At 47.0% G+C, this 71,137-nt stretch overlaps 2 protein-coding genes and 1 long non-coding RNA gene across 3 annotated transcripts; all 3 read left to right on the forward strand.

The window, feature by feature from the left end:
* The first annotated feature begins 55,649 nt into the window (after nt 1-55,649).
* Nucleotides 55,650-56,423, forward strand: LOC141736706 (olfactory receptor 14J1-like). Its single transcript, XM_074571262.1, has one exon. It carries the CDS (start codon nt 55,650-55,652, stop codon nt 56,421-56,423), a length of 774 nt encoding a protein of 257 aa, XP_074427363.1.
* Nucleotides 56,424-62,193: 5,770 nt separating this feature from the next.
* On the forward strand, nt 62,194-64,868 carry LOC141736683 (uncharacterized). Its single transcript, XR_012585049.1, has 4 exons — nt 62,194-62,249; nt 62,754-63,002; nt 63,886-64,102; nt 64,741-64,868. It is a non-coding gene; the product is annotated as an uncharacterized LOC141736683 (long non-coding RNA).
* Nucleotides 64,869-65,835: 967 nt separating this feature from the next.
* LOC141736707 (tubulin alpha chain-like) lies at nt 65,836-67,239 on the forward strand. Its single transcript, XM_074571263.1, has 2 exons — nt 65,836-65,899; nt 66,066-67,239. Exons 1-2 carry the CDS (start codon nt 65,836-65,838, stop codon nt 66,518-66,520), a joined length of 519 nt encoding a protein of 172 aa, XP_074427364.1. The 3' UTR covers nt 66,521-67,239.
* Nucleotides 67,240-71,137: the final 3,898 nt, after the last annotated feature.

The raw sequence follows: 71,137 nt of genomic DNA on the forward strand, positions 1-71,137 counted from the left end.
CATGCTGTCAAGCCAGAGTCCAGGCAGAAGGCAGCAAGACCTGGGGGAGAAGACTTCTGCCAGGTAAGACCCTGGACCGGTCTTGGGACCTGCGTCTAACCTGCCATGAAATCAGCTCTTCCCAGCAGGACATTGCCCAGGAGTTACTTTGTTTGGTGCTGTTCTCCTTCAGGAAGCACGGTACGCACCAAGCATGCCCAGAGCTGCGCCTGTGCCAGGAGAAGATGTCAGGCACAATTGGGGCTGATGGCCACCGTTCCTGCCAGCTGTCCAGGTCAGGAAGATGTAGGTAAGATGCCCACAGAGCGGGCACCGACTGGTTGTCACAGGAAAAGGATTGAACTGCAGAAGGGAGGCGGGACGAGAGGGCCCATGAGGTCAAAAAGCACTGGGACTGCTGGAACAGTCACAACAACAGCTGAGGGAGAAAGACAATCAGGTGACCTCGCTGGGACAATGCTTCTGAGGTAGCATCTGCCTCAGAAAGACAAAGACAGACAGAGGCACTGGGAGGTTGTGGAGTGGGTGAGAAAGGTGCCTGGGAGAAAGGAGAGCATGTGGAGATGGGAATGGGAGACAGATGAAGGCAGAAAAGCCAGGGTGTTGGCAGTGAGGATGCTCCTGCTGTGCAGGTGCCTGTGATGCCATGGGTGGGTGAGTAGGCATTAGGGCAGGAGCAGGCTCCTGGCTTGTGTAGGTTCATGGGATGTCATATGGATTTGAGCTGTTACAGGGCCGGAGCAGGCTTCTGTCTTGTGCAGCTGTTTGCAGTGTCATAGGTGGATGAGCAGGTGATGGGGTAGAAGGAGGCACTTGGCTTGTTCATGTGCCTGAGTAGGTGACAAAGCTGGAGCAAGAATGTTCCATGTGCAGCTGCTTACGGTGTCACAAGTGCCTGAGTAGTTGACACGGCGTGTGCGAACTCCTGGCCTGTGCAGGTGCCTGTGATGCCATAGGTGGATGAGAAGGTGGTGGGGCAGGAGCAGGACCTGGCTTGTACAGCTGCTCCTGATGTCCCTGGTGGCTAAGTAGCTGTTTGGGTATGGATGAACGCCTGGCTTTTGCAGGTGCTTGTGATGTCAGTGGTGGCCTTGCAGCTAGAAGAAGTATGCAGCCACTTCTCCAGCTGCTCTTTATGGGCTCGGTGGATGAGGAGGTGATAGGGTGGAAGCAGTCCCCTGGCTCGTTGTTTCAGGAGTGCACACAGCTGCCATCTAGATCACGGTAGGAATTTTGCAGGTGCCACCTCAACAGGGCAGAGAAGGTCGAGATGGGTGCCTCCAACGAGGGACGCCTACTGCAGATCTCACCCCCTAGTTGTACCCTTACAGTCAGGTTTCCCGGGACGTACCACCCATCATCTGATCCCCAACTGCAACCACTTAATCCTTGTTGGTGGTCTCTTGCTTTTTTACTGGTTTTCTTGGTAACCGGGCTGGCCTTTTTTCTGATGTTACCTCTTTCTCTTGGAATTGTTTCCTTGGTCCTTTTCTTCTTCATTCTGCTTACATCTGCCAGTTTCCGCTAGTTCTGCGGTTTGTCCCCAGTCAGCTCCCAGTCAGCACCGTGGAGGCATTAGCCTTTGGGATGGAGGTGTGTTTTGGTATTATAATGACATTATAATGAGCAAAGTTTGCACAAAGGACAGCATTTCATCAAAATTTGACAAAATGTTGGCTCCAAGTATTGAGCGGGCAGCTAATGGGCAGCTTATCTGTTTCATGGTATCGTCCCATTCCCGTATCTGCTATACATCATAAGGTAAAGCCATGGAATAATTGCATCCTGCCCCATACCTCGTGTAGCTTCACAAGCATCCTTATCAGGGAACCACAGATGCACAGATGTTGTATTCTTCATGCCCGCTGCGGCTGTTTTCTACCTCAGAAGCCCACAAACCTTGGGGCTGCAGGCTTTCCTGGCACCTTTGTCCTCAAAACCACACTTTCTCACTTGGCGCAGCACCAGCCTCCAAAATTTCTATACGTCCAGAGATTGCTCCCATGCCCAAGGATCCAGGAGGGAAAACGGTGGCTTGTTCTAAAGCTCTCTGGGAACCACTTGTATGACCTCCACTCCTACTAGGATGCATCTTTTCTCACCTGATGATCTCAAGGGCCCAATATAATCAATCTGCCGGGAATGCCACAGTGTTTTCTTGTCCCGAATGTGTAAGGGAGGTGCCTTACTCGGATGATATTTACTGAGTCGTAGGCGACATTGTGAACAGGCAGTCACTACTTGTTTGCACAGCTTAGCTCATACAGGCCACCCTCAGGCCAGACCTTCCTGATATAGGTCAGCACGGCCTGTGTGGCCATGCTTAACATGTAATCATTCAAGTAAGCGTTCCCATTCCCGACCATCATCTACAATATCAATTTGCTGCAGCCACATGAGGCTATCTACCGGTTGGTTGAGCTGAGCAGTGATCGAGTTTGAACGATCATGGCCTTTTACCCAACCAATGCGCAACATTCTCTGTCCTCCTGTGTTCCAACAGTTACTTCCAACTATCTGTCTCCCAAACTGGGACTCTGTTCACCTGCCAATCATTGGCTGCTCAGTGACCATCCATTCGGTTCTCCTCTCCTGGTTGGCTCCTGCACCACCTGTGTCAAAAGGGATTTGTGCATGGGAGGGAGTCAAGTCCCTTTCTGTCTCCAGGGCTGAAAACACAGGAGGAGGTGACTCAGTTGACTCAGCTGCATCCCTTCCCTCTGCAGGGCTAACAGAGATCCCTCCCTAGCACTATCTGGGTGCCCTGTGTAACGATGGCACAAGGAAAGGCTGTTCTCATGCCCAGTTGTTTTCCCGATATGAGAAATGACACTGTTGGAAATAAGCCTCTGTCCCTGGCTGAAGGAGGAAACATCAGCCATTCCTTCAGCCTGTTTCCCAGCACCTTCCCCTGGAGCTCCAGGGACACCTGGAGGGAGCCCAGTGGGGGCAGAGAAAGGGCTGCCTTGGGCTGGTCCTCTGCTGCTGAGCTGGGCCAGGCTCCTGGGACGGAGGGAGCTCCTGGCAAGTGGGCAGCGCTGCAGAGAGACAGCTGTGCCCAGGAGCCACGCCTCTGCGAAGTGCAGCAGGGCCAAGGGCACTGCCTGCAGGCACCGAGCGGAGAGGAGTGAGGCACAGACAGGGTGTGGAATAATTACTAAATTGGCTAAAAATACAAAAGTACAGCATTGTTCACACATTAAGGAACAGTATAAAATCAAGAGACTTCTGAGGTAGAAAATAGCCGCAGCTGGCATGAAGAATACAACACCCGTGGTTCCCTGATAAGCTACATGAGGTACGGGATGGGATGCAATTATTCCGCGGCTTTACCTTATGATGTATAGCAGATACGGGAATGGGACAATACCATGAAACAGATAAGCTGCCCATTAGCTGCCCGCTCGATACTCGAAGCCAACGTTTTGTCAAATTTTGATGAAATGCTGTCCTTTGTGCAAACTTTGCTCATTATAATGTCATTATAATACCAAAACACACTTCCATCCCAAAGGCTAATGCCTCCAAGCTGCGACCACTCCTTCTTGAGTCTGCGCCCTGAATTTCTCATAAACTATACCTTTAATTATGAAGCGAGAAAAATTTACACCAACCATAATAAAAGTATGTATGACTAAAGTCACTCAGACTCCATCTTGAAGATAAGAAATAGTATAAAAATAGCCTGAGAGAGGGGGGATACCTAGGGAAGACACCATCACGAAGAATTCCATCACTGACTTCTGGGATCAGTCGCCAGGCTGAGCCTCTCTTCCACCCCATAGGGACGCCTTTAGGTAAGACTTAGATCATACCGAGTGCTTTCTCGGGAAACTTAGAAATGTCTCTGGAGAATCTCTTTTCTACATTTATAGCCAGGCTGTATCGTTTATAATTTTGTCACGTGTTTTGTATATGTAACAATACTTCCATTTGCACGTGCTTTGCAGACAGTGTATTTATCACCGGCAATCCTAAGAACCTATATATCTGTTGTTTAAATAAACTGCACTTTTTTAAGTAGCTAGTCGTTTTGGTTTCTAACTGAACGTGACCAAGACTCGAGAGAGGCCGTGCTAGTTCAGGAGCACGACTAGACTGAAGGTGCAGCCCACTATTAGTGTGTCCAAATCGTAATAGTTTAATACATATTAAACACGATTGGGCTGATAGTGCTGAATTGGGCATCACTCAGAATTTAAACGTAGGCGCACCTAGCCTCCCACCTCGGTGAGGAGTGTTAGAACGCAAGGGGGTTTATCTTCTGCCAAAACCGCTTGGCCCCTTTTCATGCAACAGAATTTTGGCGTAGTCAGCAGGATTGCCATGGATAAACTGCTGCAAAAATATGATTGTGTCCCTTCCCAGGCTGGGAAGGAGTGGGCCCAAAAATTTTGGAAGGATGAAGAGAAAGTGGTGGAACGTACTGAAGAGTGTTGGGCTTCACTAGAGCTCAGAGCGGGGAAAGGCAAAGGTGTGATCTGTGCGGTGTTAGGTGCCTGTTTATCTCATGCACAACCAGAAGCTAGGGAAACCCCTGCTCCTAATCTAATTTCTGCTGTAGAATATGCAACTCTGAAATCGGAAAATGAGGTGTTGAAGTCATCACTAGCTTTTCAGAAGGAGACAGGAGAAAAATTAAGAACTCAAGTTGGTAAGCTTGTGAGTGAGAATGAACGCTTAGGAAACCCTAATGCTATACTCGGGAATGAAGATCACCAACTTAAAATGTTATTGGAAAGGGTGACTGGCTCTTAGATAAAATGCAGCCCTCGACCCAGGTCCAACAAATTCGTAAGTTAATGTGTTATCCAAGTTCCGGAACCCAGACCGGAGATTTTTGGTCTAATAGTGAAGATGAGGAAGAAGATGAGGAGGGAAGGACTTTTACTGTGAAATCCCGAGTCTTTCCTTTACGACCTCTGATTAAAACTGAAACCACAGTTGATGAGGATGATGATGAAGTCCGCAACACTGTGCGTACTATTCCTTGGACATGAACAGAGTTAGCGAAAATAAGGGAAAAATATTCGAGGCAGCCAGAAGAGTCGGCTGTTGAGTATGTGTGGCGAGTTTCTTCTGAAGGAGGAGATAGAATTATGTTGAGTGAGGAAGAAGCAGGAGACTCTTGGGGACCAGGAGTGTTTTTAACTACAATGGACGGGGATCATAATTATTCCCTAACTGCTCGAGCAGCCTATTGGGCAGGTGGTATTGATCTGCGAGAGAGGGGGGAGTCGTTAGAGATTAGAGCTCCAGGCTACTCTGATCTGTTTGCGGCAATACGGAAAGCAGCTTGTCTGCAAGCCATGTCATACAGGGAGGAATTTCGGAAATCCCCAATGTCAACCGCTATCGACCCCAATCGACTATCCCCTCTCATCCGTGGTCTTCCCAATTGCCTGAAACCATTCCTTGTCCGCACTCAAGATCGTATATGAGATGCTCGGGATGCTCATGGCCGGGGCCATTGTCCCTACATGCCCACCTGGAATGAATATGTACAGGAAATAGACCAATATGGGTGCCGAATGGGCTGGGCCAGCCTAACTAGTGAAAAATCCTCTGAACACCCCGGAAAGGTTCACCAAGTCCGAACTCACACTCAAAACCCCGAACCGGTGGAAAGGTTTAAGCCTGATAAGGACCAGAACGAGTTGTGGCGTAAAGCCCTACAATTAGGGGTACCCCGACAATTCTTGCACGGTGTCCCTACGGGAGATCTCCGTACGCTGGTCCAATCTCTAACTAGAAAGAATAATGCGGCTGGGGAGAAAAGTCTAACCAGAGAATCCCCAAGCCATGAGAAAATTGTGCCTTCTGCATCGGTGCGTAATTTGATTGATTTGTCAGAGTCCCAGTCAAAAAACTCCTATCCCCAGGGAGGGCAGTGAGCCACCCTGTCCGGCCGGTACTAGCAATTCAATGGCTCTCTCATAAAGATTCTGAACCTATTATCACCATTCCTGTCGGACCCTGGAGGATGTCGGTAAACTTTATTATTGATACCAGAGCCCAAATGTCTGCAATCACTAACGAAACAGCACAACTTCTAGGTATAAATCCCACCAGACATAGAGTCAACTTCACAGGAATTGATGGTGTGGTAAAAACATGCACCGTTGCAAAAATTAACCTCTGGTTACTGGGAGAGCAGCGAATGACTAGGGCGGAAGTGTTAGTGGGTGCCTCGCGTACTAACCTCCTAGGATTTGACGTGCTGTGTGGGTGAATGTGGAAATTCACAGATGGAACTGTGTGGAGTTTTGCAGGACGCGAAAAAGGAATAGACACAGTGAAACTGAGTCTATTGGAAACTTCCCTACATTTACCTCCCTCTAAAATCACTAATGTCCGTCAGTATCCACTGCCTGCAGCTGCACTTGCAGGAGCAGACGGGGTGGTATCAGATTTAGAAAAAAGAGACATCGTTAAGAGGACTCACTCACCTTATAATTCACTGGTGTGGCCAGTAAAGAAACCAACCGGGCAATGGCGTTTCATAGTAGATTACCAAAAGTTAAACGCCAGCACTGTACCCCTGACCGCCGCAGTTCCAAATATCGCAGAAATTGTGACAATGGCACAAGGAGCTGCCCATCCTTGGATGGCTGCCTTGGATGTTAAAGACATGTTTTTTATGATTCCCCTCCTTGAGCAAGACAAAGTGCGGTTTGCATTCACATGGAAAGGAGTCCAGTATACCTTTAACCGACTTCCACAAGGATACAAACATTCCCCCACCATTGCTCATAATGCTTTAGCTAAAGTGCTGTCAGAGATTCCTGTTTCACAGGGATGTACGGTATACCAATATATTGATGACATCCTAATAGGGGGAGAGAACCAAGAAAGTATAAAAGACATGATGGAAAACATCCGAAGAACATTACTGGATTTGGGATTGGAAATTCCAGACTCAAAGTGTCAGGGACCTGCACAGGAAGTTAAATTCCTGGGGGTCTGGTGGATTAAGGGAGCTGCTTCTGTCCCTCAGGATACCCTGGAAAAAATAGAGCATGGACAGAATCCATCCAGCATGAAGGAGTTACAGCAAGTTCTGGGAACTTTAAGCTATTGGCGTAAACACATCCCTGTCTTTTCCATCATTGCTTGCCCCCTTTATTGTTTGCTCAAAAAGGCTAAATCCTGGGAGTGGACTGAACAACATACTAATGTTCTGGAATTGCTAATAAAGGAGCTAAGGATATTCCAACAGCTTGATCCTATACATCCAACTGACCCTGTCCATGTAGAATTGTTGGAGGATTTTTAGTACAAAGGGGTCATCCTGTGAACACTCCAAGCACCAAAGAATTGCTAACAACTATGTAGGCTTTGCACCGAAGAATTGCTAAAAACTCTGTAGGCTTTGTTAGTTTGAAGGTTATGTGAAAACATTGTAGTGATGTTAGAAATGCTGAGACAACTAAGATATGAGAAAGTGTGCTGAACTCAGCGTGCCAAATGCAGAAGTTCACCCAGGATATAGGAGGGGTGATTGTCCGCGTGGACAGATGCTTTAAGCCAATTATAATATGTTGCTTACCGCATGCACAGCTCGTGCAACCAATCGGCAAATTGTCGGCGTGTGATACAGAATCAGAACGTCTATAATAACTGAGCTATCTGTGCAATAAACTGGCATTAACCTGATCATATTGGTCGTTGTGTTATTGTCCGAGCCTTCCACGTCAACATAGAATGGAGGTTCAGTGAATATGGTTCCCATTGTAATTTATGGCAGAAGGGACCAGCAGGACTGAAGAGACCATTAGAATTTAGCTCTCACTCCTTTAATGATACTGAGAGCAGATATTCAGACCTTGAGAAGGGTTTACTGTCCCTGGTGCGAGCATTGCAACGAACAGAGCAGATAAGAAGAGAACAGAGTGTGATCATTCAGGGACCTTTCTGCCTCCTAGATGTGGTCTGTAAAGGGACAACACCACCAGCTGGCATTGCCCAGAAACCTACAGTTCGAAAGTGGTATGCTTATTTAGAAGGCATTAATGAAATCATGCCAATCTCTGAAGGCAGTATTAAAGTATCAAAGCTCCAAAAGAATATAGATGGTGCCCTATTGGTCCAATCCCCACCAAACAGACCATCTCCAATCCAAGAAGCACCTCCTCTGAAGGAAGGCAGTGGTATCACAGGAGTGTGGTTTACTGATGCATCATCTCACCGTGAGAACGATAAGTGGAAGTACGAGGCCGTAGCACTGGAAGTAGCAACGAGAGAAAGAGCAATTGAAACAGGAGAAGGTAGTGCACAAGTAGGGGAACTCAGAGCTGTCCTAATAGCGGCACAACATGGGGCTACTTACATTTACACTGACTCATATGCTGTTTTTAAAGGAGCCACTGAATGGATAGGACACTGGGCAGACAACGATTGGCGGGTGAATAGAGTCCAGATTTGGGAATCGGACAGTTGGAAGCAACTGTTAGAAATAGGAGGACAGAGAACATTGCACATTGGTTGGGTAAAAGGCCATGATCATTCAAGTTTGATCACTGCTCAGTTCAACCAACAGGTAGATAGCCTCATGTGGCTGCAGCAAATTGACATTGTAGATGATGGTCAGGAATGGGAACGCTTACTCGAATGGTTACATGTTAAGCGTGGCCACACAGGCCGTGCTGACCTGTATCAGGAAGGTCTAGCCCGGGGGTGGCCTGTGTCGGTTAAGCTGTGCGAACAAGTAGTGACTGCCTGTTCACAATGTTGCCTATGACTCAGTAAATATCATCCGAGTAACGCACCTCCCTTACACATTCGGGACAAGAAAACATTGTGGCATTCATGGCAAATTGATTATATTGGGCCCTTGAGATCATCAGGTGGGAAAAGATATGTCCTGGTAGGAGTAGAGATTATCTCCAGCCTCAGTATGGCCAGCAGTTTCAAATCAGCTACTGGGGACAACACAGTGAAAGGCCTAAAACGGTGGTTCAGCACACTTCCCCTTCCTGAGGAAATCCAAAGTGATAACGGTTCACACTTTACCACTACAGTGGTACAAGATTGGGCCAAAGAAGAAGGGATTCGATGGGTATTTCATACTCCCTATTATCCTCAGGCTAATGGCATGGTGTCCATGGAACGGTACGCACAGTGGTGTGAATTTCATCATCGTCATCAACCGCAGTTTCAGTTTTAACCAGAGGACGTAAAGGAAAAACTTGTGATTTCAAAGTAAAAGTCCTTTCCTCCTCATCTTCTTCGCCATCCTTACTATTTGACAAAAAATCTCCGGTCTGGGTTCCGGAATTTGGATAACACATTAACTTACGAATCTGTTGGACCTGGGTCGAGGGCTGCATTTTATCTAAGAGCCCAGTCACCCTTTCTAATAACATTTTAAGTTGGTTTCCTAAATATTCATTCTCACTCACAAGCTTATCAACTTGAGTTCTTAATTTTTCTCCTGTCTCCTTTTGCAAGGCTAATGGTGACTTCAGCACCTCATTCTCCGATTTCAGGGTTGCATATTCTACAGCTGAAATCAGATTAGGAGCAGGGGTTTCTCTAGCTTCTTGTTGTGCACAAGATAAACAGGCACCTAACACAGCACAAATCACACCCTTGCCTTTCCCCACTCTGAGCTTCTGTGAAACCCGACACTCTTCAATACGTTCCACCACTTTCTCTTCATCCTTCCAAAATTTTTGGGCCCACTCCTTCCCAGCCTGGGAAGGGGCACAATCATATTTTTGCAGCAGTTTATCCATGGCAATCCCGCCGGACTACGCCAAATTCTGTTACGTGAAACAGGGCCAAGCGGTTTTGGCAGAAGATAAACCCCCTTGCGTTCTAACACTCCTCACCGAGGTGGGAGGCTAGGTGCGGCTAGGTTTAAATTCTGAGTGATGCCCAATTCAGCACTATCAGTCCAATCGCGTTTAATATGTATTAAACTATTACGATTTGGATACACTAATAGTGGGCTGCACCTTCAGTCTAGTCGTGCTCCTGAACTAGCACGGCCTCTCTGTAGTTTTGGTCGCGTTCAGTGAGAAAGCGAAACGACCAGCTACTGAAACAGTGCAGTTTATTTAAACAACAGATATACAGGTTCTTTAGGATTGCTGGTGATAAATACACTGTCTGCAAAGCACGTGCAAATAAGGATATTGTTAAGTATACAAACGCGCGACAAAATTATAAACGATACAGCCTGGCTATAAATGTAGGGTAGAGATTCTCTAGAGAAATTTCTAAGTCCCCGAGAAAGCGCTCGGTGTAATCGAAGTCTTACCCAAAGACGTCCCTATGGCGGGGAAGAAAGGCTCAGCCCGTCGACTGATCCCGGAAATCAGCAGTGGAATTCTTCGCGATGGTGTCTTCCCTGACATCCCCTCTCTCTTGGGCTGTTTTTATATTATTTTTTATCTTCAAAGTGGAGTTTGAGTGACTTTAGTCATACGTACTTTTATTATGATTAATGTATTCAAGGAGGAGTGTTCACACGTCGGGGGCGGATAGCCTCTGGGATGGAGGTGTGTTTTGGTACATTGTGGTGAGCAAAGTTCGCACAAAGGACAGCATTTCATCAACATTTGACGAAATGTTGGCTCGGGTAGCGTGTAGGCCGCTTATCAGTTCCGTAGTACCATCTCGTCCCCATATCTGCTATTCGTCACAAGGGAAGGCCACGGAACAAGCGCGTTCCGTTCCATCCCTCGTGTAGTTTCGCAAACAACCTTGTACAGGGAATCACAGATGTTGCATTCTTCGTGTGCGAGCTGCAGCTGTGTTCTACCTCAGAAGCCTCTTGATTTTATGACTTTCCTTAATGTGTGAACAATGCTGTATCTTTGTATTCTTGGCCAATTTAGTAATTATTCCACAGATGGCTAATAGGAAAGTATTCTCCAATGATCTCTCTGGTCTGTACAAAAGGCAGAACGCATCTGGAGTCACTTCTAGCTCTGGGGGTTGTGATAACACCATCCTTGAAACTTCAGATAGAATTGTTTTTCAGAAGACCGGAAAGCAAATTTTCTTCAGCAGAACACCCTCTCTGGTACATGCAACTGGGACAGCACTCTGAGCAACTCGCCTAGGTGTGTTCTTCTGAAGTACGTAAGATTATGGGTCATTTGAAGTTACATCATAAAATAGATAGACTAAACAACCTGCCCACAGCCAAAAAAAGTACAAGCGAGCCATGAAACCAAGGACATTACCTGATCGTTATACATCCCTGGTTTTTATATATCGCATAACAGCCTACCGACGTCAGGAGCACACTCAAGTCACAGATCCACAAAGACAGGCTTCTGAAGGTCTAAGTTAGCCTGAAATTTTGATTTCCAGCTTACTAATGTGCTGGGAACGTTGTGATCTGTGTGAGCATTTAGGTAAAGCCTGTAATTGCAGAAGTGAAGCTGTGGAGGCATTCTTTCAGAGCCTCAAGGAAGCTGTTCACGGTAGAAACCAGAACACGTAAAAGTCACAGCAAAAGAACCCTGCACATAATAACGTTACAGCCTGTGAAAGACAAGGAATGCCACTACAAGTATTTCTCGGCTATCGGAACACAGTCACAAAATAAAATGTACTTTCACCAAAATTTGGAATAGATTTTAAAATTAAACACATTTTTAAATGAAAAGTGTGCAATGAAATGTTATCTGAAATTTTCATACAGATTCTTTTCTACTAGAAGTTGAAAATTGCTTTTGACTCTTGAAAAGTACAGAAAAATACTAAATACCACAGGAAAATGCAGACCGATGAAAATAGAAATAAAATAAATTGCTCGTTCATACCTTAAGTTCCTCAGTTTGCTGCTTCACTGTCTCCAGACCTGTTCTAACTGGGGACATAGATGCCAACCTGCTGCCAGCAATGTCCACCCAGTCAAACATTGCCTGAAAATCACAGTATGAAATTGAAGCATGAGCAGAGAAATAGTGTCAGATTTCAAAGTTGCATTAAGAAAAATACCAGAATTTTTTACTCCAGAGAACAAGATTGCTGTGCGCTTTGAAAACAAAACAAAGCAAAACAAAACCAAACAGCTTTCTCCAGCGGAACCTAGGGGTTTTTGCAATACAAGGGATCCAGTATTAACTAAAGTATTCCACGTAATGGTTACGAGAATGTACATGCTGCAAGACTGAACCCCTATTAGCAGCAATATCCTGCCAGTACTATTCCTGCGGACTAGTACTCTACTTCTGGAGTAAAATCAGCAATTTTTATGAATACCCCAAAAGGTAAATACAAGACAAACTCTGTTCTGCACTCCTTCGGAGCAAAGATGGAAGGTGGTAGCTGAATGATAACACACTTTAAATGATGATGACAAAAGAACTTCTGTTGAAGGATAACGGTATCTGTATCAGGAAGATGGAACACGACCCATTCAGTACAGAGTAGACAGTGATGGCCAATACCTGAGCTTGACTGAATCTCCTCAGGATGAGGCAGTTGGAACTTCAAAAAACACATGAAGTCTCCCCAGATCTGAGGCTTTGTGGGTACTTCCCTTACTCCTGATATAATGCAGAACAACCTCAAGAACACGCCAGTTAAAGATTAAGAACACTATAGCACTCTGGGCAATTAATTACATAGAGGAAAAAATACCTCTGCCAGGCCCTTTTTCCTCCTGCCTGTTATCTGTGATTCATTACGGAGAAGGGCTTAGGACGGCTTCTCAGAGCTGCCCACTGCTACACAACTCCTTGGCAAAAGGAGAACTAACCCCCCCAACACGCTCAACAGGGTGAGGCAGCTGTAGCTAACAATCTGCCCAAAATAATTTTAATATTGTCTATTGAAATGAGCGTAAGGCGGCAGTTACATACAGTTCTTGTACAAAGTACCAAGCTTGTAGGATGCACAACGTGCAGCCCCAGGAAATACAAAGCTCTTAAAGCAACGGCAATGTTCCTAATGTAACCCTACAAGTCAACCTCTGGGCAGTATGAAAATAAGAGACCTTGGAGAAAAAAACATGGAAAACAAGGTATTGCATTATTATTAAGATGTGTTCTGCTGCTTGGTCTGCACCGAACACACACGCAACTGCCCTCAGTGTCAGGTGAAACTCTGTTTTTAAAGATCCAATGAACCAAGACAGACAGTAATTCCACTGGGCAAAAAGAGAGCTTTGCAAAATCTGACCATGAAAACCCTTCTACTGTTTCCATCTTCCAGCCATTCACTGACAAAAGACATGAGGCCTGCCACTCAGCCAAAACTTGCAAAGGATAGGCAAAAAAATGAAATAAAATACAGCACATGTAGAGAAAAGATATCTTAAAAAACCACTGGAAAGTTTACCTACTGATTTTAAAAGTGAATCATCTTCCAAAGTATTGTGATTGGATAAATTACACTAAGAATTAGTATGATGGTCCAGTGTGTCTATATTCTTAGTATAATTATGCTAATAATTCGTGTAATGGTCCAGTAACATTATGTTAATATTTTGGGCTTAAAATAGTCAAACTGAAATATTTCACTTATAAAAAAGGTGGAATAAAATTGAAGTTCTTTCACTGTCCTCCACTCAAAGAAAACAGCTGCAGGTGAGTATACGGACCTGTATTCTGTTCCTTTCCGATCATGTAAACGTGTCACACCTTCAACTCGCCTATTATGTTACGTACTGACTGCCACCAGGAAATGTGAGCAGGATTACTATAAACTTGTGTCTTACCAATAAAGGGGACATCAATTTTGAATCTATACATAGAGGAGTATATGAACAACTACATGCAGAAAACAACCCAAACAGACTTAGTCTTCAATGGAAGAAAAACCTCCAACCCAACCAACCCCGAGAAAAAATATCTGCCTACTGAAGAAAACAGTCGCTAGAATCAGTGACACATGTCACCTTCCCTATCACGTAACATTTTTGACTACAACCACATTAAGTCCTATTGACTCAAGATTGGGTTAGGTGTATCACACCATCTTACCTGCAGTCCATCTTGCTATGGAACAGCTGCCTGCAGAGCTTCAACAAGCTTATCTGCCCGGTCTTTCCTTGTTTTGCTTAAGGCATCCCAGGCAGAATTCGGCTGCAAATAGGTGAAATTCACTCCAATGGACAAAAGAATGTTACTGCTGCTGTATAATGTGCGTTCACTCATTATTCACTCATCAATAACACCAATAAACTAAGCATGAATAGTTCACATTAATTCCATGTTAAAACTCTTGTTCCCCTTATCACTGCATAGTTACTTTCCTTCAGAATGCACTCGACGTTCTGGATGGCAAAAGCTGTAAAATTCAATACTGATTATTGAATAGTTTCATTAACCTACGGATTACAGTCAATATGGGAAATACTATTATTAAATCATTTGGAATTGCATCCTTATCAAAAAGGTAGCTTAAAAGAAACACACTGCTGAACACTGGAGAAATTGTCAGTACTCTGTAGTCATCCAAGCAGCATTGTCTCAGTCAAGATGTCGCACTTGGCATAAACCAGATACATTTCAAATTTATTCCAGCATTCCTATTGCAAAAAGTAGCCATCTATTGCAGTAATCAGTGACTATTTCCACAAAAAAGCCTTTCTGTCTTTTACAGAACTTTTAACCCATAAATCAATACAATAAAATTGTCTATACATTCTAAACTAATACGAGCCAAGATCCATTTACTTGAAAAGCAACCCTGATGTTATCATAAAAGCTTCAGGGGTATCTTACATTTGCCGCAAAATGTAATTTTGCAGGATTCGGCCTGTGGTTTCTTTAAAGTCCCTTGGACTTACAATCTGATGCTTAAAACACAAGCATCCCTTTGCAGGGTCAGAGTGAAATCACCTGACACCAGTCTAAATTAGAACAATGGCTTATGATGTCACTTTGCATGAGATGAAAAAAAATAAACAGGAAGTTTTCAATTAGATTTCTTTAATCAGAGTGTTTTCTTTTTCAGAGGTTGTCAGTCAACCCTCAAATCTTTAACTATCATCATGAATAATTACAGGCTTAGAGCATAATACATAGAGCACGATACATGCGCACACCTTTCATTTAGATGTTACCTATTACTCAGGGAATCTCAAGTACGTATCACTTTCAAAAGTCTCAGTGACGTGCTTATTATATACGTGTTTATAAGCAGATATGCAAATATAAGGACAGGCACCTGTTGCATGCTCATTGCAATTCAGAACTGGTACATGTTATTTACACAGACTCTCGAGATATCGCTATAGTAAATTCCTACACAATTATCCCTCTTGGTCTCTAAAAAAATAGCCTCCTGTGGTATTTCATAGTAATTCTGTCTTTTCTTCGCATACCGTAAATAACATACTTTAAGTCAACAAAATACTTTCTACTGACCTCAGCATCTTCTTGCTGTTGCTTGACTAGAGATGGGTCAACTCCAGGTCCCTCCAGTTCTCCAATGAGCTCCTGAGTATCTTTAATAGTAGCTGCAAGAGCCACGTGACTACACCACAACTTTGCGGCTAGTTTCATTACATCCAACAATTTGGCCTCCCTCTCCTCAGTCAAGGTCTGGATGTCTTCCCAAATGAGGACCATTTGGTCTAGTTTATCTTGAACAGCTAAACAACAGAGGAACTAGATTACTACCTTGGCAAATGATTCTTGGCCATAAATCTCTCTACAGTTCTACAGCAGAAACATATGGGTATCTTTTAAAATTTAGACTGTAAAATTGTTTCTTTACAGGATGACTCATAACCTTAAGTCGAAACAACCACCATAACCTTAAAAAATAAAACAAAGGTCATATCCACGATGAATTATTTTAAACAAATACTTTGCTTTTATACATCTTCTCCAGCTTCTCCAGGAGAACACAATCCCCAGAGCAGTGGTCATCAGAAATGAACATTTTTATATGCTGCAGCTTGCTGCATTTCCACTACATGAAACTTTCCTCCATCTATTACCTTTAGCAGATATATCCTTATCGGCTCCTTCTGAGCGAGCAATCATTTCCTTCCCTCTCTGTTTAAGCGTCTCATACACCGGCTGAAGTCTTTCCAGATCCACTGACACGTTCTTATTTTCACTGATTTGCTCTTTAATCTTCTCAACCTCTGCTGAGGTTGAAGGTGGCTGCCTCAGACGTTCAGCTGTGCCTTTCAGACTCTCAAGAGTCAAATCTATCTTGTCATGAAACTGGTAGGGTGGTAAAGGACAGAAAGAAGTGGCAGAGAAATTAGGAAAAAAAAACAACTGAAAAATGGCATTTGAAATTCTCTTGGAAAAAGGTACTTTAAAATTAACATATTTAACACCTCTAGCCAACAGAGGTATGTGCCACTTGCAATACTGCCCTTCGTGGTTCTTCCCCTCTCTCAATATCTACATTACAAAAATGACCTTGCAAAATGGTTCTTCCTCTCAGATTGAAGAATTTTACTGTGAAATCCGGTTTCAGTCCTGAGACGTTCCACCTGAAGATACTATACATAGAGCAGAATCTACTTGCCTTTACTCCTGTGTCATTCATACAGCAGGTTGTACCTTATTTTGGAGAGCCACGACTCGTTGGCTCTTTCATGAGCCATTCCATCATTTTAGCAAGCTGTTTACCTGAGTAGTAAATACATACTTTTTCATATCAGGACCAATACACTGGCATATAACCACTGGTTAAGATTCGATATGTCTGGTCATTCAAAAAGACGTCTCTTAGTGCCCAGGTGATGCTTGTTACTGCAGTAAAGGAACGTTACTTTCTGCAACTAAAAGCACACAACAGCGCGTGTTATGTTGACCCACAGTTGACGGAGCCCAGGGAGGTGTCCAGAAACTCAATTACAGCTCTGTAACATGGTTCACCCTTTGGTATAGGTCCAAAGACAGCCTTTACTACATGCTTTTGGATCCCTAGAGACTCCTAAAAACACCTCACCACCGTGCCCCTTTCCATTTACAGAAATTAGTAAACCTTGGGTGCATTTAACGATCCCTCCGGGATCTACAAAAAGCACTCTTGACTACACTTGGGAAACGTGCCAGAAAGAGCACAGCAAAACAAGATTGCCTGATGGAAACAAATAGCTACATCCTTTCTATTCAAAGGAATACAGGCAATGCGAATATAATGACTTTTTCCCACCACACAACCCACTTCAAATCAGACACTGTGACCAACGTTATGGACCCAGTGTTTTTGTTAGAAGTGCGAATATCATACGAGCCAGCAAAATGTGTTATGGAAGATAAGTAGCCTTCCCACCTTCCGGACTTCTGGAAAACTGATTGCAGCAACAAAACCTTACAAAAGTGGTAAAGATGGGAATTAAATTGGCACTATCAAGGTCCAATTTTAGGAGATATATATATTAAATTTTAGAATTGTTGGTACATTCAGTGGGCTTCCTTGTACTCGTACTTCAATGAATGAGACGAGGTGTTTTAGAACTTCAAAGGAAGAAAATGCAAGTCATTACAACCTCTCATTCTGGCTCCATAGGTTATGTGGTGCCTTTGATACGTAGTGCTGCCACATATTCCTCTTGGATAGAAAAACCTTCTCCTGGGCTCAGCTCCAGCAACTGAGGCCCAGGTTTGTCCATCCTACCTATATGAGGCTTGTGCTCAGCCATCAGCTCACGCAGTTCCTATAACAAACAAAACGACTTATCAGTTTCTTATGCTTGCACCACCACATTACAGCTGTCCACACTTCTAACACATCCAGCTGGTGAGAAATGCCAAACACCCTTCATCCTAATGTCAAGCGCAAATACTATCAAACAAAGGTAGTGATTGCTCTGCCAGCGATGGCTCCCATTCCAACAGAGAGCTACCCAGGCTTTAAACACCACAATTAGAGACGCACTGGAAAGGTCCATGCAATACTCTCGTAGGACGGATGATTGATTACAGGCAAAATATCAGATGCTAACTATGCATATGATCTTGGCAACAGACACTCCCCATATCTAGTACGTATAACGACAGAAATGGCAACAATATTCCAGGCATGTGCATAACACCACTGCATATATACTTTTCATGGTGGTATTTGTCACTTGCCTCAAACCCTTCCATTGAAGAACATCACAGAAAGAGGTACTGGCATTGCAAGAATATGAATTCAAATGATCCTTGCTTTAAGAAGAGAGAAGTAGCACCAGGAAGAGTCAAAGGAACCAGTGAAAAGGACAAAAGGACAAGGAAGACCGATTAGGAGAGACTATCAACCTAGTTTAGCAGTCTCCTCTCTGGCCACAAGACCCCTCTGTCTTCACAACAGCGCTACTTCTTAATTGACACAAAGTTTAGCAAGTAATTAATAAGTAAATTAAATCTGATCTCAGCTGTCTACTCCCTCTCATCATTCACCCCCTAAGGAAGTCAAAACTCTGCATAAAACTTGTGGAAGTGAAAGGTCACAAGGTGCCTTCCAACTTGCCGAAGGATTTGGGTTTTGTTGACTTGCACCCGTAGATCTGACAAAAGGGAAAGGTTTCTTGTGGGAGTAGCCCCATCCTTCCCTCCACTTTTATTTATTTTCTCAGCTCATTCCTCCCTTCTCAGGAAAATCCCACTCTCTTGTCAGGCACTGTCCGTCCCGGTGCTGTGAGCTCCACGCTTTTCTACCCTATGGCCCCTGTGCAGGAACATGAGAGGCACATGCTCTGTTCCGCTCAGCTCAGACTTTGTTTAAGTTAATGAAGGCACAGAAAAGGGCCTGTGTCAGTCTCAGTGTAAATACATCCTCTTGTCTTCAACTAAGCTTCTTCCCTTAAAAAGACATCCTGATACTGGCTCGCTTACTTGCTCCTCCCCAGAAGAGGAGAGGTTGAGAAGATTGACAAGACACTGACCATGACTCTCAGCAGCCCTCTGAGGGCAAAACAGCAATGAAAACACAAATCCCCCTGACTCTAGCTCTTACCCAGAATGTAACTCCTTGTACACCTTGTAGCAAGAAAAATAATGTTGATTAGCGGAGAAGAGGCAAAGGTGAAACTAAGAGCAGCCTGAAGTTTTTTAGAAAATGATTTTGTGTGGTTTATTTCTGTGCACAAATAGATGATTTGACACAAGGCCCACAAGAGTGCACATTTCTGGGTCCAAACCTTACGCTAGTGGTCTGCCCACGGCTTAGTTCAAACCAAACTGACTGCGTGCTACTCACACAGAACCGACTCTATGAATTCCATGACTGGGAATAAAGACAGGCATCAGTAAATACATCAGGACAGAAAGGTAAGTGAATACAGGAAACGGTTTTCCATTCACATTCAGAACCTTTTTTTTTTGAATACAACAATAAAATCATTTGATCTTGTTCACAATCTACTACTGGGTAAACAATTCCAGTAAACAAGTATTCCAGATCAGATTACGTGTTAAAATTGCCTGACATTAATCTTCTACTTAACAAACAGATCCCAGCTAATGGCATAGCCCAGGGAAAATGCAAAAATAGAAGCTCATCTGAAGGGCCTCTCATGCAGGCAGAATGATTTGGGGGACAATCCTGCAAGTAAAGCAAGCCTGATTTGGCTCACAGTGACTGATCAAGCTACTTTGTAAAGCTCATGTTATATAGCTAGTCTTAATAGAGCCTGTTTGTTCATTGTGGACATAACAGGAAGACAAATGAGTGGACCCACTGTTTACCAGTACATAATAGTGGCATATCTTCATTAACTGGTCCCAGAGTAAACAAAAAAAAAAAAAACAGAGTAAAACTTTGAAGCCAGGGTTCATCCTATCTAACTGGAGTCGCTTAAATGAGGCAGCTAAAAAACCCCCAAACCTAGTTACTCTGTGCTCAGCAGGGGGAGAGGTCTGTCCAGTAGCCATATGGGTTTGACCCCACTGCACAGTGCGAGCTGCACACTCAGCCTGGGGCCTCTGTGCAGAAGAGAGAGAGAGAAACCAAGAGGCCCAGGGAGCAGGAAAGAAGGGCGACGGGGAAAGTAGAGGGAGAGGAAGGATGACAGAGAGAGAGAGGGACTTGGAGAGAAGAGAATGGGCGACAGGGAGCAGAGCACAGCAGGAGAGAGGAAGGGAGGTACAGGGAGGCGAAAAACAGGACCCAGAGGGAAAGGGGAAGGGCAGGGAGGAACAGGGAGGCAGAAGAGGGCTGACAGGAGCCCAAGGGCCCAGGACTCACCGCAGCTCCCGGCTCTGCAGATCTGTCCTGTCGGCCTGTGCCAGCCTCCCCTCAGCCGACACAAGATGGCCGCCGGGAGCCTCCTGCCGGGTCCACAACTCCCAGCGTGCCCCGGGGCGCCCCCTCCTGCCCTCTGACCCCGCGGGAACCATGGCCGCCTCCCCGGGGCTGCCCTCGCCCAGAGCCAGGCCCTGGGGCACCGCTGGGGCCGGCAGGAGGAGGTCAGGGAGGGAGAGAAGGTTGGGAGAGGGCGGCGGGGTGGGGGGAGAGGGGCGGGAAGGGCCAGAGGGCCGGGGAGAGCAGGGGGGAGCTGGTCAGGGAGGGGAGGGAGGAGAAGTGCTGGTGAGGAGCGGGAAGAGATGGAGGGCAAGAGATGCTGGTTAAGCTGGCAGAGCAGCGCGGAGAGCCGCCTGACAGCAAAGGTGCCCGGTGGCCGCAGAGGAGCCCAGGTGAGCTGATTCTTTTGGAGGCCACCAGGGCAGCTTTCCTCCGCCCCTGGTTTTGGTGAGCGATGGAGCAGTGCAGAGCCGTCCCTCAGGCATGCAGGCCTCAGGAGGGCTTCCCAGTGCCCCAGTGAGAGATCCTGCTCCCAGGAAGCGCCTCCCCATGGAGCAAAGGCCATATCCAGCCACCCGGCGCTGGCTACAGCTGCCCCAAGGGGTGTCTCAAGGAGGACGGGGTCGTCCGTCTGATGGCTCTGACACACAAATGGTGAGCTGAAGCCCCGTGGCCATGGCCGGCTGGGTCAAAGTCTCCGAGTTTAGTGACATTTGGTGAACTCCTGCACTAAGTATCGCATGACTTGAAACATCCCTGAAAATATGGTGGAGGTTTGTCTGCGTGTTCTGCATGCTTCTGGATGCTAGACTGTGGCTAGGAGGGAATGTGCTTAGTTATCTCTCAAAGGGAGACAAAAGAAGTGCCTAAGTAACTCTTCAGAGCTTTGGCTGTTTAAATGTTGACCTGAACTTCTACAGAAATGGTAAAACGCTTGCACTTTTCTTCTCTTCTAGTTCCTGCGTGGGTACAGGGAAGAAGGCAGCAGATGTACACATTAGCTAAACCCCCTTCTTATTGCCAGCCGTAAAGGTGCCTCTCGGCTGGGAGCCCGAGAAGGACCCCGTGTTACAATTCTTGCTCCCTTATGTGCCACCCTAAGGCGATTCACATATGCATTGTCACAGTCTAGGAAACCTATTGGCTTTTGCCATGAGGTCGCCTGTTACCATTCACTTTGGAGGAGTTGTTGACGTGACCCGCTTTGCAAGCACGCTTAATTCATATTTAGTAGCTGAGTTTGCACTCTTTCGTTGCACCTTGGCAGCTTTCAGCTCGTTTCCGTCTGGTTTCTTGTAAAAATAGACCCACTTGCATAGGTGAGCTCACTGCTGGTCAAGTTCTCTTGCGCGTGTCTCGGAAGCCATCTTTACCAAGGAGCTTCTTCTTTGTAGCCCAATGTGCTGGTCAGCTTTTTCAGCAGGGCTAGTTCAGAGCCTACGCAGCAGGACACAGCTGCTGCCTGAAAAGTTTGCCTTCTATCCCACAGGAGCTTGATGGTGAAAGCGCCATTTCTAGCTTTGCGAGGGAGACAGGGAGGGCCAAAGCTCCCTGAGCTTTGTTGGGCTGAGCTGGCCTTCGGGATAACTCGGCTCCTTCCGTTGCCACTTGCTTGGCTACTTTTTTCCAACCATTGATGGTTTACTGTCCACTGCTCCTCAACAGCCATCCTCTTGCAAAGGTAATTACGATTTGAGCTTTAGGACAGATGGTACAGTAGGTAGATACGGGATCAAAGTATAGGCTGGTCTCTACCTTGGGAAGAGTAGGATGAGCTATTACACCTTGACAGGCTGTCCAGATAGGCGCTATGGGTAGAGTTCCTATTTGCTAATTGTTGTTTCTTTAGCATGTGCTGGGGGCTCAGTCTGGAATGACAAGAAGCCCACCCTGACTGATGTGGTGGGAAGGGAGACAGCAGAGGAGCACAGCAAAGGCAGCTGTTAAAGCAGCGGCTGAAAGCCGGTCCCTCCTGCATCCAAGGTGGGAAAGTGTGGGCTGGAGAACCAGAGGGCTCTGCTGCTAAAGGCAGCCACAGGGAAGCAGCAGGTCCTCTCCAGTGAAGGTGACGCACAGTGCAGTCTTCCAAAAGGGCCTTGGTAACTGCTGTCAGTGAGAGTCCTGTGACAGGGCCAGCAGGGCCATCAGCCTGCAGCTGTGCAGCGGTTGTAACTACCGCTGAAACGGTTGTAGAGGGGGATGCTGTGCTGTGGGTTTGGCTTGGGGTTGTTTTTTTAACTATTTTGTAGGGGTGCAACTATTTCTTTGCACTCAGGTGAGGGGACTGGCACTGATCTTCTCTTTCTGGAGCACGTCCTGGCATCCTTTGTCACCCAGAGCTTTCCCCTCTGTTCTGTTCCTGACGAAGAGCCATGGCCGCAATGGGGAACGACTCCTGTGAGTAACGACTTCACCAGCAGGCTTGGGCTTTTGTGAATCCCCAAAGGCAAGGGATGTGGCTGGTGCTCCATCCCTGACTGTTGATTTGCTGACAATCTAGGGGCAATTCTGGGGCGTTTCCTGCCAGCAGCCGGACCTACCCAGGTGTTTTCAATTAGACATGGGAAAAGGGTTTTATCCCTCCTGTGCCATTATGTACAAGACCTTGAAAGATGTTGTTTCTCATAGAAAGATCTCGCCTCAGTAGGGTTACCTTTGGGGCTAGATCACTTGAGCTGGTAATGCACTGCAAGACTCTAGCGGGCAAGGAAGGTAGGCCGAGGCACAGAAATCCGAGCGTGGGTTTGTTGGACTGCTGGCAAATTGAGCGGGGGAACAGACTGTTTTCCAAACAGTCAATTTCCATGGCAGTCCTGTACAGAACCCGACTTTTAAAATAGGCTTTCGTGCACCACTAGGGTCTCATCACTTCTCAAATGTCAGTTTAACATGATAGGGCTGCTGGTTAAGGACTCGTCTGCTGCGACATGGCTCAGGACCACACCAGGGCCAGCAGCGCTGCTTTCTGCATCCCGTGGGGGCGCTGGGCAGAGGGACGGGTTGGCAGGTCCCGGCACGAGGTACATGTGTGGGACGTCAGGGTGACTCTCGCCTGGTTTTTCCCAGCAAAGCCCCAGCCGGTGCCAGCCCCGAGCTGCGGGGCTGTGCTCTCCGCACCCAGTTCATGGAATAAATTTGTTGTGTTTCATCAGATACTGGTTTTGTCTGCTGCCAGAGAGGGAGGGGAGGCCGAGCCAGGGCCACGGGGGCCGCTCCCCCTTGCCCACCCTCCGCCTGGGCTGCCAGGAGGAGCCGGGCTGGCCCCGCCGCCACAGCCCAGCGCCATTGCTGACAGCCCCAGGCTGGAGACCTTGTGGGGCTGGGAGGCGGGGCCTTCCTGAGGCCTCCCCCAGCCGAGTCTTCTCCCCCGACCATGTCTTCTGTCCATTATAAGTTCTTCTCCAAGCTGAACTACGATATAGTCACCTTTGACGGCCTCCACATCTCCCTCCGCGACCTCAAGTGCCGGATCATGGGCCATGAGAAACTGAAGGTGGCCAACTGTGACCTGCAGATCAGCAACGCCCAGACCGACGAAGGTGCGTGGGGGCGCGGGGCCTCAGGGCAGTGAGGAAAAAGCATGTGCTTCACTAGGTTCCCTTAAACGTGGGGTTGCCGAAAGGGGCTTTGCCTAAAGGGCCGAAAGGGGCTAACTTTCCTGCTTCAAAGAGCGTCAGTCGTGTGTGGCAGTGACGCGATCCTCCTCTAGGTAGGTTGTGTTGCACTTTGACCTTTGTAAAATGAGTGTAATCTTTTAAACTTGGTACACTAGTGGCACAGACACTTAGTGAAGGTGAGGGTGTTTTCCATGCGAAAACACCAAAATACCCCAGTGGTTTTCAGAGCACAGCTAGAGAATACGTTTTGGTGTAATATGTATGAATGCCAACTTTTTTGGTTGATATGCATAACCGTTACTTCCAGTTGTTATTCATCAGATGTAGATGCTTAAACTCACCTTAAGGAAAAAAAGGGGAAAAAAAACCAGGGATTTTCTGCCTCAGTGGGATGTTTGGAATTCCTATATGCGGACATACAGTATTGCATTTTATACCTTTGTCTGTGCAGCAGTCCTGACAAAATGTTGAAATGATCTTGGAAAGAACAAAGTGAAGCTTGAGTGAAGATGGCCCCCTTGTTCAGATTTTTCTGGGTACTCCAAGCTTTTACAGTTCAGTAACTGCTACTTTTCACAATGGAAATCTAGTAATAGAAGCAAAGCTAGTATGAGGTAAAAGTAAAGAGGATTTTAAAGCTCAGTGGAAAAATATGAGATGATGCTTTTAGAGATGCCAGGAAGGCAAAGGGATGGTTGGGACCTATTTTACAGAGGGGGTGGGGGGATGTCCTCTTCCACGCTTACTCTAGAGGCGTGTTCTGTAAGGGCAGAATTCCCTTCAAAAAGCCCATACTCAAGAATAGCGCATTTAAACTTGCCTCCTTTTAATTTGATCTGAATTTCTTATCATAGATGTTCTCACAATACCGTGGTAGAACAGTAAACTCCAGAACTCAGGTTTCTTGAGTACTCTTTCCTGCCCTGTAACATTCTGTCTCAAACCCCTTGGAGAATGTGCTATTCTGCTTATCAGGCAAAAGACAAAAAAGTATAAAACCAAAAATGGGACTCTGAACGCTCTTGGGTGATTAGTTTTAAGGAAGAAGAGTGCTCTTCTAAGATTGTCTCTGCAGCTCGGAACTTGCTCGAGTTCAGTGTTACAGCACGCACTTGACGGTTTTAGTAATGCTGTGATGCGATGTCTTCAAAACAAACTCCCGCTAACTCCAAAGGAAGTCATGCCCATAGGAAGAATATACTGAAAAACGATGCCTAAATTGTCAACTATTCCTATTTTGGGTCTGATCCCTGAGCAAAATCTCCCTGACAGAGCTTGGCTTGCTATCCAGTATCTTTGGTTTTCAGGCCATCGTTCTGCAAAGGTAAGGGCTTTTAACCTTTGAAACTGTAGGCAGATGACGGGGAATGTCTGCTGGTAGTGCTTTAAAACAGTTAGTCATATCCAGCTGGTGTAAGTACAATAGACAACCATTCTCATGGGAAGGTCTTTGCATTTTAAGTTTGCTCAGTCCAAGTGTCTCAGGTAGTAAGGGCAGGGTTTTTTGGGTCGTATGTAAAAGGTCAGAAGGCTTTCCTCCATTTCAAAAGACTGACAGGGTGTAAGCCAAGGCAAGGCATGGGTAGCGTCAGGCACACACTGTTTTCTAAAGGCTTTTAGAGGCTGTCTTCGTATGTAGTTTTGTTTGAGTCTCTCTGCTCTGCAAGAAGGGAATTGAAAGAGTTCCCGTCCCTTCACGTTTAATTCAAAGGAGATGATTAGCTTCAGAGGGGAGATACCACTTTAGTTTGAGCCAATTCTGCCCTACTTGTGAAAGCAAGCTCAAAAAAGGCCAAAAGTTCTGTGATGCGAATTCTAGCACTGCCAGTTTGGGTTCCATTCAAATGTAAAGCACTGAGAGGCCGAGAAGTGTGGTTGTTGGTGGAAGATGCTCCAAGAAATAGACAGAGATGGCAGGGTCTCTTCTGCGTTCCGTCAGTCTTGAGCACTGGTGGCATTAGGTGAATCGTTTGAGTTAACAGCTATGGAAGCAATGGCGTTTTCATGCTTTAGCTCGGTGCCTGTTTTGTTGCAGGGCAAGCTAGACAGACTTTAGACTCTGTTTTATGCAGGTGAGACTTTGCTGTGGGTTGTTCTGCTCCGGAGATCTGTTGGCTTTGTAGCCTAACAGAAGCAAAAGCAGCTTGAGTTAGATCAGGACAGAACCTCATGCATTAGCAGACTCTCTTTTAGTGACCATTGAGACCGTTTTGCTGTTGGCATTCCAACTTTTTTTAAAAAAGGAGACAAATTTTGCTGTATGTGTTTGGTTCTCAAACCTGAAGATTTCTTGCAATGTACTGTTAGTGTGTTGAGACGATAAAAGCGCGATGTGACATACAAAAGTTTGCTTTTCTATCTGTCAAGGGATTCTCTGAAGTGCTGTGTAATTACGTATTAATACTTAATCCTTAATCCTTATGAATGGACTAGGGTTTTTTTCTGTGTTTCTCTTGTTTTCAGAATACACAGATGACAATGCCCTGATTCCTAAGAACTCATCGGTGATTGTCAGAAGAATCCCTGTTGGAGGAGTTAAAGCTACCAGCAAAACCTCTGTTAGGTAAGTATCCACGAACCATTGTATTCTTTCTAAGGGGTTTTGGTGTGATAGCTTTTTAAATTCATATTAGTTTACAGGGGCTTTCAGCTTGTATCTTTCTTATTAAAGCTGCTGTTAATTTTTGTTGTCATGGGCTAGATTTTAATGTGTCTGCCCCAAAGCAGGCTGACATTTTTAGTGCTGTTGGGACATGGGGTTCACACTCCACCAATTGTAACTTTTCAGATGCCTCTACTGGGTTTGTTCTTGGGGCTGATTGTTCTGAGACCCATGGTCTCTACATGGATCTCCATATGGAGAAATTCCTTATTATATGTGTTTGCTTTTATTGCTTTTATAGTACAGGCAGATACACATTGTAGTGTCATCTTAGGCTTTGTTCCCATCTCAGAAGAGCCTGCATCTCAGTGTTTGACTGTTTCTTGCATTTGGGCTGGAGGGTATTCTTACGGCCCAAATCTGTTTTTTTTGCATACTAGCTATAGAGGAAAGACCCAGGGTTGCCAGCTGGCGAGCAATGCAAACAAGAAGTTTCATTCATAAAGGATTCCTGTAGTTTCCTAAAGACAATGTCCGTTTAAGGACAGAGAAAAAGAATAGTGTCCTAAAGCCTTTTGTGTGAGTACGATGAAGGAATAGTTAATCCTTTCCAAACTTGAAACTCAGTAAGCAGTTGAGCAGGTTACCAAATGTTACTAGTTATCTTTCTAAGTCTGTTTTTACCCTAAGCCGATGTCTGTGCTCCAGGTTTTAATTCTGTATTCCTAAGATTTACAGAGGACAGAGAATCGGGTGTATTGATTAAAATTACAGATGCTCAAATGCACTCCCGACTACAGGATTATTGCTGTCATTTCTGCATTCATACAGACCCGTTCTATGTCAGCTACATTAGCGTTGTTTGAATGGTCATATTTTCCGGCCTTCTTAAAGATATGCCTCTCCCCCACAATTAAAAGATGTTATTAAATTGTGGTTTTGCCATGTCTTTCTAGTGTTGGTTCTCAACAGAGTAGAGTGATGAGTTACAGCGTGTCTCGCACCAACAGTACAGCAGCATCCTGGTACTCATGAAGTGTCTGCAAGCAAAACCCCCTGAATTTACGTGGCTCTGCATGTCAGCTTTGGGCATGTTACTGCCGTAGTTGTTGCAGTGCTTTCAGGTACTCCCTAGTAATTCTGGAGGCTACAGAGTTGTGCTTCTAAACACTGGGGGTTAATTAAAACGTGTATGCTTAGTGCTGCGTTGTCAGTGCATCCTCCGTTTCCGATTGGGCGGCACCCTCTCCTGGTATTGTAATGCTGCCCCACAATGAGAGGATAGATGCTGCTAGCTTCAAAGATCAGGTAAATACCTGTACGTGGGGATAAGGGAAGAACGGCACTGCTGTTCTAGCATTGACAATTCACCAGGCAGATGAGCTTTCTGCTCCTCCAGCTGGAAACATTGCAGAAGCCACTGGCAGAGTGGCTAAAGTTTGGGAATGATGAACGTACGCTGTAAGGGTGGAGAGGCCTTCAAAAATGTGTTACTCACCTTGTAGTGTGTTCTTTGAGGTAAGTGGATGAAGAAACCATTGGGTGGTCATTGACAGTGTTTCCTTGTACTTGCTCCCCTTCGGGAGCTGTGTGGCTGTAATTGTGAGCCTGGTGGTGGTCTAGCAGTGGCAGGAAGCACGAGCCTTTCTCTTTGTACGTGAATTCCACAGCAGCCTTTGAATTGCCTCTGCGATACGGATCAATGAGTATGTGGAATCTCAGCAAGTTTTCAAACGTAATAAATGGTTCCTAAAATATTGTAGCATTTTCAAGACCATCTTAAAACAAATTCTGGCAATCGAGGCCTCTATTTTCTTTTGTCACGGGACTCCTCAATTGAACAAAATTCTAGAAACTGCTGTCAGGTGACATTTCTAGTACTATTTTGAATCCACATAGCATATGTAACACGTTTAGTGGCTAAATATGGTAGCCGTCTGAGCACAGTGGTTGGGCTTCCACAAAGAAACGCTCTTGTAAAGACTCTGCTGCTGACATTTTTGTTATGTCTTTGTCGGATGACTGATTTCTGGTTCGCTTAAGGAAAGGTGCACTTTGAAGGGTCTAGACCATCACTGTTCTTGCTTAGAAACTAAAGTACTGTGTATGGCCCTATTTGTGATACTAGGGATATACAGACTGGCTAACGTTACCTTCCTGTTTTGATGGTTGATTATTTAAGAACACAAAATATAGGACAGACATCATGGTTTTGATACTTAGGTAGCAGAGACGAAATACCTGAGGACTTCCTCTTGTGCTGTTGTGTTCTGTATCTGTAAGTCTTGGAGTAATTTGTGACAAAGGTGAAATGTGATTTGGGTTTTTTTTTTCTTTGCACTGAGTGTACAAGAGAGAACAGTTTATGTATACGGATAAATTTCCACATTCGGTAGACTATCAGAACATAATGTTTTGACAATCCACTTTTATAATCTGGTTTTGCTGCTTGATGCTGGGCACAAGTGCTTTATTTTAAATTCTGATCACCTTTCTTTCTTCTTCTAGAAGTCGAACTGAGCCAGTGAGTGGAACATCAAAAGTGGTATGTAAAATCACAATCTCACTTTTTTACATTTGGAGAAGGAGCAGCATTTTTCTACAGGTTTGAAAACACTGTCATTCGGCTGCTGAAATATAATGAAGTAACACAAGGAAATACTTGACTGGTAATGGTCTAGATCTTGATTTGCCACTTGGGTTGAATGCTATGCGTAACTACACATTTCAAAATAGTCCCTACACTATAAAAATCACTATTTGGTGGGTTTTATTTTTCATCTTTATTTTAAGTACTTCACTGATGTGGTGTGAGGCATTACACTAACCCTGGACCACTGGATCTGATGCCTTGATAAGCTGTTAGGATCACCTAAATCTAGAAACAGATGAGCTCTGGCTCTGTGTTCTGTGAAGAATGCAGCCTCTGATGCTCATGGAATAGTATCCAATCAACTTAAAATTGTAAGCTTGTTGTATGTAGGTCTAAAACCACTACGTCTTAATCTGACACCTGTAATTCTGTCACCGAGTGGTTCGAATTCCTTTTTGGCCATGAATGCATGAATGCCTCGCGTTGTGAGTTTGAGTTAGTTTACTGGCCCAGTGACCCAAGTAGTTAATTTTATGCATTTATGTAAACCACGTTTATAGTATTTCATCTAATTCAGATGAGTTTTTATTTCTTGAAAAGGGTTATTTTTCTTGTTGTTTACTAGCATGTGCATAAACACAAATCACATGTTCCAAAAGAAGGTTAACGTTCTTTTAGCCTCGCGTCTTCCCTGGCATGTCTGTGTCACGTTTCTGAGTAGCATCTCGCCATCCGCTAGCACAGATGTCTCCAAGAAAAGGAAAAATCCTGGAGTGGGAGGGAAGCCTGAGTGCTAGCTAGAACTACTTAAAGTAAATGAAAGACGAAGCAGAAACGTTCCATTCTAGTTTGCTCTGCCTGGACCTGATTTGGGTTGTGGGTAGCCGTGGGGAGGGTGGAAGCCTTGCATCGCTCTTTACAAATCCTCTCTCTCTCTCTCCCTGTAAAAGCACTGCAGCCTCGGGTGCTTCTGGTGTTGGAGACACAATTAACTTTATTCTTAAAGCTAACTCACTCTTGGTTCAAAGCGTGGGCTTTTTGTTTCGGTTTGGGTTTTTAAATACCTGTATTTCTGCCTGTATTTCAAAGACGAACCTGGATCTTAGTGTGGGAGGAAGAAATCACCAAAAAGCTTGCCAATCACTGTTGAACAGTAAAGCAGCAAAATTAAAATTAGTCGTGATTTTTCTGAACAGGAAGCACAAAAGGTTTTACTTTGAGTATTTCTTCCTTGTCTCGCTCTTGTATTAGCTGTCATTCTATACGTCCAAATTTGCGCTGCTGTCCTACTGTTACTACAGCCAAAGCAAGAAAGTGCCTCCGTTTTGGTTTAGTATTACTGTTGCGGTAACTGCGAGGATTTCTAGTTAGGGCTTGTCCTTAAAGGCTGCAGAAACGCAGCGTCGGGCCCATTGTTTTAGCACCGTCAGGCACAACTGTTATCCTTCCTGGCTGAATGTTTAGTTCAGCCAAGCAATCGGATTTTAGGAAACCGCTGTAATTTACACGTAACGTTCCAGCAGCACGACTAGCCTTTTCCTCCTATTTTTGGTGCCCTTTCCCACGTGCATCATGTGAGTTTCTGTCTAGTCTTGTGTTTGAAATGGGAGTTAATAAATTCACTGTCAGTTCTTGGTTTTTGAGGGTTGCGTTGGCTGGTTGGGTTTGGATTTTTTCCCCCCAGTTCTTCTGCAGTATTACCTTAGGGCTGTGTACAAGTTTCATGGAGGTGTTGTTTCTGCTTGATTGATTTGGGGGACTGGCAGGAAATACTTCAGTAGAAATTTAGAGGGAAAAAAAAACTCACGAGAATGTAGGATCATTGGAAGAGGAAGATGGCTGTTGGGCAGATGTACTAACTAGTACACGAATTATCTATCGCCTGCGTTTGATAACTGTTTAGTAGAAAGGAGTGCTATCGCCACCTTTAAGAAATCAGACTCTTGCCTGCAGGCCATATAATAACTGCTCCCTAAAAAAATACCGGAACTACTTAATAGTTTATGAAGCGTTATGTTTCAGTTCCTGGTCAGTACAGGACTGTTTAATGCCAGACTCCAAGAGAGCACCTTCCCACTCTCTGAAAAACTGCAAAACGGTGGTGATTGTGCCTGCCGTGAGAGAGCATGGGCCTGTTTTGCGCATGGGAAAGAGAGTGGCAGACGGAGCATGAAGCTGTTGGCCCAAATCTGGGTGTGCGAAGAGCTGAGCCACACACGGAGTGGAGACGGGTGTTTATTTCGTGTCTGCGCAGAGGTGGGGGCTGGGGGGAGCTCCACAAAGCTAGCACACCTTGGCTTACACGTTGTAAGCTTTCATATTTTACAAAAAGCGACTCATTGGCAGACTAGACTAATTTCTCACACTTCCCAAACTGATTTGGGTAGTATGGCTTGTGGTCTAATAAAATACAAGAAATCAGTTTTCTCAGTGTCTGCTCTGTCCTGGTAAACACCTTTATTTCAATAATTGGAGCAGTAAATTTTTTTCTAGACTAGGTGGTGTGTTACTTTTATGGCTGATGTTTTGGACTGGTGTTTTTATTTGGGTTTCGTGGGGTATGGTGAGTTTGGCATTTTTAAACATATTGACAGGAGAGACAGAGTTCACGTTTCGGGGCTGATATGCCGGTGCTTTATTTTGACAGTCACCTGCTGTCTTCATCCAAGTGTAACCGTGTGCATTTATAAATGATGAGACATGAACCGATTAATTTTCAAACTACACCGAAGATAAGTTTCCTGTAGTGCTGCTTCCTTCTTGAATAAACTTGAATTTATTTTCTGAATGCTCTTTAGCTGGAAATTGACAGCTTCCTTACCCCTTTGACTTTTAAGCAGTCGTGAGCATTTGAGAAGGGTCCCTCTCTGAGATATTCTGGAGCAGTAAGCTGATCTCAAACGGGTTTGGTAATTGTAGTTTCTTCTCATTAACCTCATTAACCACACTCTTAAGCTGTCGTAGGTCTGGGCTTTGCCTTGAACAAATACAAGTTCCAGTGGGTTGGAAATGCCGCTTTCAGTGACAGTCAGAGGCTATAGTGCAGGCTTTGGGACTACAGTAGAGGTTAGCTATTGCTGTGTTTTGATTGTAGAACTCGACTGTGTGTTTCTTTTCTCGTGAACAGATTGGTGACTCTCCTGCATCTATTTCTGTGGCCCAGCTTACTAAGGTATATGAATATTCTCGTCAAACACTTAAAAAATAAAAAAGCATTTTCTTTGTACTTTTAAATCTTATACTGTCATCTGTATCTGGCTAGCACTTGTAATTTGAACAAGACTTTAATAAAATTTCTACTAATTTAAAGTATTTAACTTTAAAATGTGTGTATATTTTGATACCATCCTGTAAAGAGTAGTTCCCATTTTGGAAGATAAAAGCAGAGTACCTTATCAGCCTCAAGATGATGTTGTAGTATTGGTCTTCTTCAGGACCCAGAGGAGCAGCACTTTAGCTGTCTACCATTTTTGATAAGTTTTGTTAATTTTGCGTTGGAAACAAACACAATTTTTATGGAAGACTTGATTTGTCTGTAAGCTGTGGACATTTAAGGGGGGTTTTGAACAGCCAAAATAGAAGTGTTTCTGTAACGTGGACAATTGCATCACTATTTTTGAATTTCTAGTGATGGTAGTCACGGAACCATTCTTTGAATGCTGCACAATTTCATAAATTGTAGTATATGTACAGTGGAGAAAGCAATCTAATTTGTTTGAACGCAAACTGTGAATTGTGAAAATGTGCCCAGTTGTTTCTAAGATTATACCAATGTGTCTGTGTGGCATAATAGCAGATGTGTCCCTCTGAAACTGTTGTAATGCCATGTTTGGCTATGGAATCGCTTGCATTTTTGGCTCAATAACGTGTGACTTTGGCCGGGAGAGCACTAGTGATGGCCCTTGGTGCACAGACGTAGTGCTGTGCAATGAAATTACTCGTCTTGAAAGAGCACAAATATTAGAGGAGGCAGGGCCTAATGCAGAGGAGACAGTTCTTCCTTCTGAAAATAAAGGCCGGAATTCATTTCCAAGAAGGAGAGATCTCTTCCTGCTGGTAACGTCTTCCCTCTCTCACTGCAGAAATTCAATTGTGTACAATTGAGAAAAAAAAATAGTTTGGAAAGCAGCCAACAAAAGAAATTCGTCTCCGTTAGTGCTGTCCTTAAATGTGTCCTTGGTTCTGTAAACTCCTGTGAAGTTTTGCTCGAAAGAGTGAAAAACCGTCCAAGCGGTGTACACATTTAAGCTTTTGAGAGAATTTAACTATTTCAGAAAAATGCAGGAACATACCATAAAGCAGGTCAAAGCCGTTACTTACTCTAACCTCTTCGGTGCAGGCTGGCTTAGCGTGGAGGCAAGGTGTTCAGAGTTCTCTGGTTTTTTATTACTGTGCATTAAACGCCATAATTGAATGTTGGTGTATTGCCAGTAATGTTTTGTGGGTTTTGGACGTGTTTTGTAAACCGTTTGGGTTCAAACAAATTAGTCAATGATCTCTAAAGTTTTCTGGAAATGTAAATGGCAGTGATTTCATAGATGTCCATCTGGATTATGTTACCGTTGAGCAAAAGCTGTGTATGTGAAACAAGCATTTAAGAAAATGTTGAAACTAGTTGGCTGCTTTTGTGCATGAATGCCATTAAAACCAAAACCATGAGTGGCTGATCTGACCGATAGGTGCTTGAAGGTCCAGATCACTGAGAGTCACTCCCTTAGACCCTGCTCGTATCTGGACTAGTGTGTAATTTGAACATTTGAACTAATACGTCTCTACTAATCAGATGGCTTCAATAATTTGAAAGTCTGATTCTGCATAAGGTCGATATGACAATCTGTGTGAGCTTAACTGTGTTTCTAATGTGCCTGTCAAATAATTCCCTGACGCCATGTGTTGAATATTTGCATGTTTTAATTACACGAGCCTCTGGTTGCGTATTCATGCCATTTAACGTTAGTCACTGAACGTATGTGCGTGAGGCATGAACTCGGCCTTCCTACAGAGATGGTGAATCTAAGTTTCCCCAGTGACTGGCTCAGAGCCCTGAATTGAGATCTCCCTCTGAACTGTGCTTTGGAGGAGGAGCGGATTTGTGTCTCTTCTCGGAGTGGATGGTGAGCTAAGGGATATTTCACCCTTAAGGAACCTGAAGTTAAGGCAAAGGGTGTCAAATGAGTTCAAACCACTGCTCAAGCCTTTGGAACATCCTGGCTATCTTCATTTAGGAACATAAGTATTTGAGTCAAGCAACCCTTCTGCTGGGTAAAAGGAGAGGATGAAAGGCTTTTGCCGCTTAACAGAATCACTGACAGATCACTTTAAGTGTGGGTCTTGAGATGAGACGTGCCTGCATTTCTTTTCTTAGCAGGACAAAAGTTTGGAGTCTGTTCCCAGAATTAAAAAGAGCACAGGAATTCCAAGGAGTTTCACGATGGAGGTGAAAGATCCCAAAACAAAGGGTGCTATGCTGATAAACACTGGAAAATACGCCATACCAACTATTAATGCGTAAGTATGGAATTAATTGGACTGACCAAAAACTGAAGGAGAGAAACCACGAGTGAATGTCTGAGTGGCAATGCAGCCGAGTTGGCCGGCATCTGTAATTGCAGGGGAGGAAGCATTGTCACCGTATCTTAATCTTAAATTCTGCCATACTTTCTAATATGAAAACAGGGTGGTCCTACTGTTTGTGCCCCTGGAAGTTGGTTAAATGTGTGGTAGGCTGAGAATCTATTTCTGCAAAACATTTCCGTAGTGTTTACAGTTGGAGTCGTTCTCTCAGAAAGCTCGTTTTGCATCTGGTTTATGTTTCAAAGGCTTCTTGCAAAATTTATCAAATTGGACTGTTGGGCTGAGATTTCCTTCCCCTCTGCCTTTTATCAAATCTCACGTGTGAAACAGACTGAAGTTTTCCTGTTGCTCCAAACTAAAAATGCTACCGTGTGCTGACAAGAGTGGTTCTCTTAAAAAGGAATCGGTAGCACTTCTGTTTTTCTGTCATGGATCTCCTTTGGTAGGAGCTGTAACATAGACTTCGTTCACTTATAAAATGCAATTACTCGAAGGCCAACTCTATCCTGAGCCTGCAATTTATATTTACCCTCTGGCAAAGGAGGTCTGGGATTCATTTCCCCTGATTTCTAGCCGTCAAAATATGATTTTTCTAGTCTGATCTAATTTCTTAGTTGATCCAATGAATGGTAGAGTTCTGCAGAAGGAAAATTGTTCCCCCCTCCCTTCTCTGGCAGTTGAAACTAAATGCCTATGTTTTATAAGGCTAATGCGGAGTGAGAATAATTCCATCCATTGTCTTCCTTTGATAAAATTAAAAGCTTGGAACAGTTTTCATATCCACATCTTTAACTTTTTTCTTTTTCCTTCCCCACCCCACCCTCCAGGGAAGCTTCTGCTAGAGGAAAGAAGGAAAAGCCGCCCTTTTTACCCTCATCCTCTGATGATCCGATTCCAGATGAGTTGCTGTGTCCCATTTGTAGAGATACGATGACCGATGCAGTTGTTATTGCCTGCTGCGGAAACAGTTTTTGTGGCGAATGTAAGTGTTACTCCCCTGATTGTTGATTCAAAACCTGATCTTCTGAAAGCAGAAACAGGAGAGAACTAAATGATTGTGTTACCACTTCTATTTACTACTTAAGTATCCCCTGAGTAGGAAAAGAATTTTCTCACATAAAGGAAAGAAAAATAGGCAGAAAGCTTTTTTTGCTTTTTATGCATGTAGTTAAAACCTGTTTACCCGTGGAGGGATGATTATGAGAAGAGTGCGTAATTGTGCAGGTGATTACAGGATTAGATAGGGAATGCCTTTAGTGTCTTTCTCTCACACAAAATTATGTGGCCAACTCTGGTGACTTGCTGTGGTCTGCAACAAGCGGATAGTTAGGCATTTAATCCACATTCTTCTCCACAGGAGAGTTGGTTAAAGCCGGCAGAACTCAACCCTACTATCGTTTTTTTGAGATGAGTTTTTTTCAAGAACCTTGAGGTTGGTGACTTGTCACTGTAGAGCCTGGAAAAAAAGAGGAGTTGAACCATCAAGACGCAGCCTGCCCTACATCTTCAAATGTTCAATAGTGAAGTACCAAAACTGCGTAGCTATTTACTGCATACTAGGAATTTTTTGCACTCTTGAACGTTTATAGCTTGATGCTCTCAGGGCAAGAGCAGATTCACCCATTAAGCATATACGTCTTTTTATAAATGATTAGAACCCTCAACATTTCCTTCGTTTGGCTAAAAACTATTTTGATGGTTCTAATGATTCGCAGGTATTAGAACAGCATTACTGGAATCGGAGGAACATACGTGCCCAGCATGTCATCAGGCAGATGTTTCTCCTGATGCTTTAGTTGCCAACAAGTGCCTACGCCAGGTAACGTGATGACTTTGATGTAAACTGTTTGCATGAAAAGTCTGTTTGTAAAAAGCTGAAAGGGAAGAAAATAGTACTTTACATCTCCTTAAGAAAGGCTAAATTGAATGAGGCTAAATTTACTTTTCAAATGCTTCATCTGTTATTACAGAAGCTTACACCTTTAGAGACAGTCTGGCAAATTCGGGTCACACTTTTGTTTAACGTGATTGCCTCCCTTTCCAATTCGATGTTAACACAGAATTACTTTAAGTGCAGATACTCTGAGGTGCCAGTCATTACTGACACTGTTTAACGTCCCGTGTTTGTGTATCCGCACGTTGATTTATTTCAGGGTTGGTGGCATTTCCAGGAATACACCAGTAATTTTACTCTGTGGAGGTTTTCCTTCGCCTATCTACTGACGTTTCGTAGTACGTTTTTGTAAATGTTTTTCTGCCTCTAGGCTGTGAACAACTTCAAAAGTGGAACTGGCTACAGAAAGCGGATTCAGCAGCAACAGCAGCGGCAGCCGCCACCGCCACCACCTTCACCACCACTCGTGAGACAAGCAATAACCCGCAACCTGCAGCCTCTGCTCCGGCCAAAAATGTCCAGACAGCAGGCGCCGCTAATGATTTCATTAGCTTCTCTGGCTTCTCCTTCTGCTTTGGCATTGTTGGCCCCTGGTCCGTCACCTGTGGCAGCCTGGCTGCCAGTAAGTCCCTCTTCTGTCATTGTCCCTGATCTCCCTCCAGCAGTGCCCCTACCTCTCCGTGCTGAAAAGCCAGATAGACCTTCTCGGTAAGTAAAGCTATAGAGCAACATGAATATGAAACGCTGAAGTTAGATTCTTCTTCTTGCGCTCCTCTGCTAGCGAGTGACGTTTAGTGACATTCATTAGTGACATCAGTGACAGTTCCAGCTATTTTTTTTTACTCTGAGTGAGGACACTTTGATAAGTTGGAAGTACACCTCATGCAAGAAGCTTCTCAGAAGTATTTGTTGTTTGGTTCCCCTATCAGTCGTTCAGTCCAGGTTTACCCCGAGAGAGGAACCTTTCTTCCCCAGGAGCCCTCTGATTTGAAGTGGCTAGGAATTCCTAAAGTAACCATTCGGTTATGCCAGACCTTCTTGAGTGCATTCATTTCTGTGTAGTACTGAGGATCTCATGTTCTCATGAAAAGTGTAAAACCAGCTGGAGGTAACATTGATCAGGTGTTTTCATGTTACTTTTTCCTACAGTATTTCTGCCATCAATGGTACGATAAGTCAGAGCCATCCTCAGTAGTCACAGGGTAGTCAGTGATGCATGCAGATTGGATGACAAACATTAAAACACTACATTTGAAGTATTTACAAACATGACAGTCTAACTTTGCAACCCAGTGAATTAATATGAAAACACGTGAAAAATCTGAACTCTAGGGTTTATCTTCTTTCAGCTCGATGCCTTGAATGCAAACAGCCACTCTGTCCAGAAGGCTGTCAGGCTCCGCCGTACCGTTGAATACAGGGGCTCACAATTCAAAAGAACCTCTCAGGCAGCCTCCGAACTAGAACACAGCTGATTCCTAATAGAATTTCCGTTCTTGCATCATCCAAAACTGAGGTTCAGCATGGGGGTTATACGTACTCTAATCCTCCCATGTGCAGCCAGCTTAACAAATTCTGTTTCCAGTGAGCTGTCTCTTTGAATGCCGGTATTCCACGTAGACTTCTCTTCAGGGCTTCATGTGGAATCGCCCAACTTCCGATTGGTAGATCTGGTGAAGATTACTTTTTCTTTATTTGTTTCCATTTACAGTAGTCAGCCTTTTCTCACCTTGGACTTTATATTTCCAGTAGCACATCAAAACACTGTTTGAATAACAAAAATTCATGTTTTTTGTAGCGGTGCTGATACTGTTATACCTCCTGGTGCTCTGGTGACTGCTGCTGAGCTTTCTAGATCTTCCTCTCTGTCAGTCAGCAGTTTGTTGGAAGAGAGGGTAAATTTTATTTCAACATATGCAGTGAGTCCTGTATTTTAGTAGAGCTCCAAACATTTTCCAACTGTTTGCGTTTATTCACAAGGGCTGTCAGATTCCTGTCCTAAGACAACCAGCATTACCAAGTCTTCTGGGCCCCCAAGGGCAATCAATGCCCATGACTGGTAAGTAACTAAAACTTTAGAATTTCTTTTCAGAAATTATCATCAGATAAACTGAACGGGATTGTTTTCTGTTTCCTCTCCCCACTCTGACAGATCATCCAACGAGAGCCAGTACACCTCGCTCAGCGGGTGGCAGACCAGGCTGGGACCTGTAAGTGTTCTGCAGAAATTCAGTATATTACTGCTCGTAACCTGTTAAATGAGGCCGTAGCACGTAACTTAGATAACAGCTGATTTATAATGAGGTAAGTGTGCCCAGATAGCTGTGGAGAATACAAGTGGTAATCGGGAGACCTTATTGTGGCCTTCCAGTACCTGAAGGGGGCCTACAGGGAAGCAGGGGAGGGGCTGTTCGCAAGGGCATGTAGCGATGAGGGGCAATGGTTTAAACTAGAGCAGAGCGGGTTTAGATTAGACATGAGGAAGAAGTTCTTTACAGTGAGGGTGGTGAGACACTGGCCCAGGTTGCCCAGAGAGGTGGTGGAGGCCCCATCCCTGGAGACATCCGAGGCCAGGCTGGATGAGGCTCTGAGCAACCTGATCCAGTTGAAGATGTCTCTGCTGACTGCAGGGGGGTTGCACTAGATGGCCTTTAGAGGTCCCTTCCGACCCAACACATTCTATGATTCTGTGATTCCAATTAGTTTTGAAATGGTTTGATTTTAATTGTCTTTGACAAAGGGCATATGTGATGGCACTAAGATGATTTAAAGTAAAACTCCAGTACACGATTGAAAAGAGGACTCTGAAAAATTAACACTTTTTGAGGAAACCGTAAGTACATCTGAAAATGAAACACAATTAAAGAATCGGGTGGAAAGATGCCCTCTTGATTACTGGCTGAATCGGGCTGAAGAAATTGATTTCCCCATAGAATTCGGCCTCCAGCATTCTTTTTTTAACAACCTAGTTGATACGGATTGAGCAAATTATTGGAAAAGTCAACGTTCTTATGTGATGACAATTTTGAATTCCTTCCATTTAGTCATCTCAAATAGCCAAGCTGCTTTCTCTCAGTTGGAGAGAGAGAGAAGAGTCTGTTTGATCTATTACTGCCGCGTCAAGTGAGTCCTTCCTTTTGGTATATATTTGTTCTAGACAGATTGTAAGGGTGCATTGTGTTTGTAAAATCTTGAAGAAAAATGAAAACAAAAGCCAGGGTCCATGCCACAGATTATCTAAAAATCTCAAATTCAGTAAGCAAGAAAATAACAATTTGCGGGTGAGAACAGGCCAAATACATCATCATGAGTCCGCAACATAGGAAGCGTACGTGGAAGAAGTCCAAAGACGTTTGAGAGAAGATTAGTTATTATTTGTGCAGTACTTTGAAGGTCAGAAGTGTGAAGTATGAGGTGTATCAAGGATTGGTAGAGGAGCGGTGGGCACTTGGCACGTGGGAGTCTCTCCTAAGCACGGGCAGCCTCCATCCACAGTCGCAAAGCTGCATATAGGGAGGGAAGTCTGAGGGAACTGCTGGGGGTGAGGATGTGGGAGGCAAGTGTGAGGATCAAGAAATGAGCGTAGTCTCAAATGGAAGCAGGGAGAAAAATGCTGAGGCTGAGAACACGCAGTGCTCGCCACCACGCTCCGGCTTCGTTCGCTTTCCTCTCTGAAATCAGAGCAGAGTGTAACAAACGGTGACACGTGTATTTGGGTTTCTTTAGAAGTTCCAGTCGAGGACGCCTGCGTGGTGAACGTACCCAGAGGACCCAAGCCCCAACGCTACCAGCATCAACAGCAGTCTTCGTGCCAGCGCCTCCGCCTTCCTTGTACCCTCCACCACCCCAAGCACTTCCTCTTCTACCGGGGGCACTACGACCACAGTTTCCTCCCCAGTTTCCACCTGGTCAGCCTCCATCTGCCAGCTACACTGACTCCCCTCCAGGATATCCCCCAGCTCCTGCAAACACGTCATCAGCCTGGGTACCAAGAGCAGTACCAACGGCGCATTCCGATCCCATCCCAGTGACACAAGCTCCTCCTTTATCTAGGGAGGAGTTTTACAGAGAACACCAGTGAGTGGAAGAGGAGTAAGTACTTGGCTCAAGGAAGTTGTGTTTGTTCTTTTTCATTTTTGTATTTTGAGAGCGTACTGGACTGCAGTTACACTGAAGTGCATCTGACATAAGCAAAAATGACATAGTATTTTTTTCAACAGGCTTTTTTCTTGCAGATGGCAAACGTGCAAAACTAAAAGAAGACAAATGTAATTCTAAAACTGTCCCTTCAACTTACAGGAATTCTAAACTGGTTTTGCTTAAATAGGACATGCACCTTTTGCGCTTGCATGCAGTATACGTTTTCTGATGTTGGGCACGGTTTGTTTCTTGGTGTCGTTTTGTCCTAAAGGTCAAACTCTAATTGTAATAAAGGTCAAACAAATGCTTTTGCTAAGGAGTTGATGGAATACAAAAGGTGCAAAAGGAGCGCAGGCGTTCATTTTCCAGGTAAGTGCTCGACATGTCCATAACGGAGAAGCAGATTGTCTAGAAGAATCAGGAGGTGTTCCGCTCCACCCCTCGGTCATTCGATGGACTGGATGGTTCGAGGCGTTAGCAGTGACAGGAGTTTCATATGTAGCTTACTAGCTCAGATACATGGCAGAGGTTGCAGTTGGCTGACAGTTATAATTTGGCAGTTGTTGTTCAGGAACAAGGGTCTCTTTTAGTAAAGTTTAGCTGCAGTGACGTCCCTCACCTCCTGACAACCTGAGAGGGCTCGAGACCGAATAGGAGCAGTTGCTGGATTTTCTGCGTCTCCCTGGTCTGATTGCAACCATTACCTCAAAGCACTTTGGAGGAGATACATGAGGGAAATTGTCTTCGTTTCCTCTTTTGTCTGTCTCATGTGGATACACGGAGAGTTTTTAACCTGGATCGCAAACTGGTGGCTTTCGCTACTATTTTGTTGACACTGTTAAATTTTCCTTAGGAATTAAAAGATCTGGCTTGTTCATAAGGAAATCTAAAATTTGTGAGGGACGTTGAGAGGAGGAACGATGCTGATGAACATATGTGGGATAATGTGAAACGCTTCTTTAAAAAATAAGAAAAGAAAAGCTTGTGAAGAAAAGCCTCAGGGTAGCTGATGGTTTCTGTCCCAAAAGATGACTTGGGCAGGTGTCTGAATAGCTCTTTAGTCGCAATGCGGTCAGTATATTTCCTGGAGGAATGGCATTGGGTCGTACTACTAGAGGCTGAGTTTAGAAGCTTTTAGGTATGATTTTTCTTGAAATGTGGTCACTACCCTTGGTCAGAGCTAGAGGCCTGTGCAAAATTTTGCCAGGACGTCCGTCTCGAGGTGTTGATTGAATAGTCCTGTATGTAAGATTGCAGTACGAGCATTTTGCATCCTTGCCAAATAAGCAGTGAGGTTAAATAGACTAAGCTGGTATTTTAAAATTAAGCTTTCCTGGCATCAGGCTAAATCGTGTTTTCTTGATGTTTGATGCTGCACTGTAGCCATAAAGACTTGCACTTTTTGCATCTTGCTGCAACAGAAGTGATTTGCGCTGCACGTGGTTGCTGGGTAGTGAAAAGTGTGTGTGCTCACCTACCAGTATAGGCCAGTATACATCGCCTTACGTCAGTCAATAGCTACAGTAGCTCACGTGGTAGAAGTGAGCGGAAATAGACTTCCCCTTCCGGTATGTTTTTACACTAACAAGGCAGCAGGTGTTCTGTCTTGTAAGCAGAAACTTCTACGTGTTATCAAGTTCTTCAGTTCACAGTAGCGTTACGTCAGCAGCTGAAAAAAGCTTTGCTGTAAGCATATGGAGAGGGGGAAAAAAAAATAAATCAAATTTGGGAGGAAAAAAAACTGGGGAGAGTGACGGTTTTGAATTAACTACTTTTTTTTTTTTGGTGTTATGTTTTAAGGTCCAAGTCTCCCTGTGGTGCTTCATCCTACTGCAGAAGTTCACATACCTACTCCAAGTCAAGATGGGGTTTTTCCCAATCCTGCTCCTACTCTCGATCATTTAGACGTTCCCATTCTCGTTCCTACTCGCGATCGCCACCCTGTCCAAGAAGAGGCAAAGGGAAGAGTCGTAACTATCGTTCTAGATCAAGGTCCCGTAGTTATCACTGTTCACAGTCAAGGTCACCCCCATACCCAAGATACTATTCTGATGCAAAACCTGAAAAAAGGAAAAGAAAAGTAGATGAAAAGGTTGATAAAGATCATGAAGCCACCTACATAAAGGCCTCTAAACCAGAAACTGCTGAATCGAAAACATGGCCGAAGGGGAAGACTGAGCCTGATGGTGAAAAAGAGAGCGACCTCCAGAAGGGGATAAATCTGCTTTTCTTAACAACCCCGCAAAAAAGATTGAACTTAACCAAGAAACTGGCAAAATGATGGTGAGTGGAGAAAATGTGCCACCTGCGAAAGAACCTGCTGAGAAACCTGAGCCGAGCAGCAGCAAAGTTAAACAAAAGAGCAAAGGGACAAGTGAGAAGAAAAGTAACAGCAGCTGATGGATCTAGTTCAGCTCTTGTAAATTACACCAGGTACCTCATCATTTCTTTTCCTATTCTTTCTTTCCTCCTCCCCGCACCCCAAAAATGTCAAATTATTTATGGTGACTAATGAAAGGAACAGCTAAATCCATGCTACATGAGTGAATAATCCATGACTTTTCCTGTTAAACGGTCCTTGGGTCAGAATCAAATTTTGTTAAAGAAAACAAACAGTCTGTACTGCGCAGAAAGCTCATGAGGTTAATTCATTGCTGACGTGTTTGACCCTTCCTCTGGGACTTTTTCCCCCTCTTCTTATTCATTACATGGTGACTCTGAGGAGTCCTCCCCATGTCTTCCTTCCCATCCAGCTGACTGCTAAAGGCAAGGATAACAGACACGTCTATACCGTGCAATACTTTGACATTAACAATTGCAGGGTGCTGTAATGATCTGCCTTTGTCAGTGTGACATGAAATCGATCCTTGCAGAAATAGCAGCTTGGTCGCCAACACACTGCACTGATTTTAGCTTTGAGCACAGTGCCACGGCGACACAGCTGCACTGCTTCCAGCTCAGTGCCGACTCTTTTGGCTCTTACCTTGGAGATGAGTCTTCTATATTCCATTGTGCGACATGTGAAAAACACGAAAGTGATCTGGTGTGGGGCTGCTGTTCCTTACAGTCCAGCGCCTAAAGAAGCACAACAAAGCAAACTCAAAACATTGAAGACATCGCTGTAGGCTTAAGACAGTGTCTTGATAGTCTAAAAAGTTTCCAAAGCGTAATTTTTTCTAAAGAAGAACATGGGACTTGAGGATAAAATTTGGGTTGCGTATACCTCTCCATAATTGCTTGCTTCCACGTTGAAACGGGAACGTGTATCTAATTCATCTACCATTGGTAGAAGTGGGATGTGAAGGAATTAGCAGCTCAGACAGACCCCAATCCGATAATCCTGTGTCTTTGTTAATGAAATGTGGAGTAGGAAGACACTAAATTAATTGATTGCTCCTCATGTTAGCTAGTGGACTCGTTCTGTCTCTTGCCTGTTCCCCTAATTGAACATCCTTTGAAGAAGTGCTGCAGACAGAGAATTGAAAGAAAAGCTCTTTTATAAAATGTTACAAAAGATCGTGTATCCCAGCCATTATTGAGGTACGCTTTTTTCCTCTCAGCAGTAGTTCTACTGGAGGAAGTGCCGTTAGAAAGACCGAAGAAGAGCCAGATACAAAAGGAGGCGTCGTTGAGGCAATGGAGGAGCACAGTAATGATATCCCAGCCCCAGCTGAAGACGTCGTGAAGCTGAAGCCTGAAGCAAGGGGAAGTCACAGTCTAAGCAGTCCCAGTGTTAGCCGCAGCCGCGGTCAAAGCCCTTCTGAGAGTCGGACTCGAAGGCACAGGGGCAGTGCCAGCTCAGCAGCGAATCACGGCAGCAAGAAAAAGAAAAAGAAAAAAGAGAAGCAGCAGCACAAGAAGCACAAGAAACACATTGGAAACAACATGGAATTGGGAAAGAGGCAAAAACACAAGCACAAGAAGAAAACAATGAAGATGAGCAAAGAGAAAGAAAGAGGACCAAAAAGTGAAATCCGTCACTACACAGAATGACAGATAATTTAAAAAAGACTGAATTCCCAAGGGATCTGTACTAATTTTTCCTAAAATGTAAACAAATTTGGGCATTGCAAATAATGACACGGAAAGAGCCTGTGCTGCACTTCCAATTTTGCTGCTTGATTATTTCATTTTTACATCAGAGCTTTGTAAGAGTGAGTATTTTCTACAGAGTTGTTAGTTGTGACCATGTAACACAAAAGGTTTACTGGGGCATCTTTTTAGCCACTGTTAAATAGTTTAGGTGGAGTTTTCTGTACTGTGAAAATTTTCCTAGTTGAAGGTTTTTTTAGTTGCCTGGCAGAAGCAGCTGGTATCAGTTATAAAATACCAGTGGAATGATTTGCAGAGACATTACAGCCCTCTTATGTCACTTTTTGATGAGAATAAAACGTTTTCGGTAAACTGTCCAATGTGAGATTTCCAGAGATAGCTGAACATTAGCAAAGGTCAGTGACTTTTAGCAAAGGTCAGCCTTCTTTGCTTCGGTCTTTACTGCTCAGGCCAGCCCTCAGGAGCCCCAGACTTTGGAAGTGACAGCGAAAGTCTAGACGAAGGAGGACTTCCCCTCGGTTGAGGAGAATTAAGTCAGAGATCAGGGAAGTAAGCTGGATATCCACAAGTCCATGGGTCCTGATGGGATGCACCCGAGAGTGCTGAGGGAGCTGGTGGAAGTTGTTGATGGGCCGCTCTCCATCATCTTTGAAAGGTCCCGGAGAACAGGCGAGGTGCCTGAGGACTGGAGGAAAGCCAATGTCCCTCCAGTCTTCAAAAAGGGCAAGAAGGAGGAGCCGGGGAACTACAGGCTGGTCAGCCTCACCTCCATCCCTGGAAAGATGATGAAACAGCTCGTTGTGGGCGTCATCTCAAGGCATGTGGAGGAAAAGAATGCTATGGGCAGTAGTCAACACGGATTCACCAAGGGGAAATCCTGTGTGACTAACCCAATAGCCTTCTGTGATGGCGTGACTGGATGGATAGATGAGGGGAGGGCAGTGGATGGTGTCTACCTTGACTTCAGCGAGGCTTTCGACACCGTCTCCCACAGCATCCTCATAGGGAAGCTTAGGAAGTGTGGGTTAGATGAGTAGACATTGGGGTGGATAGATGACTGGTTGAAAGACAGAGCTCAGAGGGTGGTGATTAGGGGCACAGAGTCTAGTTGGAGGTCAGTGAGGAGTGGTGTTCCCCAGGGGTCAGTGCTGGCTCCAGTCCTCTTCAATATCTTCATCAGCGACCTGGATGAGGGGACAAAGTGCACCCTCAGCAAGTTCACTGATGACACAAAGCTGGGGGGGTGGCTGACACACCAGAAGGCTGTGCCACCATCCAGAGAGACCTGGACAGGCTGGAGAGTTGGGCAGAGAGGAGCCTCATGAAATTCAACCAGGGCAAGTGTCGGGTGCTGCACCTGGGGAGGAATAACCCTGTGCACCAGGACAGGTTGGGGGCTGACCTGCTGGAGAGCAGCTCTGTGGAAAGAGACCTGGGAGTCCTGGGGGACAACAGGATGACCATGAGCCAGCAACGGGACCTTGTGGCCAAAAAGGCCAATGGCATCCTGGGGTGCATCAAGAAGAGTGTGGCCAGCAGGTGGAGGGAGGTCATCCTCCCCCTCTACCCTGCCTTGGTGAGGCCACACCTGGAGCACTGTGTCCAGTTCTGGGCTTCCCAGATCAAGAAGGACAGGGAACTGCTGGAGAGGGTGCAGCAGAGAGCTACCAAGGTTAGTTTGCAGCAACAGAAAAGGCTGCTCCACAACACCTCCTCCCTGGGCCTCCACCTTGGCTGTGCCCCGTATTAGCTCCAGGGTGGAGACGGTCTTGAGTGGTCGAAGTCCAATGGCTCATGCTCTGTGCTCAGGTTCACCTCCAAAGGGGGTGCAGAGAGAAAGCTCAGGTCGGAGGTTCATGGGAAGGTTAGAAGGCCTGTGTCCTGTCACTGCACTGCAGATGTCTATTTTGGTACAGTTTCACGTGACACGAACAACGGATGAGTGTGTCTGACCAAGGCAGCCTTGCGTGGCTCTATCGCCAATAGCACAAATGACCCTTCCAGAAGAGAGCATCTCCTGCCCTCCTGTGAGGCTCACGCAGCCCTTGATTTCTTACTCTGCAACTCTACACATGGGTCGAGCCCTACCGTTCAGCCAGTTCTTCACCCACCGCACCCTCCACCTGCTCATCTCCAAGTTGGGCAACTTGTCCGGAAGGATACTTTGAGGGACACTATCAAAAGCTTTACTAAAATCCAGCAAAACTACATCCACCACCTTCCCTTCATCCACTAGGCAGGTGACCTTATTGTGGTTCGTGGTGAATGGCCTGTTCCCCTTAATGTTAACTCCTTCTCCCAGGTGGGCGTTAGGGCTCTAGATGGCCCCCAGTTCAGGCTCGGCTGTTCGCTCTCCAGGAAGGGCACTCTGTGGAGACTGCAGCAATACTGAGAGGGTTTCCCAGCAAAGTCCAAGATAACAAGAGGAGGAGAAAGCCCAAGCTCTGACTCCATGAAGAGAAGCTGGAGGTGCTGGAGATAATCTGGCCAAAGATTCCCCATGACAGCGGAATCCCTTCCCACCACTACCACTGGAGGGATCTCCATGGAGATTTCCAGCATTGCTAGAGGGCCAAAATACCCAAAGAAAGTCCTTTTGTGCCCATGCCCTGCCCTCCTGGCTGGCCTGCCTGGTCACCGAGGCTGAGGCCAAGCTTATCCCAGTGCTTGACCCAGCCATGAGACTTCTCTTGCCTATCACCAGCAGAGACAGATGACAGAATGGAAGGGGTTGGAAGGGTCCTTCCGAGATCATCTAGTCCAACCCCGTGCCAAAGCACAATCAACAGCCAAGCCATTTTCCTACTTCTGGCCTGTGAGGTTCTCAGACAGAATTGACTTCAGGCACCTTCACAGACACCTGCCTCTTACTCACCTGTGAGGTTCTGAGGCACAGCTGACATAAGAGTAGCTTCCCCACCATCACCCACCTTGTCACCCACAAGCTGATCTGATACACGTCATCTCACATTTCATCTTCCAATGTCAGGTGACTGCTCCAGGACCTCACAGGCTCTGCATTCACTCTGCCTCTGGGGGAAAAACAGTTTAGAGAGAGGTTTGGAGGGCAAGGGAAGGTTAGGGGTTCCGAGGGAGGCCGCTAGGGCTTTTGGGTTAGGGGTTTCTGTTACCAGTTTTCTTCCATGCGAACCAAAAACTCTGGTCAGAGTTTCTGCTTCATGATCAGGGTAGGACTGGGGCTAAGAGCTCCCCTTTTAGGGCTAGGGCTCATGGTGAGGCTCAGGATGATTCTTCTTAGGGCTTCTTGTAATTGATCTGAGTCCTGCTCAGCTTTGTGGGTTAGGGGGTTGGGTTAGGGCTAGAGGCTTAGGGTTAGGCCAGAGTTAAGGCATTGCAAGAGCAGGAACCTCACCAAGTGCTGTCCCTCCCACACGCTTCTCCCTTCACCTATCCCATGCTCCCTTCTCTCTTTGATGAAACTCTCAGGCATGTCGAGCACTTCCCAACGCTGCTCCTCACACACAGCTTCCTCCAGCAATAATGGCATCACGATCTACTCACCAGCAATGGCACCTTTGCCTTCATCTTCCTCTTGCCTGCCCCTAACATCTCATCATCTCCCTGGCCTTTCCCTCCAGAACTTCACAATCCCTGCCCTCCTTCTGCATCCTGGGAAACATGAGTAACACTTAGGGGAGGGGTTGGAGATGGAAGTGTGTTGAGGGACAGGATTAGGGAGCTGGATTTGGGTTTAGGCGTGAGGCGTCTGATGAGGGTTTCAGCTTTGGCATTCATGTTCAGGGAAGGGCCACAGATGAGCGCTGCAGGTGAGGGATTAGGGTTGGGGTCCAGGCAAAGTCTCAGTGTGAGCTGGGCAGTGCTGGGTCAGAGGGGAAGGGTGTGTAGCCACTTTGCGTGTTTCTGCCCTCATGATGACCAGGGGGAAACCTCAGCTGCTGATGACCAAAGGCATCATCATTCTAATGAACTCCCAAAAATCAAATCACACACACGCACACAAACACAAGGCTTACAAGAGAGCTTTTTAAATTGAATTGCACCCACACAAACAGATACAGAGGTTAACCTATATAATGAAGATGTTTCTCTTTTTGCAAAAAGTAGTACATTCCTGGTACCAAACGATCCTGGTCACCTCGAGAAATCCAATAGTAGTGAATGACTCACTCTTTTCCTTCGTCTGCATTTGTCAGCAGATGATCTCTGAAATCCTTGTGAAATCTACTCTGAAATCTAATCTTCGAAAGCCTCGTGAAATCTACTTTTGAAATCCTTGCAAAACCTACACTTTGATATCCTTGGAAAATCCACGCTTTGATATCTTCATATCCTCTTATCCTCTTGCATGCTTTGATAGCCTGATATCCTCGATACCTTGGGGCACCCACAACTTCTCTGGAAAACTTGTTCCATCATCTCACAAGCCTTTTCATAAAAAAATTCTTCCTTAAGCCTATTCTAAATCTACTCTTTTTCTGTTTAGAACTGTTGCCTTTTATCCTGTCACTGCAGGCCTTGGTAAACAGTCACTATCTTACGTATAACTCCCCTTTAAACTGTATAAACTGTCGTATGTCTCAGGTGAACCTTGCCATGTTTGAATCTTTCAATAAGTCGCTGTGGTGGTTATAGCAAATTTTGTTAAATCATTTTGATAATTGCCAGGTGATCAATATTGTTAACATCATACAACATAACCCCGTGTTACTAAAACTGAAATTGCTGCCACCTCAAAGTTGGGCAGGATCCCAAATCAACATTCACAACGAGACTGGACATGAGGAGAAATTAATGTCCCATGAAGGACAGTGCTGTGACTCCTGAGGTCACTCAGAGGAAGCCTGGATCAGCGCAACGCTGGGTGTTCCAAGGAACAGGCAGGGAGGAAGAAGAGCTGTCAGGAAAGGCGAGGAGATGCCCCAGTGGGAGCAAGGGGAGGAAAGAGGTTGGGTGTCCACAGCCTGCAGGTCTTTGTCCCCTTGGCTGTGGCTGTTGTCTTTGCTACCAAGGCCTGAAAGGAGATACCTTAATCTCATGGAACCGGGGCTTCACTGTTTCCTCGCACCCCCCAGGGAGGCCGGGAGGTGTGCTGCCGTTGTCCTTCACTCGGCATTGCCTACCCCACACCTCACTGCCCCAGGAGGAGCCCTGAGCCAGTGTGAGGGACAGGATCCCCCTTCCCAGGGCTGGCCGCTTGGCGGGATAAAACACATCAAGGCTTTACTCAGCATCAGCTCCACCTGCACAGTGCCTTTGCCTCCCTGTAATCACAGCCTCCAGTTGCCTGCTCGAACAAATCCATGGGGAGGCTTGGTCTGTCATGGCCCTCAGTGGGGACAATTAATGCTCCAAGACACTTTGGCGTTTGCTTCGGACTTGAATTCCTGCACAGGTTGTTCAAGCTCCTCTCAGTATCTGGCATTCCTGGGCTCAGCAGCAAATGCCCCATGGGGCTCGTTAAAGTGCAGAAAGCCCTAAGGAGCCACAGCTCTGCCATGATTTTCTTCAGGGCTTCTAGCCTGGTACAGCTCAGTGGAGAGGTCTCAGGAGTCTACTTAAAGTGGAAGGTTTCAAGAAGCACTTAATAAAAAGGTAATTTTTCATTTGGAAAGGGCTTTTCATTAGTCTTTTTCTTTTTCCAGAGGAAATGCTTGCAGCTTTCTCCAACTGATACTGAACCAGAGGGTCTCCTAAGGAGGACCGGAGAGGTAGCAACTGCCATCTCCTCGAGGTCCCCCACTGTATGGACAACTTGCCCCCCCACCTCCTCCTCCCCACCGTTTCTCTTGGGGCTGCCTGGGACTTGCATTCTTTTCCTACATCAGACTTGTGCGCTGAGTCTGCAGCTGAATGTTCACAGCTCCTTTGCACCAATTCCTGCCCGATTCCCCCGGAGACTTGGCTGTAAATAGACAAGGGATTCTTATTCAATTTGAACAGCCAGAAGGAAAAAATGATACCAATTAATTAAAGAAACCCAATGCATTCCTCCACTATATGCCAAGTCCAAGCCTCCAATAAGCTCCACCTTCCTCAAACCATCAACATAAAAGAAATACGTTGGAGAGCTTGATAGGAAATTCTAAATATACGCACAGTTAGTGAGTTGGCTAAAGAGAGAGTGTGGCAGATTAAGTAAACTTTGCCTTGTTCTTGGCCAAATTTCCATCCCAGAGCCTTGTCACCAACTCATGTCTCTAGTGATCTCCCGGCCCATGTTACATTATGTGCTTGTTAAACAAAACTTTTCTTCTCCAGCAAACTCTAGCAAAACTCTTCCTTGGAGACAGTCTCTCCTCAAAGTCCCCTTGCAACCATACGGTGAATTGAGATGCAAGAATAAACTCATTACAGTTCCTTCACGTTAACGAGCTCCCAGGGGAAAGTCACGCAGTGTGGAGGGCCCTGGCAGGAATAAAGAGCCTTGGAGGTTCATCAGGGTCTGCTGAGGGCTGTGGGTGATGAAGCTGCTTCAGGAAATGGAAGCGTGCCTCCCTGGGGGCTGAGTAGAGCAGAAAACCAGAGGCAGTGATTTCAGGGTGACAAAGAAAGGAGGCAGAGACATCCTGTGTGCTGTAGCCCCCTGGGTGTGCCCTGTCAAGCCAAGGGGCCCAGTGCTAATCCCCAGCTCATTGCAATGGGGATGCTTTTGGCCATCACCACATGAGCTTTCCCTCTGCTCACCACCAGGGCCCATACACGCTGAGTGCCTTCCACACTCTTGCCCCTCAGACTCGGCACGACGCAGCTCCCCCTAAGCCTTTGCCTGGACCCTAACCCTAATCCCTCACCTGCAGCTCTCATCTGTAGCCCTTCCCTGAACACTAACGCCAAGCTGAAACCCTCACCACATGCCTCACGCCTAAACCTGTTAGAGCGGGTCAAGAGATGGATCACCAACAATCATTGGAGGGCCGGAAGACCTCTCCTAGGAAGAAAAGCTGAGAGAGTTGAAGTTGTTGAGCCTGGAAACAAAAAAGCTCCAAGGAGACTTTCTTTCAGCCTTTCAATGCATGAGGGAGGCTTATAAGAGAGAGAGAGAGAGATTTTACCAGGGCCAGTAATGACAGGACAAGGGGCAATGGCTTTACACTGAAGGAGGGTGGATTTAGACTGGACATAGGGAGGAAATTTTTCACAATGAGGGTGGTGAGACACTGGAAAAGGTTGCCCAGAGAAGTTGTGGATTCCCCATCATTGGAGGTGTTCAGGGTCAGGTAGGGTGGGGCTTTGAGCATCCTGATTGAGTCGCAGATGTCCCTAAAAAACAGGGATTGGACTAGATGACCTTTCAAGGTCCCTTCAAACCCAAACCATTCTGGGATACTATGAGGGCAGACGTGGCCACACCAGTGCTGAGTTGAGTGGGACAATAACTCCCCTTCTTTGGATGTCCACAGTCCTACTAACACCACCCCATATGCTGCTGGCCTTAATGGTGCTGAGCCTTTACCAGAGGCTCATATGGCATCCCTCAAAATGCCCAGGCCCCTCTGCTCAGACTCACTCCTCACCTCGTCCTGTCCCACTTTTCCCCTTCTTGAAAAGCTTGAGGATGTTTCTGTTGGCCACATCCCCAGGTGTCTCAAGGTCCCTGTGAACTGAAGCTCCAGAACGTCAGCATTTAAATTGCATGTGCAGATGGCTCATGCTGAGTCGTGGTTCCTCTAACGAGACAACTTGAGTAGCTGTAGGACAGCAGAGGTCAGAAAAGGGTTTACTAGTGTCATGGACGTCATGAGGAAGGTGGAAAGTGCCACTGTCACGAACTCAGAAACACCAAGGGAAGGGCCAACAAGGAAACGGTGAAAAAGAGTTGGCTCTTTGTATGGGAGGGGATGAGGATGATCCAAGAGAAGAACTTGAGAGTGGAAGAAGAGTGGAAAAGGGAACGAAACGTTTATAGAATCATAGAATTGACTTGGTTGGGAGGGACCTTTCAGATCACCTACTCCAACCATCAACCTACCTCTGACAAAAGCCATCACTACACCATATCTCTAAGCACTATGTCTGCCCGTCTTATATTATTGTTCCGTGGCCTTGCCTTGTGACGAATAGCGGATATGGGAATGAGATAGTACTACGGAACAGATAAGCTGCCTACTTGCTTACTACGAAACAGATAAGCGGCCTACTCGCTACCTGAGCCAACATTTCATCAAATTTTGATGAAATTTTGTCCTTTGTGCGAACTTTGCTCATTACAACGTACCAAAACACACCTCCATCCCAGAGGCTACCCACCTGGAAGGTGCAACCACTCCTCCTTGAGTCCACCAATCATAATAAAAGAATTTATGACTAAAGTCACTCAAACTCCACTTTGAAGATAAAATAAATAGTATAAAAATAGCCCGAGAGAGGGGGGATATCGGGGAAGACACCATCGCGAACAAGTCAGGAGAATTCCATCACTAACTTCTGGGACCAGTCGACTGGCTGAGCCTTTCTTCCCCGCCATAGGGACGCCTGTGGGTAAGACTTAGATCATACCGAGTGCTTCCTCGGGAAACTTAGAAATCTCTGTAGAGAATCTCTCTCCTACATTTATAGCCAGGCTGTATTGTATATAACTTCATTGTGCCTTTTCTATATTTAACAATATCGTTATTTGCACGTGCTTTGCAGACAGTGTATTTATCACCGTCAATCCTATATACCTGTTGTTTAAATAAACTGCGCTGTTTCAGTAGCTGGTCATTTTGGTTTCTCACTGAACGCGACCAAACACTCAAGAGTGGCCGTGCTGGTTCAGGAGCACGACTAGACTGAAGGTGCAGTCCACTATCAGTGTGTCCAAATCGTAACAGTTTAATACATATTAAACGCGATTGGACTGATAGTGCTGGATTGGGCATCACTCCGAATTTAAACCCAGCCGCACCTGGTCCCCCACCTCAGTGAGGAGTGTTAGAACGCAAGGGGGTTTATCTTGTCCCAAAACCGCTTGGCCCCTTTTCATGCAACAGGAGGGACCTTTCAGATCACCTAGTCCAGCCATCAACCTAACTCTTACAAAAACCATCACTAAACCATAGCTCTAGGCACTATGTCTGCCCGTTTTTTAAATACCTCCAGAGGTGGTGCCTCAACCACTTTCTGGGCAGCCTGTTCCAATGCTTATTAACCGCTTCAGTGTAAAATTTTTTCCAAATATCCTCAGCCTCCATTTCTCCAGGCTAAACAATCCCAGCTCCCTCAGCCACTCCTCATAAGATTTATCCTCCAAATGCCTCACCAGCTCCTTTGCCCTTCCCTGGACGCGCTCCAGCACCTCAATGTCTTTTTTTGTGGTGAGGGGCCCAAAACTGGACACAGTACTCGAGGTGGGGCCTGACCAGTGCTGACTCCAGGGGGACAGTCACTTCCCTACTCCTGCTCACCACACTGTTCCTGATAAAGGCCAGGATGCTGTTGGCCTTCTTGGCCACCTGGGCACACTGCTGGCTCATATTCAGCCGGCAGTTGACCAACACCCCCAGGTAATTTTCTGCAAGGCAGCTCTCCAGCCACAGCCTGTAGTGGAGACGATCAAGGGAGTTGGCAAGGCTGAAAGCCCCCAACAGTGCTTATGTCTTTCTCCTCTTGGCTGTGGCTGTTGTCCGTGCCACCAAGGGTACCAGAAGACACCTTATCCTTACAGCACTAGGGCCTTAGCGCCTCCTCTTCCCCACCCGGGAGCCATCATTCTGTCTTTCTGCCCTTGGCATTGCACGTCCTCCCATCACAATGCCCCAGCAAGAGCCCTGAGCTGTGCTTGTGGGGCAGGATCTCCCTTCCCAGGGGCTGGAGGCCAGGGCTTGGCCCTTTGCCTTCCTCTCACACATTCAGCATTAGCCAGCATCAGAGACACCTCTCCATTGCCTTTGCCTACCTGCCCTCACTGCCTCCAGTTTTCCCTCGAACGAGCCCCCAGGAGCCTTTGGCAGTAATGGCCCTCAGTGGGACCCATTAACGCTCCAAGAAACTTTCAAAATTACATCTGACATTGACTTCTGGAGAGGTTTCATCAGCCTCCCCTGTGTCTGAGCTTCATGGGCTCAGCACCAAAACCCCCAGAGAGGTCAATAAAATGCCTTGGGCTGGTGCTGCTCAGTACAGAAATGGGGGTTGGCCGGGCGGCAGGAATCCGTGTTCGCTGCTCGGGATGGGCATCGGGGGGTAAGCAATTGTACTGCATCACTCCTGGTTTCCTATATTCTTTTACAATGATTGTTAGTTTCTTTCCCGTTACTGGTCTATCAAACTGTCTGTATCTCAACCCATGAGATTTTTATTCCTTTTTCTCCCTCTTCTCCCTATCCCTCTGCAGGGGGTCGGGGGGCAGTGAGTGAGGAGCTGCGTGGTGTTTCCCCCCCGACAAGGCTGAGGAGTGAGCTGGCTCTGCTCATGTCACTGCAGTTTGAGGACAACCAGGAGCTTCCTTGAGGTTTTCCTGCAGGAATATGCTGAGCAGCTCCTCTGCGTTACAAGTGGATTACAGATGAGGTAACTAGTGAATGGCAGAAGCTGTAACACCTTTCACCAATCCCCACTGCTGTGGAGCAGGGATGACTCATTGGGAGCCCACAAACAGAGCTCTGCTCCTCACGGCACACTTGGCCAGCAACAATGAGAGCTCCAACAAGGGCAATGCAGAAAGCTCCCGCAAAAAAAGGACACAGGCAAAGTGTGTTTCCGGGGCTTGGGTTTGGAAGGGCAGGCAATGGGAAGAGATTTGCTCAGAGGTGTCCTGACTTGTGAGTGTGCTTTCCTCCTTTGGCAGTACCTCGGGAACAAAGGGATGCGATGTCCAACGGCAGCTCCATCACCCACTTCCTCCTCCTGGCATTCGCAGACACGCGGGAGCTGCAGCTCTTGCACTTCTGCCTCTTCCTGGGCATCTACCTGGCTGCCCTCCTGGGCAATGGCCTCATCATCACTGCCGTAGCCTGTGACCACCGCCTCCACACCCCCATGTACTTCTTCCTCCTCAACCCCGCCCTCCTCGACCTGGGCTGCATCTCCACCACTCTGCCCAAAGCCATGGCCAACTCCCTCTGGGACACCAGGGCCATCTCATACTCGGGATGTGCTGCCCAGGTCTTTTTCTTTGCCTTCTTGATCTCAGCAGAGTTTTATCTTCTCACCATCATGGCCTACGACCGGTATGTTGCCATCTGCAAACCCCTGCACTATGGGTCCCTCCTGGGCAGCAGAGCTTGTGTCCACATGGCAGCAGCTGCCTGGGGCAGTGGCTTTCTCTATGCTCTCCTGCACACTGCCAATACATTTTCAATACCTCTCTGCCAAGGCAATGGCCTAGACCAATTCTTCTGTGAAATCCCCCAGATCCTCAAGCTCTCCTGCACAGACTTGGACTACCTCAGGGAAGTTGGGCTTATTGTGTTTGGTGCCTGTTTATTCTTTACGTGTTTTGTTTTCATTGTGGTGTCCTATGTGCAGATCTTCAGGGCTGTGATGAGAATCCCCTCAGAGCAGGGACGGCACAAAACCTTTTCCACGTGCCTCCCTCACCTGGTCATTGTCTCCCTGTTTATCAGCACTGCTGTATTTGCCTACCTGAAGCCCTCCTCCATCTCCTCCCCATCCTTAGATCTGGTGCTGTCATTTCTGTACTCGGTGGTGCCTCCAGCAGTGAACCCCGTCATCTACAGCATGAGGAACCAGGAGCTCAAGGATGCCCTGAGGAAACTGATTGGACATTTTTTCATCAGCCATAGACTGTGTGCCTTCCTCTGCAAAGGATTCTCTGTATCTGTTCCGACAAGCATTCACTATTCCTCCCCTCCTCCTTAACTTTTCACCTCTTGCCTGTGACACAAAAATTTATATAAATGAAGAGTGTGTTTAAATAAAATACATGAACCAGCTCCAACTACTTTTCCTGAGACCCATCAGCAGCAGGGCTGAATAAACGGGAGATGAGAAGACCTTTCTGGCTGCAGCAGCCTGGGGCAGGCTGTCCCAGTGCCACTCTGTCCCTGGGGCGGCAGGAGCTGCCTGAGGGTCCCCAGGGCCAGGGCTCTTGTACTGGGCTGGGGAGAGGGGATGGCACAGAGGGGCTGCAGACCCCTCAGAATATCCTGGGGAGGAGGACACAGGGGCCCACTGACTGCCTTTACCTTGTGCCCAAATGCCCCCCGTCTCTGGGGCTGACCCTCCTCTGCCCCCCAGCAGCTGCGGTGCCCTTCAGAGGGGCTGTGGCTGTGGAGTGAGTGCCCAGAGCTCTGCAGCACCCTGGGGCAGGCTCTGCTGTTGGGCCAGCGCAGACTGGGCTGGGATGGAGAGAGGGCAGGGGAGGTGGCAGAGCTTGGAGGGAGCTGGGCTGGGCTGGAAAGTGCCCAGGAGGGAAAATCCTCGGAGTGCAGCTTGTACCGTGTGACCATGCGGGGTGAGGACTCACACCAGAGTGTTTGTGGTGCAGAGCCAGGGCTTGTGGAATTGGTGTCCGTCTCGAGGTTTTGGTAGTGGTGGGGCTGAAGGGATGGGCCTCTGTGAGAAGAGACCAGGGGCTGCTTCCGTGCCAGACAGAGCTGGTTCCAGACGGCTCCAAAAGAAACCCACCGCTGGCCAAAACTGAGCCCGTCAACGAGGATGGTGGAACCTCTGTGAGAGTGTATTTAAGAAAGGACACAAGTGCTCGAGTGGGAGAGAAGTGAGGGAAAAACCAGTGTGAGAAACAGCCTTGAAAACACCACGGTGAGTGAAGAAGGAGGGAGAGGAGGTGCTCCAGGTGCCAGAGCAGATGTTCTCCTGCAGCCTGTGGAGAATACCACAGCAGAGCAGGCATTTCCCTGCAGCCTAAGGAGAGGAGCACAGCGGAGGAGGTAATCCCTGCACTTGGTGGAGGACCCAACACTGGAGAGGTTGGATATTTCCTGAAAGAATTTCAGCTTGAGGAGAGCCCATGCTGTAGCAGGTTTATCTCGAAAGACTGTAGCCTGTAAGAGGGACCCCATGGGAAAGTTGGTAGAAGGAAGGAGCAGCAGAGAGGAATTGGTATGGACTGACCAGGACCCCCATTCCCCATCGCCCTGCACTGCTCAGGGGGAAGGAGGGAGAGGAGCTGGGAAGGAAGCAGCAACGTTCAGCAAGGGAAAAAAGGTGTGGGAGGAGGCTTTCCAGGTGATAAGGTCTTCCATCGGTCCTATGCTTCTTTGGCCCTCAGCCTTTGCAGTTGTACATGCCTGGCCTGCCCACTTACCTTCACTCCTGTCCCTTTGTACGAGGCCCACACACATCTTGGCACGCCCAGCGTAACGTGGCCTCCACCAAAGCTGGAGCCCACCTGGCCTTGGAGGCAGGGAGGGGCCCGGTCCCCTCTGTCTGGGGCTGGCCACAGCTTTTCCCTGGGAACCTCCCTGAGGAGCACTCCTCCTCTGTGTCAGCCTGGGGCCCGGCAGGGGTGGCCCGGGGAAAAGGGCTGCTGGGGCAGGGCTGAAGGAGCTCAGCTGGGAGAGCGTTAGACTGAAGATCTAAAGGTGCCTGGTTCAGCCATGGGCTTCAGCAGTGATTTTTCTCCCTCTGCTTTTTGCAGAGCCCGTCTGCCGCCTTCCAGCCTGCCCCAGCCCTGCTTGCTCCTTCACCTCTTGCCAGAGCACCGTCCCTGCCCTGGACCTGCACATCTGTGGCTTAGAAGGAGCCTTCCTCCAGCCCCACAAGTCCCCAGCCTGCCCCTGGGCAGGACTCTCCACTCAGGGCTGCTTTGGGGTGGTCTCCAGCTGTGCCTCCTTCCCTGCTCCACAGGATCGGGATGTGTCCTCTGCGGGGTCTCTGCACGACCCAATTCCTCTCCTCTTTGTCATGCTCAAGGGTGCAGAGTCTGTTCCCTTCCTCAGGTGCCTCCTGCACCTCGTCTTCAGTTCCCAGAGCAGAGGCCACTGGACCCATAGTCCCAGGGAGAGGCACTCCCTGGAGCTGCGGCCTGAATGGCAGCATCCTTCCCCCGGGGGGGGGTGTTGCAGTGAGACCTCTGATGTGCCCAGGACAGCTGACAAAGCCACGCTGAGGATCACCCACCGGAGTGCATGGCCATCAGTATTGTTTAGTCACACGCTGTCCTGAGCAGAATTTCTAGACTTTCCTTAAACACCTCTAGGGATGGTGACTCAACCCCCTCCCTGGGCAGGCTGTTCCAGTGCCTGACCACTCTTTCATTAAAGTAATTCTTCCTAATATCTAACCTAAACCTCCCCTGCCGCAGCTTCAGACCGTTTCCTCTGGTCCTGTCATTATTCACCTGGGAGAAGAGGCCAACACCCACCTCTCTACACCCTCCTTTCAGGGAGTTGTAGAGGGCAATGAGGTCTCCCCTCAGCCTCCTCTTCTCCAAGCTAAACATGCCCAGCTCCCTCAGCCTCTCCTCATATGCCCTGGTCTCCAGACCCCTCACCTGCCTGGTAGCTCTCCTCTGGACACGCTCCAGCACCTCAATGTCCCTCTTGGACAGAGGGGCCCAGAACTGAACACAGCACTCGAGGTGAGGCCTCACCAGTGCCCAGTACAGAGGCACCATCACTTCCCTGCTCCTGCTGGCCACAGTATTCCTGATACAATACAGAATGCTGTTGGCCGCCTTGGCCACCTGGGCACACTGCTGGCTCATTTGAAGCTGGCCGTACACCAGCACCCTCAGGTCCTTTTCTGCCGGGCAGCTTTCCTGACACTCTTCCCCAAGCCTGTAGCGTTGCCCGGGGTTGTTGGGACCGAAATGCAGGACCCGGCACTTGGCCTTATTAAACCTCACACAGTTGGCCTTGGCCCATCAATCCAGCCTGTCCAAGTCCCTCTGGAGAGCCTTCCTACCCTCCAGCAGATCAACACTCCCACCTAGTTTGGTGTCATCTGCAAACTTACTGAGGGTGCACTGAATCCCCTCATCCACATCATTGATAAAGATATTAAATAAAACTGGCACCAAAACTGAGCCCTGAGGGACACCACTGGTGACTGGCCACCAAGAGGATTTCACCCCATTAATCACAACTCTCTGGGCACCGCCATCCAGACAGGTTTTTACCCAGCGAAGAGTACACTTGTCTATGCCATGATTCACCAGCTTCTCCAGGAGAATGCTGTGGGGGACGGTGTCACAGGCCTTGCCAAAGTCCATACAGACAACGTCCACAGCCTTCCCCGCATCCACAAGGCGGGTGACATGGTCATAGAAAGAGATCAGGTTTGTTAAGCAGGACCTCCCCTTCCTAAACCCCTGCTGGCTGGCCCTGATCCCTTGGCTGCCCTGCGCTTGCCGTGAGAGCTCACTCAAGGTGATCCTCTCCATGATCTTTCCTGGTACCGAGGTCAGGCTGACAGGCCTGTAGTTCTCTGGATCCTCCTTCCGACCCTTCTTGTACATGGGCGTATTCTTTATTGAGAATAGCTGTAGAGTTAGCAAAACTGCTCGTCAAGTTGTGTCTATGTATTAATAGGTAATTGATTAACAGTGATTTAGCACGTTGAGCACTCCATTATCACGCTGACTTCCTTTGACAGTGGTTCATTCCTGCTGGCAGAGAGTATTAGAATAAGCGAGTTCTGCACATAACTCTTCTGTGTCCAAAATAAACACGTTACACTGTCATGCATTTTATTTAATGTTAAAATATGTTGGAGTTGGCGTGGCAAAAATGACAATAAACGTGATATTAATTCTTTCAGTTAATAATGGAGAAAACGGCAGGGGAAAGACAAAGAAAGGATCTGGTTGTTGAGCGAACAAGTAATGCACGTCTAGCAAGTCCAGAAAAGTTGCCAGAGTAATACATTTTTAATGAGATGTGCTAGTGGCGACCTGTGCCTCAGCATTTGATCTCACGTTTCCTTCTCTTCTCTGGGAGACAGGGTGTTGTTTTATGCTCTTGTTTAACATCAAGGTGGACTTTGATCATCATCTAGCTTACCTGCCAGAGGTCTAAAGTTTAGTTGGTGCAATGAGGAATTTTGGGGGCTACCTGCACACCTTTTCTGTCCTTACCTCTAATACTGATGGGTATCTTTTGTCTTTCGAGAAACCAGAACAACTCCGAGCAGAGCTGGAAGCCGAGCAGGAGGCAAGGCTGGCAGCAGGGCAAGTAGCCGCCGAGGCAGTGACGCCTCTGACATTTCAGAGATCCAGTCTGTGTGCTCGGGTATGTCAGAGGCTGTTCCCGTTACACGAAGACCCACAACCCGAGCAGGTTCTCGGCCAGCATCAGCCAAGCTTCTAAAATTCCAACTCCCCAGGGATGGCCACTAGCCAGCAAATCGTACAGATCCTGGGAGAGATGATGTGACTGGCTCCATAAAGGTCTTTTCCTTTTGCGTTAAGTATTTAAGTTCGTAAGGTGTAAAAGAGTAGATAGAAATTATTGTGAAATATGGCAAGAGGTGGATTTTGAATTCTGCAGATGGCCTTATTTGTGTATTTGTCTTCTTCTTTTATGTGTATAATTTTTGTGTCCGGGTCTGGGCTCTCCAGGTCAAGGCTTGGACATTCTGGAGCGAGCCCAGCAAAGAGCCACACTGATGAAGGGACTGGAGAGTTTTACACAGAAGGAGTGGCTGAGAGAGAGGGAGCTCTCTGACGGGGAGACACGTGGAAGCAGACTCTCCTCAGTGGCGTCCTGTGGAAGGACGAAAGGCAACGAGCACAAGTTTAACTACAAGAGGAGGCCTTGGAAGTACAGGTTCAAACCTGGAACTCTGGGTGCCAGGCACTGAAAGAGAGAACAAGCTCTTCTTCTTACAGCTCCTGGAAAAGAAAAGTCATTCCTGTTGTCTAAAAGGAGATCCAAATAACAAGCTCTCTCTAAGGATGCTCTGACTCTGGACGCTGTCAAGGAGCTCAGACCAGGAAAAGATTTGGAAAAGCTGCATTTATAAAGAGCTCTTCCAGCGCCAGAACCTACGTCCAGAGAGCCCGTCTGATGAGATGTTCTGTATCCTCAGCGTCACATCTGAGTGTAAAGAGACGTGCCTCTGTTTAGCGGCTGTTCTGTAGAAGTGTAAACAGCCCATTTGTGTTCTCTGAGGAGAGATCTGGCTGTGAACAGATACACAAGTGGCAACGTCTGTGCCGCAGGCGGTTCCTACAAGGCAAAGGAAGCCCGTTTCTATCTCTAAGGCTTCCGTGACTTTTTTATCAGGTAAAGGAGTTCAGGCTGGGAAAAGGCTGTGGGAAGATTTCTTTAGAAAGAGCTATTCAGGCCTCAAAACCCGCATGTAGGCAGAGAGCGAGTGGAGGGCACTCGCCTGCCGTGCGGCTGCACTGCGCATGCGCGGACACCCCCCACCCCAGCACCACCCACCCCGGTACTACGCTCCCATTGGTGGGAGCTCCCACTGCTGGGATCGCCACGGCGCCCTCCCATTGGTGGGATCGGCTCAGCGGCGGTGGGGCACAGTGGGGATTGACGGCAGTGACGGACCAATGGAGCAGCGCTGCCCAAGGAGGAAGGGGCGGGCGGTGGTGCCCGTCGTGGCCGGTCCAGAAGCTGAGGGGGCCGGGGGCAAATGGCGGCCGCCTGGCAATGAGTGTGGGGCGGTGTGGGGGGAAAGCGGGGCTCGGTGGATGGGTGGTGGGTGGGGCCGGGCCCGCGGGGCTGCCGCGAGCACGTGGTGAGGCAGCTGGAGCGCGTCAAGGTGAGTGGGCGGCCCCAAGGGGTGATGGTGGGGGCGGGAGGGCCCTGAGTGGGGCTGGGGGCAGGGGGGGCCTGCGGGGGGGCATTGTCGGGTGGGAGGGGGGTGTCTGGGCCCGGCTGCCCGCGGGGTGCCTATGTCCTGGGGGGTTTGGTGTGCTGTGGGGTGTCTGCGCTCCCTCAGTGTTGCCCGGGGGGCTGCAGAGGGGCTGAGGCAGCAGAGAGGGGGAGCTGGTTTGGGGCCTGCCAGGGCGAGCGGGACTCCTGCTGGCGGGGCTGGCAAAGGGGCTGGCGTGGCTGGTTTGGGGGCTGAGAAAGAGAAGGGGTTGTGTGGCTCTGGGCTGAGGAAGAGGGCTCGAGGTGCAATGCACGCCAGGCCCCTTGTCCCTGCGCAGAGGGTCCGTGCCGGCCCCGCTGCTGAGGGCAGAGGTGGGGTGGGGGTCCCCCGGGTCGTCCCCCTTGGCTGGGTGTGACAACCAGGCTCGTTTCTCTGCTCTTCTTTTCCCAGGGTCACCTTCTGCGGCACGGCAAGAAAATCCTGCCCGGCTGATTCCGCTCGCTGCTCAGGTAGTGGCGCGCCTGGGGCGAGAGGCGTGTGCGAGTTCAGGGACGCTACAGATGCTCCCCGCCAAAGCCGCAGAAAAGGCAAATTTGCTGCCAGTGCAGAAAAGCTGACGAGGAGTTTTGCGCTTGTTTTTGTGCGGATCTTTAGTGGTTTGAGGGCCGGAGCCCTCCAAGAGAAGCGTTCTAAAAAAAGGTATTTTTATTAATACTAAAATGAGCAGTGTAGAGTAACGCGAGGAATTAAGTCCGTGTTTTTTATTAGCGTTGACAGCTCCAGATTGGCCACTAACAGCACTTCAGAAGCTCTTGCGTCCAGAGTGCTCTGAAAACCATTGAGTGATTAATCCAGCGCCAAAGGTTGAGAAATCATTTCAGGAGCTCAAGTCTTGGGACGTTTAATAACATGAGACGGAGCCTTTCGCTTGGCTTCTGGGCCGGGCTGGTGCCCAGGTCAGCGATAATCCGAAGGGGAACGGCTCACTCCAGTGGAAATAGTTGGTGTGAGTGGAAATAATTAGCGTCTCGTCACCCATGGGAAGGAAAAGGGAGATCAAGAGTCCGCCTAAACGAACCTCGCACCGTTAAGAGATTGTTCTCTGGTGGGGTCACTGCCAAAATTGTGTTTCGGGGAAGCACCGAGCAACGTGCTGCAGCCGGTCTGGGGACTAAATATCTCCAAAGTCTGGGATTGATTAAGTGCTTTTTGGTTATGTGTTGGATATCTTGGGGTTGTTTTTTTCCCTATACACCACCTTTTACCGCTAAACGAACTGCAGACATTTCCCAACTAGGCACGAAACAGCGGATTGAGCACTGAGGGTGATGACATTATATTTTTAAAAAAAACAGTCCTCCTGTTAATTTTCCACCCCTTTATCTCCACTTTCCCCACTTTTCGGCTTCCCCTCCCCTGCCAAAAAACTGTGGTCAGGTAGTTTTATTCCAAAAAAGGTCACCACCGGGTGTTTTCACGGAGAGCGATGGCGCAAAGCAAGGAAGGAGCAGTAGGTAAAGGGAAACGGAATCCTTGAGCACTTGTTATTTAACAGGAATTCTCGTTATTTTCTTTAACGGAGAAACAATTCGGAAGGGACTTGGGATGTGAAGGACGTGGAGGCCAGAAAATACACCCCGTGCCCTCGATTGTGCCCAGAAACCATCGCCAGAGGATGCAGGAGGTGGAAACCGTCCCTCCAAACCCGGGATGCCTTCAGGGGCACGTCACGGTGGCTCCGCCTGCTGATTCCCATCTCAGTACTGTCCATGACAACGAATTTGCCAGCAGGGAAGGAGGTGGGTGGCGATTTTAGCCATTTTTGAGTGTATTTAGCAAAAATCCCATGCTGGAGTGGCTTCTGTGAGCCACCGGTCACCAGTTTAGCAGCTCAGCGTCACAGCTCCCTTAAATCCCCCCAATTCTACTCAAACAACGTGGCAGGAATGGGCTTGGTGGTAATTAACACCATTGGTAACAGACTTGGTAAAGGTTCCAGGGGCCTGTTGGTGGAATTTATGGGAAATACGTAACCTGTTAATCACTTTGGAGTTGCGGTTTAAGTTCCTCCTAAACCCACGACCTGATTTGATTGTGCGACATTGTTTGGGGTAAAAACTTAGTCTAAGCATTAAAAACGGGCAATTCAAACTACTTGAGGATGGCAAGGAAGGCTAAAGGATGGTCTTGGCGGAATGATTTTTCTCTCGCGTGTTTTTTTTGATAGCCCCAATTCTCTTGCCCGATGGGGCCCAGGAGGACTCAGGAGGCAGAACGGTAACGTGGTGGTGCTGGAGAAGTTGTTAGAGGAGAGCGATTAGTGCTTTCCTGGGAAACAGGGGCCGTATTTATTACAGCTCCTCACGTATCCGTGCGTTTATCCTGCGGGAGCTGTTCCCCGTTCGCCTTCCTCACCTCCTTTTCCTCACGCTTTCAGGCGCATCAACGTCGGCAGCCAATTTCAAGCAGAGCTTCCCGACCTCCAGGACCCGGCCCGTTTGGAAGAGGAGGAAGAGGGAGCGTCGCTGGTCTGGAAACCCTGGGGCGACATGGAAACCAACCTGGAGACGCAGGAGAAAGGTTTTTCTAATGCTTTTTTTCCACTTCCACCCCACCCAGGGATACGACGGGTTCACAATTGCACCTTTTTAGGCTTCTCTCCCTCCTTTTCTTGCCCGCCTTCGTGTTCGAGGGAAGGAGATGGCTGGGTTTTGGTGGGAGGGTGTCTAAAGAATAACAGGAGACGCTCTCGGCAGCATCTTCCATGAAAAACGGGCACTTGGAACTGTCCCACCTCATCTGCGGCACCCTCGGAAGAGGGGAGGTTTCTCTCTGAGCTTTTAAAGTAGAGCTGTTTGGGGTATCGGACTTTTTTCTCTGCCTTCTCCTCGTCTCCGGTCTCTGCTGCGCTCGTCCTCTTTTCCCTCCCTCTCCTATTGACCCTTTTCTCCAGGAAAATTTGACTTTTTCTCAGTTTTCGTTGCATTTGTAGTTAGAAACCTGCTCCGTTTGGCTTCTCCCAACGCCGGGCCGGGGGGATGGGTCAACCCGGAGCTGGCTCTGCATTGCCTGCACGAGGCTCAAGGCGACGTGCTGGTAAGAAGCGGTAATTTCTAACGAAGAACGGACTTTGTTACTGGTTTGAGCTGGGAGTCGCTCTGAGTTTTCTGTTGCGTGGGCCGGAATCTCTTTGCTGAAGGCGCAGGAGGTGCTTGGGTGCTGCCTGTCACCGCGTTAAGGTCTCTTGGGCTTCCAGACCCCTCTCCTGGTGCATCACGAAGAGTTTGGTTTGATTCTGGGACGATTTGGAGAATAGAATTACTCCTGAATGAAGGGATATTAGATAAAACCCGAGGTCTGCCCTCGATAAGCCCCGAGCGGGTCCGCTTTGCTCCCTCTTCTTCGAAGAAGGGACTTAACACCCCTTGGCATCTGCTGCATCGCCACGAGGAGTGAGAATTTCCCTTTTTGCTCCTCCTCCGGAGGAATTTACATCTTTTTTCCCTATTAAATCTCGCAGGAGGCAGTGGAGATGCTGCGTGCTGGGCCGCCTCGGAGACCTGAATCCCATCCCCTGGCTGATTGTCATTACACAGGTAAACGAGGAGAACAGCTCCCGACGTTCCCTTTGCTCTGATTGAACTGAGTGTTAACAGTGTTCTTTTGGAGTGAGGAAAAAGAGCAGTTTTAATCCCTTTCCAGGGCTTTTGGAGGTGAGGGATGCCTATTCTAATAGTTTGCCAGTCGCTGGTTAATTCCTAGGCTCGGATATTTGGACGTCGGTGGAGGAGCAGTTGTTTAAAGAGATGTTTTACATCCATAAGGATGTAAAGAGATGTTTTACACCCATAAGAAGAACATCCACCATCAAAAGCAAGCGTAGCATCCAGTTTGTGGACTGGTGCCCCACAGGTTTCAAGGTGGGCATCAACTACCAGCCACCCATGGTGGTGCCTGGGGGGGACCTGGCCAAGGTGCAGCGCGCTGTGTGTGTGCTGAGCAACACCACAGGCATTGCCGAGGCCTGGGCCCTCCTGGACCACAAATTTGACGTGATGTGTGCCAAGCGGGTGTTCGTGCACTGGTACGTGGGGGAGGGCATGGAGGAGGGGGAGTTCTCAGAGGCCCGGGAGGACATGGCTGCCCTGGAGAAGAATTATGAGGAGCTGGGGGTGGATTCTGTGGAAGAGGAAGGAGAGGAGGAAGGGGAGGAATAGCACGTCCACAAAACGTCTGCTTCAAACACTTCAGCTTTCTTGTGCGCTGGGGGAGAGACTCCTCGTGGGATTGGGATGGGATGATACCATGATACAGATAAGCTGCCAATTAGCTGCCCGCTCGATACTCGGAGCCAGTGTTTTGTCACATTTTGATGAAATGCTGTCCTTTGTGCAAACTTTGCTCATTATAATGTCATTATAATACCAAAACACACCTCCATCCCGAAGGCTACCCGCCTCCAAGGTGCGACCACTCCTTCTTGAGTCTGCGCCCTGAATTTCTCGTAAACTATACCTTTAATTGTGAAGCGAGAGAATTTTACACCAATCATGATAAAAGTATGTATGACTAAAGTCACTCAAACTCCACCTTGAAGATAACAAATAGTATAAAAATAGCCCGAGAGAGGGGGGATACCCAGGGAAGACACCATCGTGAAGAATTCCATCGCTGACTTCTGGGATCAGTCGCCGGGCTGAGCCTCTCTGCCCCCCCGTAGGGACGCCTTTGGGTAAGACTTAGATCATACCGAGTGCTTCCTCGGGAAACTTAGAAATCTCTCTAGAGACTCTCTTTCCTACATTTATAGCCAGGCTGTATCGTTTATAACCTTGTCGCATGTTTTGTATACTCTCATTTGCACGTGCTTTGCAGACAGTGTATTTATCACCGTCAATCCTAAGAACCTGTATACCTGTTGTTTAAATAAACTGCACTGTTTCAGTAGCTGGTCGTTTCGCTTTCTCACTGAACGTGACCAACGACTCGAGAGTGGCTGTGCTAGTTCAGGAGCACGACTAGACTGAAGGTGCAGTCCACTATCAGTGTATCCAAATCATAACAGTTTAATACATGTTAAACGCGATTGGACTGATAGTGCTGGATTGGGCATCACTCCGAATTTAAACCCAGCTGCACCTGGTCCCCCACCTTGGTGAGGAGTGTTAGAACGCAAGGGGGTTTATCTTCTGCCAAAACCGCTTGGCCCCTTTCACGCAACAAGCAAGTAATTAATAGAATGTCTTAAGTTTGTAAGAATCCTACAGGTAAAGACTGTTTAAAGAAGACAAGAGACGGGGGTGACCAGAGACCGTGGCAGAGAGCTGCGACTTCAAAAGGAGAACTGGAACGAGACGATGAAGAATCACCTGAGGCAGAGGAACAGCATGGACTTTTGCAGTTACTAAAGACTAGAGAGCTGAAAAGCTGTAAGGGAACACCCAGATCCTCTTGGAAAGAAATACCAATTATGTAATGTTTGTTTTAACTGTATATAACCGAGATATTCCTTGTGAGTCTTTGCCACTCACTGAGGAGATGGCCCAACTCTGAGTCATCAATAACGCAAACCTAGAGGTACCCCCCGAGCAGTGAAATTCCTTAACAGATTTTGGCGACCCAGATGGGACTCTAGGACACGAGAGAGGACGAGCCAGGTATTTCTCTGGACAGACCCATTTCCAACACTGGAATTGCCGGCAAATCAGGCGAGTTCACCTAAGAGGCTTGGGCACGGGTAATTCCAGACAGAATTAGACTGGGATGCTCTTGTGTTTAATCTTGCAATTTATGATATAGTATAGAAGTAAAGGTGGGGTCAACAGTCAGCGCTGAAAGGGGGATGCCCCTTGCTGAGGTTCTAGAGAACTGGAAAAAGATCTCCTTGGCACAGGCGTTACGGAAGCGAAAATTGATCACATTGTGCCAGGAGGAATGGCCATTCCTGACGAGAGCTGGAGGAGGGGGACCAATGGATTTATGGCCTCCTAAAGGGACTTTTAAACCCCATGAGTTAAAATTTTTGAGGACAATTATAGAAGACTCAGGAAGTCAAGATATGGATTATTGGTATATTTGGTATAATTGGGCTCAACAAAGGAGGAAGACCCCCATTTCAAAAACCGAGGGAAATCTAGTCCCCTCGGCCCCCAAATTCGGCGAAACTGATGTGCCTCCCAGAAATGCTGGGATGTACCCTATGCGTTTGGAATACATCCCAAACCCAAGGGCAGGTCCTGGTGCACCTGCCCAAGTCCCTGCGGTCACTGCAGTTACGAAACATGAGCCTTGGAAACAAGGGGATTTAGTAGCCTGGCAGTCTGAAATGCCTCGGCTGTGGGATGATGCTGAGAAATGTGCTCAATTATTATCAGGAATTGTTACCGATTATACCCTGGATTGGAATGACACGTGAACCCTGCTGCGAGAACTATTTCAAGCAGAGGAGAGAGAAAAAATTCTCCAAAAAGATAGAGAAATTGCCCAGAGAGGTCAAGGGTTAAATCCCTGGCCTGAACAGGATCCCGAGTGGAATTTAACGACTACTGAAGGGACGAGAGCTCATGGGGCTGCTCTCCAACAGGTACTAGGAGCAGTCCGACAGGCAGGTGAAAAAGTCACTAATTGGTCAAAAGTCCTCGAATGTAGACAAAAACCTGATGAACATCCCAGTGATTATTGGAGTCGATTGAAAGCTACTTTATTAAAATACGGGGGCATGAATGGTGAGAATTTCCAAGAACCATTAGCTACTAGTGTTTGTGTAGATCAATCTGCTCCAGATATAAACAAGTATTTTAAAAAGCATATGCCCGGTTGGCATGCCCTGTTAATTTCTTAGCAGACATGGGAGCTACTCTGTCTTTATTACATTTCCAAATTGCCCAGGTTTCAAATGACGTGGTTATGATGAGGGGAGTGTTGGGGGCAGAAACAAAGTTTCTATCTACGCCTTTACCTGTAATGTTAAGTGGAAAATTAGTATGGGGTAGATTCATGATCGCCCCTGATTCTCCTGTTTCCCCATTGGGACGAGATTTGTTGACGGAACTTGGTACGCTTGTTACCTTGACTCCATTGGGAATTCAAAGGATAGTGATGAATTCTCAAGTAGTTCAATGGAGAATCAGGAACAAAATAATTTAGATAACGGACCACTTGAACTGGCTGCAGTTCCCACAGAATTATGGAGCACATCAGGAGACGAAGTAGGATTGTTAAGATCGGCTGAACCAGTAGTAATTAAAACAAAAGGAGGGACTCCTCCTTCAATCCCACCATACCCGATTGTAAATGAAGCGATCCCTAGTGTTGAGAAACAAATTGTGCATTTCCTCAAGAAAGGAATTCTGAAAGAATGTCGTAGCCCTTATAATACCCCTTTTGACCTGTCCGTAAACACAGATCAGAGAAGGATGGAGATCTGGGATACAGATTTGTTCAAGATTTACGAGCTGTGAATGAACACGTGATCGCTCCCCATCCTGTGGTACCTGATCCTAGTCTACTTTTAACACAGATACCAATTTGGGCACAATACTTTACAGTGCTCCATCTCACGGGAGCCTTTTTTAGTATTCCAGTAGCAGAAGAAAGTCAATTCATTTCTGCCTTTACTTGGCAAGGGAAACAGTTAATTGGACTAGATTACCACGGGGGTTTACTAGCTCCCCCACAACTTTTTCTCAGGTTTTAAGAAATGATCTACAAGATTTGGTTTTTCCAAGCAAATCTGTTTTGGTGCAATATGTCGACGATTTGTTATCGGCAAGTAAATGCAAAGATGACTGTATAAGAGACACTGAATATTTGTGCATTCAACTTGTAAAAAAAGGACATCGTGCCCAGCGGTGGCACCATTTCTGCTACACAAAGGTAAAGAGCGACTTCCTTCCTAACAAAGGAAAATTGTATCCTGGGGACGACAAACTTTCATGTCAGTGCTACTGGCAGCCAAGGTTTTGGGGGAGAAGGTCTCCTGAGGGGCTGGGCTGGATCTGGTTCTGCATACTCTTGGGTCGGTCATTTTCTGCCTGTGCCTTTGTGGAGACACCGTGCAGTTCATCTCCAGATATCGATGCCTTTCTTGGCAGGCCAGCGATGGACTGTGGTACCAGATGGACGACTCGTCTGTGGTTCTGCACCGCACTGCAGAACAAGGCTGCACGAATAGAAAACTTCACACTTTGCAAGTGAGCAGGTGCTAAACTGATGAGTGCCACGGAAATCTACAACATCGAGCCAAAACACGGTCTTTTCCTTTTTCTCCTGTACAGTTGTTGACAGGGAGTCTGCTGATGACCATCTGAAACTTCTCACATGACCAGGGTAAGAGGACAAAATGGATGTGGGTGGAGTGGACCTTGGGAGGTCTCTGGTCCAACCTCCCGCCCAAAGGCGGGTCAGCCCTGGGGTCAGAGCAGGTGCTGAGGGCTTTGTTCAGCTGGGGCCTAAACCCCTCCAAGCATGGAGACAGCAACGTGCCCCACTGCCAGACTGTCCTCCTGGGGGCGAGGGGGCCCCTGGTCTCCAGCCTGAACTCCCTCCTTCTAGCTGATGCTGTGCACCTGCTGAATGTCACAACGGTGGCCCATTGTGATATCACCGTGCCGTGAAAGGTGGTGTCACATGGTGGATTGTGACCTCACGTCCCTGGCTGCTTATATTCGAGCACCGGCAGAGCCTGGTCCAGCCTGTCTCGTGCCTAGACTCCTGCCGAGCGTGCCCGCAAGGTGTGGAGTGCCGAGTGAGACTTCTTCTGGTGCCGGGTGGTACTTCTCGGGGGCTGCCGTTGGCAGCTCTCCATGCCCGTCCCAGAGCCCCTGCCTGTGCTT

This window comes from Larus michahellis, assembly GCF_964199755.1.
Source record: "Larus michahellis chromosome W unlocalized genomic scaffold, bLarMic1.1 SUPER_W_unloc_1, whole genome shotgun sequence".
Taxonomy (NCBI): domain Eukaryota; kingdom Metazoa; phylum Chordata; class Aves; order Charadriiformes; family Laridae; genus Larus; species Larus michahellis.

Bases quoted from the DNA above. Each gene is read 5' to 3' on its own strand.
- LOC141736706 (XM_074571262.1), top strand. From the start codon at position 55,650: ATGGCCAACTCCCTCTGGGACACCAGGGCCATCTCATACTCGGGATGT.
- LOC141736707 (XM_074571263.1), top strand. From the start codon at position 65,836: ATGCTGCGTGCTGGGCCGCCTCGGAGACCTGAATCCCATCCCCTGGCT. The intron at 65,900-66,065 runs GTAAACGAGGAG...GTTAATTCCTAG, and splicing joins GGCTGATTGTCATTACACAG to GCTCGGATATTTGGACGTCG.